Genomic DNA, 72,089 nt, shown 5'->3' with positions numbered 1-72,089 from the left:
ATGAAGAGGAATCAAATCATTCCATACTAAATCACTATCCAAAATTCCATAATTTAAAAGTATAATTTATTTTAAAAAGTGTGACCAATTCTGTCTTAAACAAAAGAAATTTATAAATAGCTAAGTATTTATAAAGTTACATAGACATCTGTTCATTTGAATACTTAAAATTCATTTATAATTATAAAAGTAAAATGTGCGAATGAAGGTGATAGATATGATTCTGAATCTTAAATCTGCCCTATCTATCATCTTACTAAAATCAGGCAGAATACCCAAAATCTCCAGAGCTTTAGTTCCTATTTCTATAAAATGGGCAAAATGATATTTAATAAAAAACATTAGAGTTTATGTAAAAAACCTATCAATTTAAAGCACCTGGTAAAGAGCTTTACACACATTAAATGTGAAATACATACAGATTTCATTCTACCTTAGGTCAATCAGACTTCAGGTCCACTAGGGAATTAAGAATACATTCCTATTCCATACATGCTAAATTAAATATAAGAAGAAATATTTTAAAGTAGCCATGTTAAGCCAAGGCCAACAAACATTTTGGGACTCTCCTATAATTTGAGTCCTGAGATTGAATCTTCCAATATTAAACCTTTCCACATTAGGACAATGAGAAGGCAAATACTGTAGTCATGCAATTAATAACCATGTAAAGAAATTCAGATCTTCTTTTAAACATTGCCATTATAAGCTATAAATCCAAAATCTATGAAATTAAAATAAAAGAATTTTAGGACTTTCCTTCTTTGGATATCTATTTTTGATAAGTAGCATTTGAAATTATTTTCATCATTTTCTATGTAATGCTTTCATAGGGAAACCAAAGCATTTACATATTAATTTTTTTCATCCTTTGGTGCAAGTGAAGCAGAAACTAACATGACTATATTTGTCTTATAACAACTTCTTCAACATTACTCTATCGTATTGTGCCAAGCCTCTTTCTTTTAATGGAGGCTGAGGCAGAATTGTGAGATCAAAACTAGCCTCAGCAACGTAGTGAGGCCCTAAGCAACTTAGCAAGACCCTGCATCAAAAACCAAAACCAAAAAGGGCTGGGTGGTCTTGGATGCTTAATAAAGAAATCAAGTGTCTCCCAGTCACAAAAAGGAGGAGGAGGAAGAGGAGGAGAGGGAAAAGAAGAAGAGAAAGAAGGAGAAGAACAAAGAAAAAGAAGAATCCAAAATCAGAACCAAAGAGGGAAAAAGAAAACTAAACAAGAGTCAGAGCCAACGTCCACTTCAAACCAGCTGCAAAAGCCACTGTGTCTGCCACCCAGAGAGGTGGGTCTTTGGCCCTTGGCAGAGGAGTTACATTGGGCATCATCAGGGGGACAGAGTAAAAGTGACATCCTAGGAGGCTCCAGTTGGGTGGGGGAGCTGTTCCACCAAGGCTTCTCTCCTTACATTTTTTTTCCTTCACCCTCTACTGCACTCCTAACTTTTCTCCCAGTCTGTTTCTTGCCTCTGGAGCAAAGTTGGATTGAGGATTTGGGGTGCAGAGTAGGGAGATGCCTGCTCCACCCTGCATTCCACTGCTTGCTCAGTGCCTGTGGCTTCTGGCCTCCAGGGACAGAGTCCAGTGGGCCTTGGGGTGCTGAAGTGTGAGGCATGCCCAAACCTGGGCAGCAGGCTGTCTGTGGGGCAGGCCACTGGAGTTCAGCTTGACAACCAAGGTGGATAAAGCATCTCAGGAAATAGATGAAGTATTGTTTCTAAAAGGATCCCCTTCTGGAAATCTAATAAACCTCTCCCTTATTTTAATAAAAACCATAGAAATTAACGCCTTTCAGTATTTTCTTCCCTTAGACAGAGTTGCAAACTTTGTGAGTTGATTAGTGGGATGGAAACTATTACCAGTCAGACCTCCTTCCATCTTCGGAGGGAAATGACTCTGGATTCATGGGAGAGGCCCCAGAAACCTCAACCAACTGGGAGAGGAGGGGACTGGCAGCTCGGGTACAGTTGACCTTTAATTCACTGGTGGGGCAGGATTCAAGAGAAGAGGAATCCAGGAAGTATCCCTACCCTGATGCTCTCGCTTTGTCTAAACCTCCTTTAGAGAGACAAATTCATAGTTTGAACATTTAAATGTCTCATGCTTATCCAAACAGTATTATTTTAAGATAAATTGAGGGGAAAATAAAAACACACTCACACAGACATAATAAAGCACCCACAACACAAACTATTTTGGCTGTACTTGTCATTTAAGGGGGAACCCTGGAAAAGGAAGGACAGGTACCTAGAAGGCTCTTCACAGTGCAGTGTTTTGGATTGAGATCAACTGTTTAAGTGGCCTTTTGCCCCTGCCTTCCTGACTGCCTTCTCCCACCCCTCACCTTACCCTTTAGACCCAGATTGAATGGGACATCTCAAAAGCCCATCTGCTTTAGGCATTTATTGATCTCATTTTTAATCTGCCATATCAGTACATAATACATTAGCCCTCCCAGCAGATCGCAAGTGACAGGGAGTTCTTGTGGACACTAGGTAAGGGAGAGGGCTCTGGGAAACTTCTGGATAGTGCAGTCTCTGAGGCTGGAGGGTTAGATATTGGATGCTCTTTTTCAGGAGGGTAGAAGAGACTTCAGAGATACCTACTATTCTTTTCCTGCCATTTTATGTTTCTATTTCTCTTCTGGTAACCTCATTTCTTATTGCTACACCTGGGGAAGCTTCACACAGAGATCTCCTTTGCATCTTCAGGATATCTGAAGCATCTCGACCTGTGTTGCACTCTCCACCAAAAGTCTTAGGTTCTTGTTTCATGCCTGCTGACTTCCCATTCACTGGAGGCCATCTCTACAGCTTGCTAATACCTGGATTGGTTTAACTCTCCTCCCAGAAGTTTGGGAATTGTGCTCTCAAGTTAGCAGGTTTTAAAGAGAACAGACATTACTTAAGGCCAAGGAAATGATGAACTTCTGCTCATCCCTGCAGTTTAGATTAGGAAAAGGAGCCAAGAACAAAAGTGAGGCCCTGTTCCTGTTTGTGCTGACTCTGCAATTAGCTGAACATGTCAACGTCCAGAGTCGAGTTTCCTGTCCATCACACTGTTTGTGCTCCTTTTTCTGTAGCAAGGCCGTAGTTTGGGAAAACTCAGGGACTAATGAAAAGACAAGGCCTTCATTACACAAGTCCCCTTTTGCCTAACAAATTTTAGATGAAGACGAGGCATGCACACAGTATCATTTTTGTTCGATGCCAAGTCAATTGCAAATACATTACATTAACACAGAATCTTGCAAGGGGATTCCCTGAAGCAGCATTTTTTCATTGCATATTTAATTACCATCAAATTGAAAAACTTTCAGGAAAAAAATCACAGCAGTACTAAAAGAAAATTGGCACACAAATAATTTTATTGCATTGCAAGTTGAGAACACTGTTTTTTAATATTTTTCACTTCTTCCAGATTTTTTTTTATTTTCTAATGTTATAAATGCAGAATGTCTTTGACAGCAGAGAAAGCACAAGTTCTACCTTCATGGATTCTGCTCACCCTAGAAGAGGGTTTTATAACCACTTTTCAGTAATTTTTTAAAAAATGTTTAAGTTTCACAAGTTCCATTTAAAGTGGGGGATTCTCATGTTCCATTGGGTGAGCTCTGGCAAGCAGCTCTTCATTATGAAGGGGCTCATCATTCCATCCACTTAAAAAAAATCACCTCCCCAAGAGAGCTGGCTTGATTACCTGGATATTCTATGAATAAAAACACCACATATTCACAGACTCCTATCTCATGACACTTTTTATTAGATTTATAATTTCTTATTTTTTTCCTACTCACTTGTTTTAGAACCTTTGTTTTCAGGAGAAATAATAGATATGTCGTTCAAATGGCTTTTAAGGCACACCAGGTTTTTAAGAAATGGTAATAAAAATCAGATATTTCAGAGCCCACTGTCCTTGCTGGACTCTGTCTGCAAACTACTTGGAAGGCACATCTGTGGATCCTGTCCCCTTTAATGACTATTTAGGGAGTGAGAGTCAGGAGCCGGTGCCTGTGTTCACTGGTTCATTTTTGTTCTAGAAATGATCTTGAGGACATCCAACTCAGGTCTATTCTGGGAACATTTTGTATTCACACAAGCATGCAGAAAACAATGCAAAATCCAAGTGGGAACTGCTGATATGTTTCCAAAGCAAACTCCATAAATGAGATGATGAAATAATTTGAAGCTATTTGAAAGTCATTAAAATGGCCACCTGGAATCTCCAATTGCTGCCTCTCTCAATCTTTTGCATTATCTTTATAAAAAAAAAGATGTCCCCTAGGTATCCTCAAATATTCTCAGACACCAAAGTAATGCCTAAAAATATTTGAAATTTTAGAAAGTAAAATAAACAACAGGCACAGCTGGATAATCCTACTAATAATACATCAATAATATTTTGAATGCCTAACAACAGGAAAACATATAATGCAAAAGTTTTAGAGCTAAGAGCTTAGAGAAATTACACAAGAAAAAAAATACGTGGATCACTTCTAAAAGCATTTGTCTTGGATTTTTCTCACCTAAATAAGAATACCCTTGCCATCTGTTTATTTTATAAATAATAATAATTAAATGCCCTGTATCTTCTCCCTCAGCCTGAAATTGAATCTAATAAGCTCTTTCTGGATCCACAAAGATTATAATGTATAACCTTTAAATTTAATTTTAGATAATGAAAGTGGGCATATGAACCCAAAAGAAACCATCCAGAAGCTGCAGGAGCTATCTTAGGGTCCAAAATCAAAAACATTATATCAGCAGCATAAGGAGAAAATAACATTGCATTTTAACAACACATTTCCTCTTGGCAAATAATAAGCACAGAAGCAGAAAAGATTTTTAAGGAGTTTTTAGGTCTTCTGCATCTCTTTTCAAAGACTATGCTAATTGAAAAGGTATATAATGTCCATTTATGCTAAAGGAAAGGTCTCATGTTTACGCAAAGCTACAAGACACTAAAGTGGGTTAAAAAGAGGGAGGAGAGGGACAGCATTCTGCAGCTTCTGTTACCAAAAAACTCAGATCACTGAGCTGAATTAGTTGTGCTTTCAGAACTGAATGAATTCACTGAACTCATACCTGAACTTTCTTCTTAAAGCCCATCTAAGGCATTTCTATGGAAATAATATAATTTAGATATTAAGATGGCAGAACACAGTTATTGTTTATAATGAAAATAGTTACAAAGGGAAACAAGAGATAAAAATAGAGTTGGCAGCAGCCATTCTGCCTGTAATGAGTTTGCAAGGAACTTTCATATTCCTTGACTGGATCATGAAAAATCCGTGATATGGGACACACAAAAATGAGACAAGGGTCAAGGTTATCTATAGGGTAAAAAACATTGTGTAAACAAGAACAGCAGCATATAAATGATTCTATATAAAGTAAGCATGGGGCTTACTTTAAATCACTTCCATTGATCAGATCTTTGGAATTTTCTGTGTATTTAGGGGGCTTTCTCTTACACCCCCGGGAGATATGAATGTAGCTTCTGGGCTAGATGATGCTGTAGAGCTAAATCTGGTCCATGCATTTGTTCCCATTTGGTATAGAAGAAATGTCCAAATGAAAAGCACAAAGTGGGCTTTATATCAAAATTGCCCTCAGGTATTTTCCTTTATTGGAAAGTTGGGTACACTGCTTTGCGTGTCTTCCTGTTTTCTCCTTGGGATTAACTTTTAGATTGTGGTTGGAGCAGTTGAATAAGAGGAAGTGACTGAGTTCTCGTTGCAACTTTGCATCATGCTGGAAGGTAGCCCCAAGCAAGCTCTGAAGATGAGCCTCACAGGAGAGCCATGAGGAACACAAGTCAGGCTGGTCCAAGTCAGATCTCTAGGTTCTGTCTCCTCATTGGCTGGGTCAGCTCAGTCAGCCAACTCAAATCTCTACCTCTACCTTTTAATCTATAAAACTGGGCCAGTGGTAGTTTTTTTATGTCCCAGGTTTGTTGAAAGGGTTGTATGAGACTGGGTCTGAGAAAGTACTCAGAACCCAGTTGATCCCATGTGGATAGGAGGGAAAGTGCATTTTTACTCTAAATAGCCAGACCTTGGAAATTTCATACCAGATGGGAAATGAGCTACACAGCAATTATCATAGACCAAGGAGTCTAGGGAACTGAAGGAAATCAGGCATGGGTGCACTGGGGGTTTTAAAATTAGCAATACAATGGCTGAGAGATTTGGGAGCCTCTGGACTGGGACAGGCTTATGCTGGGCTGTCTGGAGCCCTGCAGCAGCTCAGGAAAACTTTCTTCAGGAACAGGAATTATAGTGCTCCCAACAGTCTAAAAAATAGAAATAATGACACCTGCTGAGACAACAGTTCTCGTGATATACCAGCACTGTCCCAACTGCTTTAACATTGACTTTACTCATTTAAATAGCTATTACTTCTTGAGTTCCTACTCTGTGCCAGGTCCTATTCTAATAGCTGGGGCCTGGGAGTGGACAGTATGGCTCTGATCCTGGCAGACTTGCCTTTCCGTTGAGGAGGCAGGAGAATATCCATGTAATGGTATAAAGAAAAAGGTAATTTTCATATAGAAAAATACATCATGATAACAGTCATTTCATATAAACAAAATTATGAGAGCAGAAATTGGGACAACATAAGTGTGGGCAGTCAGGGGGGACCTCTCATTGGTGGGGAGACCTCACTGGGTCTTGGTCCTTATACCTTCCTATGCACACATGCAGATATGATCCCTGTTTTGCTGACAGGGGTGTGGATAACATGAGAGACAACTCATTTTAATCAAGCTGAGTTTGAAACTCAGCACTCCCTCTTTCCAAGGCCCAAGTTGCTCATCTGTTCTGATTCTTTATCTAGACTGGCCATGGCAATTTACCAGGAAGGACCCTTTTTTGCATCCATTGTGATGTCTACACCTGTGCAGGGGGTGAGGGATATGGACCTTTCAGACCAACTACTGTCATGAATGCACAAAGTTTATTTCTTTAATGTTTTTTCATGTATGTAAACATGTATTCATGCATTCATTCCTTCATCCAGCAAACAGTGATGGTGCACCTACTAGGAACCAGGCATCATTCTCAATGCTAAGGATATAGCATTGGGGAGGGGAGAAGAAACAATATCCCTTCCCTGGCACAGCTAATATTCTTGCGAGTCTAAAAAAATCTAATGCACAAAAAAGTTCAACAATGACTAAATATATTTATTGAAAAGTGCTAATTGCATTTCACAAAAGTAAACCAGAATTATTGGGTTTTAGAGAGAGAGAGCTGGGAAGATTTTCTTTTAAATAGAGTAGTCAAGAGTGGAATTTCTCCAGTGGTGATTGTCAGGACTGAAAAAGTGAGAGTCTAGCAATCCACCGAGCTGGTAGAAGCATCTAGGGCAGAGAGAGCAGTAGATACCAAGGACCTGAGTCCAGAATGGACTCGCTTGTCTGAGACTACTGGAACTGAATGGGTGAAGATGGGAGAGAGTGTTAAGGATGAGACAGGGGCAGAGCAAGGACAGCCTTCTAGATTCCATTCTAAGTGTGGTGGGATTCCACAGAGTGGTTCCAGCAGAAGAGCAATGCAGTCTGGTGGGGATATTACTGGAATATTTGCCTGCATTCCTAAGGTGCAATGAACCTGGGTATGTGTAGGAGCTGTTGTAGGACCAGCCTCCCAGGGAAGGTGAATGGACGAATGGATATATGGCAGGATGTGTAGGTGGATGGATGGATGGAAGGATACATGGCAGCATGGAGGGCAGGATGGAAGGATGGGTGGGTGGGTGGGTGGTGGATGGATGACTATGTGGCAGGCTGGCTGGATGAAAGGATGGGTAGATGGCAGGCTGGATGATGCCTGGCTAAAATGAAGGGTGAAAGAATCAATGGGTGAGTGAAGATGATCCACGGCTGTCCAGGAACTGGGGCTCATTGTGTATGTTTGTTTCCTGATCTAAGTGTTGATTTCCTGTGTCAACAATGGTGAGCAGTAATGTGCTGTGAAGCTCTATTCATTTTCAGTTGGCCTTTTTTACTCCTCACTGAGGGTACTAATGGGGCCTCTGTGTTTCTGTGCCTTCCTTCCCTCTCCTTCCCTCTCAGAAACTGTCCTCATGAGACGTGCTGACATTTCCAGAAAACCCACTCTGTGCCAGGCATTGTCCCAAATGCCTTGGTGCACCTGACCTCCTTTGGTCTTCCTCTCAATAGGGAGTGGAAACACAATGATCTGATATTCCAGATAAGAAAGAAACAAGGCTAAGGTCTCCTAAGTAATGTGCTAATACAGTAAACAGGGATGAGGTGCACATTGGAGGCCAAGTGTGTTTGACTCCAAAGCCACACTTAGTACACAACCCCAGCACCTTTAGAAGCCTGGGTGAGCCCTGTGGTAGCACCCCATACACCATGCATCTTCTGGTGACTCAGTGCAGCCCTGGCTCAGCAGCTGGGAAGAGAGCCGTGGTATGGGCTGGCACCAGGGCTCTCTCCTTGACTCTTTCCTTCAGAATCTCTGCACATGCTGGTTGCAATGTCAACCTAGCAGCATTGTCCGTGTGGCTTAGTGGCCTTCTTCCATGAACCTGGCACATGATATGGAGGTTCCATGAACCCACATGTTTCTGCACAACCCCCATAATTAGTGACTGGCCTCTGAGCCACCAACCTCTGCCAAGAATATGTCCAGGACCTCAGGAGGCAGCCGTGTTGACGGCCAAAGCAAAATCAAGCTGGCATTTGCAGCACAAGGGGATGGATACTGGGCTTTGTACTGCCTGCTCTGTAGGGTTAGCATCCAGGCCTTGAAGTCAGTCAGACTGGTGTTCAAAATCACATTGTTATTTCCTTTTTGTCTCCCTTTAGAAAAGCTGTTTAAACTTCTCAGCACTAGTGTCTTAACTCAAATATCCCCCCCACTCTGTTATGAGATCACCATGTGTTTTATACAGGTTATATCTAGGGCATGCTGTATGTGTACCCGGTGCATAATAAGTGCTCAATAAATGCTAATGGGGTGTTTATGATGGTGAGGGTCAAAACCAGCCTAAGGACTCCTAGAACAACAGTGTGTGATGTCTTGAGAAGGAGATGCATTCTTTTGAGATCTTTGGTATATTTTTGTGCATAAGATTAATAAAGAAGCTTATGGGGAGTGGAAAATATAATTCCCTAAATAAGTCAACAGGATCGAAAGAACCACATTCCAAGTCCAGCTTACCATCTTTTTTTCCCCCCTTAGGGCCAAAAGTTCTTTACAACTTTCATTTCCTTTCAGGTTTTGATACATTTATTTATTAGGCAAAATGGGAAATGAAAACCCTAAAATGATAAAGATGCTCAGGATTTGAAAAAAAAATTTCAAGTGTCAGGAGTGAAGGATGCAGGAGAGAAATGAGGGTGTCAGAGTCCGCTGGGTGGGGGGAAGCTGGTGAGAAGGTTGGGGGTCGCCTGCTTGCTCTCGGTGGACCTGGGATTGTTCACAGACTAACCGGTCAGACGCAGTTTGCTCTTTTGGACCGACACGCTCAGCGGCACACCTGTGCTCTTGAGGCATGAGAAGCCAGTTTTCTGGCAGTTTGTTCTGGATGGTGGTTTTCCCAGGCTCCTCATGCCCATGAGGAAGTGATGTGCTCACTTGGAGTGACGCTCCCTGCAACATGCATGTGCTCGTGGCTGAACTCCGTGTGTCTCGGAAGCCCTGTGCCCTGGCTGCTGCTGCCTTGGGCTGAAGCATGTGCAATGCCCTGTCCAAACTGCTCCTGGTGAGCAGCTGCTCACTCACTGTGCTGCACAAGCTGCCAGGAAAGGTGCTCATGCTGAACAGGAGCCACCTTGGATTTAAAGTTATGGAAGTGCTTATTTAAATGGAGTAGTGAGCAGGGGGTTCAACCTGTGCTTGGGGACACTCAACAAGAGCCTCTGGGACTGCTCACAGGGCAGTGTTCTGTGGGCCCATCTTTTTCTCCCAGGTGGTCTTAGAAGGCCTTGTGTACCTGGCAGGCGTGCCGTGGAGGCTGTGTGTCAGCAGCTCTCTTTCTCACCTGTCCTCCTAAATGTCACCAGAGAACATATCAAATCCACTTTCATCACCCTGACCCCTGGACCTGCATTCCTCTGTGCCCGCCCACTGTCTTTTCCCAGTCACCTTCCGGATATCTCAACCCCACCATGACCAGCCTCCCTGGGGGGACTGCAGTGCTGAGATTTCTGACCTGGGTCTCAGCTTAGACATCAACAGCCAAGGTCAACCAGTTCCTTAATCCTCTAAGGACTGACTCTGAGATGCATTAGTGTTTGTAAGATTTCATTTCAATCTCATGTGTGGTTATCTTTGCTTTCCAAAGATTACCTGAACCTGTGTGTGTGTGTGTGTGTGTGTGTGTGTGTGTGTGTGTGTGTGTGTTTTATTTTTAGCAAGCCTAGGATTTTTTTAAAAAAGAAGCAAGTGTGGGTGCACAGGGCTGTCTCTCCACTGCCTTCCAGAATTTCTAAGTTGCAACCCGCAGGCAACGGAGTTCCCACTGGGAAAAGGCACTGTTCAAGGCAGTGTCAACTATGATTGGGGCTGAGTTGAATGTTGGCAAAAAATCAACAGCAGCAACCAGGAAGGAGCAAGGATGTCAACTCTTTCTCTCTCTCTCTTCCCCCCTGTCCCCCCCCAGTCTTTCCTTCCTTCCTTCATATGTGTCTGTGTGTGCGTGTGTGTGCATGAGAGAGAGAGAGAGAGAGAGAGAGAGAGAGAGAGAGAGAGAGAGAGAGAGAGAGAGAGAGATTTCCCAAGAATTCACAAGTTCCAGGCAGAGGATTTTTGCTTCATGATAATGGTAAGACAGGTTCATAACATCCAGAGGGGTCTTCGGAAAATCCCTTTTGTCTCTTAGTACAAAGACAAAGACATGGCCTAAAAACCTTCCTCCCCCAAACTCAGTTCATGGACCAGCAGACTTGCACCTGGGAACTTATTAGAAATGCAAATTCTAAGGCCCACCCAGACCTGGAACCAGAATCTGCATTTTAGCAAGATGTCCAAGGGACCTGTGACACACAAAAATTGGAGAAGGACCAGACTCAGCCCCTGACTGCTTGGCTCTGCCACCTTCTGAGGTGAAATCTCCAAGTTTCCGAGCTGGCCTTGGCCTTCGTCCTGTTCTCATTCCATGTCCAGCTCCAGCCTCCTTCTCTTCTAATGAATGCCTTCACATGGTCCAAATCTGGTCTCCAGTGGCACTTGCTCAGGGAACCATCCTCTGACTCCTTAGATTGCACGTCAAGTTCACCTCTGACTCCGACACAGACCTGAAGGCCACATAGACCTCACTGCCTTCATGTGTTCAGGGCTGTGCTGTAGGATTCTTGGCTCTGGTGATTCTCATCTGTCACCAGTTCCACACAGAATGTAAGTTTCATGAGGGCAAAAGCTGAGTCTGGCTTATTACCCCAAGTCCCAAGACCCTAGCACAGTGTCCAGTATGTGGCAGAAGCTCAATAAATATATTTCAGAAAGCAGATGCAAGTTGTCAGACCTTGTCATTAGGATGTCACAGGCACACTGCTGGCTACTCAGTTTCTCTTTGGACATGTTCAGAGAACTTCTACAACTGCGGTCTGTTTATAAAATTCCAGGTAATAAGAGAAACCAACACATAGACCTACTACCTTGGGAGCTTCTGCTGCACATTGGACTTCATCCTGTTTAATCCTTACAGTGTTTTCTAAGTTTTATAAATGAATGAACCGAGGCTGAAATCCATGGTTTCAGACCAAATATCTGGGAGGAAAACCAGGCTGCATTCTTGATTGCTGCTTCCAAGACAGAGGAGGCTGGGACTCAAGCCCTGCCCTGGGTGGGCTGGCAAGTTGGCCCCCACAGCTAGATTGCTCCCTACTTCCGGCCCCTGTTAGCACAGGTCTTGGCTGAGCACACTGCCTGGCTGCCCTGCACTGTTCCAGGCCTTGGGAATACCAGTGGGCCAGCTGCTACCAGGCTCTGGCTCTCATGGGGAAACTAGAACACATTTTAGATACCAGGTGGTGAACAGGGCTGAGGAAAACTAAGGGGTGGTAAAGGGAGGGAGGTAAGGAAGGGAGGCTGTAGTGTTGGGGGACCTCTGCCTCCTCATGCATTGCTAGCACTTAGTGTGCCATTTAATAGCTCCTCAATGAACACTGGTTGACAACTGGCTGACACATGGAATCCAAGACTCACAAAGAGGGCAAGACCCACCTGTGACCATAAATCAGGGCATGAAAACATCCAATCTGGGGTTGGGAGTTGATTCTGTAATTATGAGATTATGCTCTCTCTGAGCCACAGGTTTTTGGTTGGAATCATCAGATTTTCCTCAAGAACTTTAAAAAAAATAACTAATGCTCAGCTTATTCCTTGGACAACTTTTGGAATCAGAGTTTCCAGAGAATGAAAACTCAGCCTGTTAAAGAGTGATCCTACAGTGGTATCCAAGTGCTTGGAAGGCTGGCATGTCCTCCTTTGAGCACGTGAGGAAAAAACACTGTCTCCCATTTTTTTCAAGCCTACTGTGTGTCAGGCAGAGTGCTCAGGACTGCCAGAGCCTGGAAAGAAAAGGTGGTAAGGACGCTGGTGATGGATCCAGTGAACGCCGACTGGGGCCAGGTGGGGTGCGGGCCACCAAACAACTCTCCTCTCCTCCTAGCCCTCCTGTGAGTGGTCTTATCATGTTCACTGGCTGTTTTAAGAAATTTCAGAGAAGGCTCAAAAACACATTGGTTTGGTGATTTAAATCAGAGACTACGGCCCCTGAGCCCTATTTAACCTACCAGCTGTTTTTTATAAGACCTGTGACCCTGGCTATTTTATTGTAAAGGGATTAGGAGAAAATGTTGAAATGTGTTTTCACTCATGGCATATAAATACCCACACAATATCCTTGATTTATACTTTTTGGTCTACAAAGCCTAAGATATTGACTATTTGATACTTTACAGAAAAAGGTTTACTAGTCCTTACTCTATCATTTCCAAAATTTTGCAGTCTTAAGAGTCATATTAAAGGTAACTTTAAGTGGTATAAGCATGAATAGGTTAATAGTATTTTAATTTACTGTGTGTTAGAAGGGGAAAGTTTAACACAATAAATTTATGATTTCATGTTATTGCTAAATACAATGTAAAGAAAAATTAAATATATATTAAATATAAATATATATTATATAACATTGGAATTTGATAAACTAAAATCAGAAATGTTCCAAAATCAAAACAATGGATCCCCATTGTTATGATACAAGTAGAAAATTCCACACACAACCTCAGGGAATGGTTCACAGTCAAAACACAGGTGCACAAAATATATTGCATGACATGACCTTCAGATTATGTGTAAAATTGCATCAGCAGCACACAGGCATGTCCTTTTTAGACTTGGGTTTCATCTGCAAGACAAGTTATGCAATTGAAAATATTCCAAAATTGGAGAAATGTGAACAATTTCTCCAAAATATTTCAGCATAGACTAACTCAAACTATCTATCTCTCAATGAGTGTGTGAGCCATTGTGTGTGTGTGTGTGTGTGTGTGTGTGTGTGTGTGTCCTTGTATTTTTCTGTGTCATGGCATTTGATAATTCATTTCTTCCATTGAGAAGTTGACTCAGATAATGCCATCTGCCATATTCCTAAAAACAAAATTTCTTTGTGATTGAATGAAACATTCCTCCCTGTTGCTTTGGATGTGTCCTTTAAGAATCACTGCTATAATTAATATACTCAAATCATCAAAGTATCAGACAAGAAAATATATATATATATATTTTAAAAAGTACTTGGTTTAAACAACAAACACATGATATAGTAATGAATGTGTTTACTAAAAGGAATAAATAAAAAATATCTAATGTCAAACTACAGATTAGAACTTCAAAATTTTGAAGCAAATATTAATAAATGTAAAAGATGCTTCAGCGCTGCCCAGCCACACAGCGCCTGGGCAGTGTTCTTAGAAGGATCCTGTGGAGAGCTTGAGCCTCCTATGCTCACAAAGGGGAGGTTTGGGCTGGATATACTTATCCTTCTCATTTGGGGTGGTCCTCTTCCTCAGTACAAAGCTGTATTGAATGTGGGGGTTCATTACATAGAAAACATTGGCAAGGTGAGGAATCTCTAGCTCTGGGAAGAGAGGGGTATATGAAAAGAAGGTGGCACTCAAGAGGTGTCTCATAGGACACCACAACATCTGAGAGCCTCAGCCTGGAAAGGCCAGAGCCACACACCTGAAAGCTCTCCAATTCAGCACCAATACCAAAAAGACAGCCTCCACAGTCCTCCCTGAGGAAGAACTAGGCAGAGCACTTCCACAGACCTAATGTCCGTTCCTACCAAAGGCTTTGGACTCCAGAACATCCCAGGTCCTCTTGCATCTGCCAAAGCACACCACTGGATTTACATCTGAAATCTCCCACAAAAGGCTCCTGTGCCGAAGATTCAGTCCCCACATGAGCCATCTTCATAGGTGGGTTTGGAGGGAAGCATTGGATGGTGAGTGCTCTGATGTCAACATGAAATTCTCATTCAAGATGAATACACTACTGGGAGGTGGTAGGATCTGGAAGAAAGGCTGGGCATGGTTGGAGGAAGACCTGAACAGGGTGGTGTCCTAGGCAACAGTACCTTGTCCCTGTTGGCTCCACTGAATCCTCATTCTCCAAGTAGAATTTCTCCTCCTCCTATCTCTCTCTCTCTCCCTCACCCCAAGGCTCATCCTCTGTCTCCCATTCTATGCCCGTTTGGCAAGAGCTGAGGAGAGCCCCACTGCCACACACTAAGACTTTATGGACAGCCTCAGAGCAGAACCAAATGGAAAGCTATGAAACCTGAAGGAAAAACATAGGATTCCACTCTAATTCATTTTCCTCAAATATGTCCACAGTGAGGACAGGCTGACCAGTTATAGATGCCACATTGGAGCCACGCTTCTGCCATTGTCGGTGCCCACTTCCACGTGGACCAGGCTTCCTAGAATGGAGGCCACATCTCAAATGCTGTTCTACTGAGGAACATTGCTCCAAAGACCAGCAGAGGGACTGCTTCCCTCCAACACGGTGCTTTGGCCCAGGGATACCATGACCCCCGTGGGGTTCAGACAGCCAGCTACACCTACCTATGAACACCTGTTTCCTGAAGCCCTCTTCTAGCCTAGAGCCTGTTCTCCATCCCTTCTGGGTAGATGTGTCTCTGCTATGAGTTTCTTAGCCTATGAAGGCCGCAGAATTTCTCTTCCATAAGACACTACTAACTGAACAGACTTAGTAGGTTAAGGTATGAGATAATTTAATCTAGAATGTGTAGGGATGGTGGTTTTCAGTGTGGACAGATTGCTGTGGGATCACAGCTGCTGTGGGTATTTGGCTCACAAAAATAGAAAATAAAAAAACACTAGCATTATGAACAGATCAGCTTTGTGGCAGATGTGCTGAGAAAGCCCTCATCTGACTTTAGTTAGGAATAATAACCTGGTTATTGTGATCACTTCTGGTAAACTCAGGTAGAGACAACCAGAGAATCCAAAGTCAGACTATTCAGGCTGTCTCCCAGCCTGTAATTTCCTTCCAATTTAGTCCCATTTCTGCTTGCTAGAATCCTGGCCATGCTCTGCCCAGGCAGTGGTTTCCTGGTCCTACATAAGGCTTTCAATAGCCCTGCTTCAGTCCACAAAACTGTAAGTTCCATCCTTAGCCCATGCATCCCCATCTTCCTATCAGAGAGACCTGGGCCACAGTGGCCCTGGAAGGAAGCCTTCCTCTTTGCTCCTCACTGATGTCAGCACTGGAGGCCTGCTCAGGACCAGGAGAGGATACCTGGTGTGGCGTCACACTAGAGTCACACCTGGAAACATCACACCAGCATTAACGTAGTTTTCTTTATGCATGAGCCCTAACACAGCCTGTTTGAATGTTCTTCTGGGTCAAGGAGCACTCTTTGGTGCTATGAGTTGACTGAGTCCACTTCCTAACCTTGCTCCCCACCATATGAATCCCCCACTTACTCCGACAGTTGGAGATGATCTGGCCATGCTCAGTCTTCCGGCTTCTCTTCATTTAGGAAGTGTAGCTTGAAGGCCCTGTGGATGATGATGAGCCCTGTATTGACAGGTCACCTGGAGCAGCATGGGAGACAGGTCTTCAGGAAATGGGCCTTGAAGTGGCTATTCAAGGACTTTGGACAGGTACACTCAAGAGGACAGGTACACTCAGTTCTAAATATCAGGGCACCATCTTAAGACACTACTACCCAAGGAAGACCTCCTGGTAGTCCTGTGGGCTCTTCCTATGGACCACTAGCCCAATCCCTGTACAGTGATCTGCCTGGACCTACCATTACCCTTTGTGGAGCCATATTCCACTCATGGTAAAAGGAGCACACAACCTATATACAAACACAATCTCATCCCATCAAGATGGGAGGAATGGGACAGTGCCCCCCAAGATCCCACGTCTGCTTGAGGAAGCAGGCTGCATCTGGTATGGCCCAGACACAAAACCTAGAGGCTTGGTCCTGATTGCCAGGGCCAAAAACAGACTCAGGAAGAAGACCACACACAGGAGTGCTGAAAGACAGCCACGAGAGCTCCTGGCCCCAGAGGCTCAGAGCTGCTGGGGTGTAGTAGGGCACCTCATCCGGCAAGGGTGGTCATTGGAAAGGGTTCCTGTCCTGCAGTTACCTGGACATTTGGTGTGCTTGCTCCACATCCATATCGATTCTGCAGAGACATCCTCTCAGCTCCTTGTTCAAGGAACATGAAAAATCTCCTGTTGCTGTCCTCCCCCATGTGTAACAATATCCTCGATCCCATAGAGTGGAAACTGCAACCTAGATCCTGTCCTATTCTCATCTCCCAAAATACCTGTCCCTGCACTTTTGGCCTGCACAATGCCACCTGACACAGACCCCCTCAGACATGGCAGCAGACATGCTGTTGCTCTCCTCATCTCAGATCAACCCCTTAACATTGACCACTTTCTTCTTTATTCCCATCTATCCTTCCTGAACACCCAAAAGCTCCAATTCAAGAGGGCATGAGTAGTCCATTGTATTGGAATAGTGTCTGTTCCCCACCTAGGTGTAAGCACCAGGGGACAATCAGCAGAAATTCAGTTTGAATAAAGTAGGTGTTTTCCTCCTTCCCCTTGAACCGGGCTGTCTTCATGGTGGGGCGTTTTCTCAGGATAAAATGATACTTCATTCCCGGATTCATGGACAGATACATGACTGCGTGGTCAGGGACCTTGACTTCTGCAGAGAGAGGTGGAGATGATTGGTAGGTGACACTCAAGAATTATTCCACAAGACACCCCCAACCCCTGAGAGTCTTTGCCAGGGCAGGCCTGCGCCACAGACTTGAGAGCCCTCCAATCCAGCTACAGTGCCACCAAAGACTCCCTCAGTGATTCTTCCCTGGAGGAAGATGATGCACAGTATCTAAACCAAAAGAGCACCTGGCAATGGAAACAGCACCTTGGGCCCCAGAACTTCTCAGTGCAGGTTGGATCTGCCAAAGAGACACTTCTAGGCTTTGCATCAGGATTGGTCCCCGCAAAGGCTCCTGTGCTTAGGCCTTTCTGCCCAGGGCAGCCATGCTCACACATGGGCATTCAGGGAAGCGTTGGATGGTGGGTGGCTGCACATCACCAATGGATTAATCCAGCCATAGGTGAATACACTAATGGGAGGTGGTGTAAAATTAGAGGTACACTGAGCAAAAAGATAAGATGGCCTCAGCAAGACTATGCCCTGAATAATGATATTGTTTTCTAGATGAGCTCTCCTTTCTCGTTTCTCATTATGATCTCTCTGTTTTAGATTTTTATTCTGGTTCTTGTTCTACTTCTGGTTCTTTTTGTCCTGCACATTCTTGTCCTATTTCTGGGTCCTTTTCTTGTTCCTATATTAATATTTCAAAATTTCTTTCTTGCCCATTCACCACTTCTCATCTTCATGCTCCTCCTCCTCCTTCTCCTCCTCTTCCACATCCTCCTTCTACTTTTCCTTCCTTTTCTTCCTCCTCTTTATGTCTTTATCCTCTTCCCCCCCCCAGTTTGTCCTCTGTCTCCTCCTCCACCTTCTCCTTATTTCTCTCAAATCTATCACACTATCTGCCCAGATGCAGCCTCTGTTCAGGACCCCAAGATGAAATCAATTCTCAATGAATGGCAAGTAGAGAAACCAAGACAAAAGAGAACTTACTCCCCTTTCTTTGTAACTGTCACAGTCATGAAAGACTGCCTAACAGACACATACCATTTTGGTCATGCTTCTGCCTGTGCTAGTCAACACCTTATCTGGACTAGGCATTCAAAAATAGATGCCACATCTGATAATGAAAACAAAGTTTTCAAAATCTAGGAGACGACCAGCATCACTGACATCCTCCTGCCATAATGCAAACATGCTGTCACACCTAGGGGTTCCAGGCACCCAGCTAGTTCTTCTTTTTGACTTTTGTTATACACAAACCTCCACTGGTCTGGAGCCCGCTCTCAATTGATGCTTGGGTTGAAACTGGCTGCTTCTGAAATCACCTTCATAGACTCTCAGTTTTATAATTCCTTATTGAATGACTTATTTTTGTACCACGGATTAAAACCAGAGGCACTTAAGCACTGAGACACATTCCCAGGCCTTTTTACTTGGGTACAGGGTCTCCATAAGTTTCTGAGGCTCTTTGAACTTCTAACCCTCCTGCACAGCCTCCAAAGCCACTGAGATTCACAGCCACTTCTACATTGCCCATTTCCTTGATCTATCTTGAGCTCAGCCTTCCTTCTATGTGAGACACAGTCAACCCAAACAACTTGGTGTATGAAAATGTGAGAACTGATCATACATGCCCTAACGTTGGTGAGTTCCATTGTGGACAGGCTGACATCGTGGAGGCTAGGAGTGGCTGGCTCACAGGAAAGGAAAGAGCACTGGCACTGTTGACAGATCAGCATTGTGGCTTCTCTGCTTCTGATGCCCCTCTTTGATGCTGGAAGGAATAAGAACTTGGCTATTCTGATATTTTTATGAGATGGGCACCCAGAAACAGAGGACTTGAAATTATTTCAAAAAACTACCCAACCACGCTGTCCCCTGGCCTTGACTTATTCTTCACTGAGTCCTGTTCCCAGTTGCTGCAATCCTGACATTCTTCCTTTCTGACATCCTGGCCATGGTGCTGCATCAGTCTACGTCAGTGCTGATCCCACTTGGGCCTTGCTTTTTCCTTATGCTCATTAGAAGGCATCCTTATGAGTGAGTCATAAACCAAACTGCCAATTCAACCAGCCTCTCTTCTTTGACCCTCATGGATATTAGCTTTGCCACATCTGACCAGGCCCAGGAAGAACACATTTAGGAAGATCCAGCAGCCTCTGGGGCCTCACTGAGAACCTGCAGATATGACTCACCCATCACTGCAGTTTCTGTTGTGCACAAGTCCCAATTTCTGGCTGTTTTCTGGGCCAAGGCCCACTTTTTTGGACTGTGGGTTACCCTGAGCCCCTGTGGATCATTCCTCCCCACTGAATGTCCCATGTACTCTCATGCTCAGAAACCACATTGAGCAGCCCAAGTCTTCTGGATTCTTGTCGTTGAGAAAATGGTGGTCAAGGCCCTGTGGATGATGCTCGTACCCACCCCCTGGCAGGTCATCTGGATCAGAGGAGGAGAAATGTCATCAGAGAATGAGTTTTAGAACAGCTAACCAGAAGAAGGTGCTCAAGGACATTCAGGGGACACCTTAGCTATGTATACAAGGGCACCATCTGGTTATCTTCCTACCTGAGCATGTCCTCTTTATAATTCCCTGGGTTCTTGCATGGTGCTGCCAGACCAATCCTGGTATAAATAAATGTCTGCCTGTATCTGCCATCTCCCAAACCACCCGACCCCCATGGAGCCACAATCCAGTCAGGGTCAAAGGACCCAACTGTCTGTGCATAGACACACTCTCGTCTCACTGAGATGGGAGCAATGGGCCAGTGGCCTGTATGCCAGGTTTGTTCTGGGATGCAGCCTGCTTTTGTGGGTGGACTAGGCAGATACATTGGAAAATTTGGGACTGACTGCCACTACACAAAACAGACTCAGTTATAAGAGCACACACAAAAGGAGAAAATCTTCCAGGACAAAACTTAGGACAAGAGGTGCCAGGAAGCCTCACTGGGGGGAGACTTGAAAAAAGGCAAGTGTACTAGTAGAATAGTGTCCTCCAAAAATTCTTGTCCACACAAAACTAGGTGAGACCTTGTGTGAAAGAGTCTTTGCACAGTGATGAAGCTATAAAGAGCTCACATGATGGAACACAGCATCAACTGGGCCCAAATCCGATATGTGATATTCTTGTAGAAAGAGGGGTGCTTGGACCCAGAGACCAGGGAGACTGGGGGAAACAGACTGTGTCAGGTTTGAGGCAGAGACTGGATGCCCCACAGAGGAACCACAGATTGTGGGCAGCAGTAGGAGAGTGATCAAGGGCTGGGAGAGTTGGCGGGGGGGGGGGGGGAACTTCCCTTGAAACCTGTGAGGGAGTGTGGCGTTAGGATAGCACAACACCTGTTGTGTTGCGCCTCTGAAGCCAGAGAAAAGCCCCTTCCTCCGCTGTAGGCCACCCAGATGGCAGGATTTGGTTGCAGCAGCCCAGGACCCGCCTGAAAGTCTGAGCTTGTTGGCCATGCAGGTCAGATCTGGGACACAGACACACTCTGATGACTACATGGTCTCACCCCTGAGGCAAGACAGGCGCCAAGCCAGGCCAGGTGGGGAAAGGGCTAGGAACACACTGTGGGGGCTGGTGCCTGTGTTACTGGATCACTTCTGACCTGTTTCCCTGATCTGCTGCCAACACAGACTACAGAGGAGGGTACAGGGACACAGAGCACGGATCTGCCCCACTCAGGATGCGCAGACAAACACCATGGCCAGGAGCCTTGTGTCATCTTCTCACCCTGAGAGCTCTTCCCTCCCTCACCTACCACTACCTCCCCATTGCCTCTGGCAATATCTACTCAGTGCGATCGATGGCAACATGCCTGGGTGCTGCTCTCTATTGAATGCACGGGGAGCCTGTGAGCCCAGGAAAGTGTGTTTCAAACACCCAGATCAAACGGGCCACCTGGAGGCAGGAAACAGAGGTGGCTGAGGCAGAATGCCAGGTGTGGACTTCTGGCACTTCATTATTTATATTAAAAGACAAACAAATAAACAAACAAACAGGTTTTGGTGTTCGATAATATTTGATGTGCAAATCCTCATCCCCCACCCCCAATATTTTAATTTTTTATTCAACATATGAGATTTTACCAGTATGAACTTAATTTTGTATTATAGAAAATTCATTGAAATCACATTGTTATAAATAACAAATCACCAAACCTTCAATGTTTGTTCTCCTTTCCTTTTAGAAACCACTTTTCTACAAGAGAACAGAGGACAGACTCATGGAAATGCTTGAAATGACAAGAAGCTCCCACTCAAGCTCAGCATTCAGTCCTGGACAGGGTACGACCAGGCCACTTTGACATCTACTCCAACGAGTCTACCAGACACATTCTTCTGACATCACTGACTGAGCCAAACGAACTGACTAGAAAAACCTTCATATCCTGAATACATTCATCACTTCAGGACACTTGAGAATGAATCAAATCCATTTCTCATTACCTTGCTCCACAGCCAACAATTCTTCAACAAATTCAAAGGAGTGACTCATATAAGCACATCCAGAGTAAGGTTAATTTTAAACATCTATGTGTAAAAAATACAGCTGGTATTTCTTCTTTATGCTAGGTATAAATGAAATCTCCCCCACATTACTTCCACAAACCAAATAAAAATATTTGTGAAATTCCCATGTAGAAGACAAGATACACTTGCCAAGGAGGCAGTGCCAAGAATTTTGACACTCCAAATGTAGAGTGTGTGTTTAGGAGGCAGTCACAGTTTCCATGAGAGAGTCCCATGAAATCAATTAGGAAGATCCATGCTCTAGCCCTACCATACAAGTGATGTGACTTTGAAAGAGTCACTTAGTCTTAGCAACCATCACCACTAACCATAAGTCAATGAATAAAGGTCCTCAGGTGTCAAGCTACAAAATGTGGGATGAGCATGGATGAGGATGAGTGGGAGAAGTCTCCCCCTCTAACACAATTAGGGAAGGCTGTGCCTGCCCTCAAGAGGCTGGGGGGCCTGGGATCCTGCCACAGAGGGGGATTCCAAATCTCACAACCTCTGAACACAAGCAAGAAGACCAGATAGAGTCCAAGGACCCTGGGGTGGCCCAATGGCAATAAAAGTCAAAAGGAACTAGGGATCTGCCTGGACCCTCAATCCTCTACTCTGAGCAGGGCTGCATGATGAGGCCAGAGGCCATCCACAGCAATCTGCCTTTACAGGAAAACAGGGACTGCAGGCTGCCTCTGGCTCACTGAATCAGGGTGGTGTTTTCATAAAGCAAGACTACTTCCTCACTTTTTCTTTTAAGAGAGAGAGAGAGAGGAGAGATAATTTTTTAATATTTATTTTTCAGTTTTCGGTGGACACAACATCTTTATTTTATTTTATGTGGTGCTGAGGATCAAACACAGCACATGCCAGGCGAGCACATTACCGCTTGAGCCACATCCCCAGCCGAATACTTCCTCACATTCACCTGCAGCTGCCTCTAGCATCGAAAATGCTGCAGAGACACTTGGCTACACCACAAACAAGCTCTGCCATTGACTTCAGATCTTTCCCTGCTAGGAAAGGAGGCCAAATGCTGTCCAGATGCAGCTAATAGAATTTTCTCTGTTCTCTGGCTTTGATTCTTCAGAATCAAACACACACACACACACACACACACATACACAAATGCACACACTATCACTCTCTCTCAATGAAATAAAATTTGGACCACAGCACACATATCAATATGGTAAATACTAATTATTTACAGAAGAAGGTTCTAGACCATGTGTTTGCTTGATGTTATTGTTTTTATTATTTTCTCAAGAGGCTAGGAGCAAAGAGGATCCTGTGGCCGTCCTCCTTAAAGTCTTCCATGGCTCTTCCTTTCTGGCAAGTCTCATGGGTTGTACAGCCAGGAAGGGGAATAAATTTGGAGGCCAGAGCTAAGGACAGCCCAGCCTATTAAATCAGATTTGGTGTTTTCTGGCACAGTTTGGAACACTGACACCTGAGCCCAAAGATCTGTCCAGAGAGTCAATTTTGAAAACACTTGTCTTTACACATGAAAGGCACATTTTCAGGGAAAGATTAAAGGAAGGAAATGTGACTTATAATTACTGCTAAGCATGTGTTAGCAGTTGTGTATACTAACATGGCCCATGAAGAATGCCAAATTTATGTCAAGTTTCCAAACCACATACACACACACACACACACACACACACACACACACACACACACAAATTCTAACAATTAAAACATCCATGACACCTATCAAATAATTGTGAAAAATGGGTAAAATTATATGTATACAAAGGAATTTCAGAATACGCTGCTGAATTTGTAAAATGAATCAATATTTTTTCTCTTTAATTTTTATTGTTGGTTGTTCAAAACATGACATAGTTCTTGACATATCATATTTCACACTTTGATTCAAGTGGGTTATGAACTCCCATTTTTACCCCGTATACAGATTGCAGCATCTCATTGGTTACACATCCACTGTTTTACAAATTGCTATACTAGTGACTGTTGTATTCTGCTGCCTTTCCTATCCTCTACTATCCCCCATCCCCTCCCCTCCCATCTTCTCTCTCTACCCCATCTACTATCATTCATTCCTCCCTCTTGTTTTTTTCCCCCTTCCCTCTCACTTCCTCTTGTATGTAATTTTGTATAACCATGAGGGTCTCCTTCCATTTCCATGAAATTTCCCTTCTCTTTCCTTTTCCCTCCCACCTCTCACCCCTGTTTAATGTTAATCTTCCTCTCATGCTCTTCCTCCCAACTCTGTTCTTAGTTACTTTCAAAGAAAACATTTGGCATTTGTTTTTTAGGGATTGGCTAGCTTCACTTAGCATAATCTGTTCTAATGCCATCCATTTCCCTGCAAATTCTGATTTTGTCATTTTTTAATGCAGAGTAATACTCCATTGGGTATAAATGCCACATTTTTTTTTATCCATTCGTCTATTGAAGGGCATCTAGGTTGGTTCCACAGTCTTGCTATTGTGAATTGTGCTGCTATAAACATTGATGTAGCAGTGTCCCTGTAGTATGCTCTTTTTAGGTCTTTAGGGAATATACCGAGAAGGGGAATAGCTGAGTCAAATGGTGGTTCCATTCCCAGCTTTCCAAGATATCTCCATACTGCTTTCCAAATTGGCTGCACCAATTTGCAGTCCCACCATCAATATGATGTCTCTGGGTGAGGTATATCAAATATATGTTTATTCAGTGCAAAGTGTTTGTTTCCTTCAAAAAAATGTTTCATGATACATATAGGCCAGGAGCCAAAACCTGGAGACTTTCTCAGTTGAGAGAAGCCGGGAACTTTGTGTTTCATTGGAGAATTTCTGCCTAAATCTCAAAAGCAGGACCTCAATGACATGACCAGATAGTGGGTTTATTGGAGAATGTCCCCCATTCCTAAAATGATAGTATGGACTATATGCCGCTAGGCCAAGGGTAGTTTGGGCTTCTGCCTTCTATTTGATGCCATTTTTTCCCCCTCTGCTCCCCCGCACCCCAGCTCACTCTTGAAAGGCCTTCTGTTCTGCCAGCCATAGTGACATCTGCTGGCGGACATGGGAAGTCACAAATCTGGGGGACCCTCTCAACCAAACCTTGTTAATGCTGCCATTTATCACAGGGGCAGGGGTGCGGGCTCTGGAGGGCTGGGGTTCCTGTCATTTCTCCCACACCCTCTCCCAAGAGAGCAACCGTGTCTCAAGCAGCCAGTTCCCACCTTCCATTCGCAGAACTGAAAGTCAGGCAGATGCAAACCCCAATGCTAGCGTGGGCCCTAGAGAAGAAGACACCACTTCAGGTGACAATAGTCTTGACTGGATGCTTAGGGACTGAAGCAAGGCAGTTCTCACCCACCTCTGCTCCTTCCTCATTTTCAGCAGGCCTCTGCCTGTGGCTAGGAGAGGAGTGGAGCTCTGTCCCCCACCTGGCCCCGCTGTCTCAGCGCTGCTTTAGGGGCAAACTTGCAACTAGGTGAGTCGAAAGGGGATTATTCCAACTCAGAGTTTCTTTTCTTCTGATCTAACATAGGAGATGTCCACTTTGTGTTTCTGAGAACTTCATGGTGTCCTAAGAACTCCACTTCACTTTGGCTACTCAAAGTGGAGTTGCTTGGTCAGCAGCACCAGCATCCCTGCTCAGAGCCTGTGAGAAACACTGCCACTCAGAGGTGCTGGAGTTTTGCACTGACAGAAGACACTTTGAAAGAAGCCCCGAGGCTATATCTGCACACACCCAAGTTCATGTGCTTGTACTCCACACTGGGTTCCTCACCTTGGCGTCCTTGGCCCATCAGGCCAGATCCTTCTTAGTCTGTAGAGGTCTTCCCCGTGCAGTGTAGACATTCAGCAGCACCCATGGCCTCTACCTGAGTTGTGCACCAGCACCCCTGACTTGTGATAACACAATAGGTCTCCAGGCATTGTCAAATGACCCGAGGGGAGGGGGGAAAGTCACCTCTGTTGAGACCCATCAGCCTCAGGGTCACCTGAGACCTTGTTACAAACACACATTCTCAGACCCCACCCCAGACTGGCAAAACCAGGAACTCCAGTGGGGCCCAGGAAACTGGTTAACTCTCTGTGAGTCACAGGCACTCTGAGGTGGAAGAGGACTCAGGAAAGGCCGTGCAGTGAATCACTATTTGGTGACAGAGAAGTCACAGCGGCCACAGCATGACCAAGAGATTACAGGCTGTGGGTGATAAAGAGCCCAAAGCTGGAGCCACCTGGGAGGGTTTGCAGCCAACACTTCCCCCTGTGCTGTCTCCATGACCTTGGCTAAGTGACCTGATCTTTCAGTGCCTCAGTTGTCACCTATGGAAAATGGGGATGACAGGAGAATTTGAAATAAACAAATGACAGGAGAGTTTGAAGTAAACATGTTTGGATGAAGAAAGGTGCCTAAGCTAGAAAAGTGTGTGAAATAGATAAGGATATAAGGTAAACATATTTTGATGTATTTTAGTACAAACAAAGGTGAGAATTTAGATAAGCAAGATGTAAGCAAGATGTGATGCAATATAGACACAATCTGTTAAGATAGGATAAGAAATAGAAGTTATGAAATAAACATGTTTTTGGTTTGAAGTGTTGTAAACAACTATAGTATTTAAAGGCCAGGAAGGCTGAGCTCTTTGGCCAGTTCAGACCCACTATGTCGGTGGGTCAACATCGAGCGAACTGAGTCCCACCAGCCTCTGTTCTTGTGCCTCCTGTGATGTGATGAACCTGGCGTGAATAAACCGAGCATTCGAAAAGGCATCTTTTCGAATGGTGTGTAGCGGCTTTTTCTTCAGGACACAGATCTTCGGCCGGGAGCGGCTACCTGGGGAAGGGCCGATCTTGACTCCAGGACCACCCGGGAGTGATCGAGGGACCTCGCCGCAGTCTCCTACTCGTGTCAGCGGACAACCAAAGCACTGTTCCTCCTGCAACTATTGAGGGATGAGGAAGCTTTTATGATAAGGTGCTTAGAAGAGTGCTTGGCTCCAAGACCTTCAGACAAGTCAACTAACTGGTCTTGTCTTCACCATCACTGGCCTGTCTTCCCCCCGATTGTTGAGTCCCCTATAAGCCAGCCAGGCTCTCAATGAACATCGGTGGAGAAAGGCATTGCAGTGCCCACGAGGACATGAGGACAACAGCAGAAGCCCTCTGTCTCAGGGCTTGAACTTTGCTGTGGATCCTGTATGTTCTGCAAAGGGACCCCAGCTTCCTAGATCCAATTCTATTAGAAGGTGTCCTTGCAAATGTGGCAACTGGGCAAAAGTGAGCTTCTCCATCCATGTGGATTAGACGGGACCTCAGGTAGATCTACAGGCATGCTGTAACCAACAGTCAATCAACACATGCTTAGAAAATCATGGAAAGACTAAAGATGGGGACGGGGTGCTTCACAGATGCTGTGGGTTTTCTTCTTCTACTTCTAGGATTCTCTCTACCCACCTCCTAAAGTCAGTCATACAACTATCCCCATTTCAGATATGGAAACACTGAGGCCCCAAGAGGTTACAGAACATCCCCAAAATCATTGTCCAGTAAGCAGTGAAAGTGTTCTTCTCATGCTGGTCTTTGATTCCAAACCCATACCTGCCTTTCTTCCCAGGGCACTTCCTGGTCTGCACACAGGGATTACATGCCTTAAGATTGAGAGGACAATCCTAATTTCAAACCTTCTACCTCACGTTATGCTGAAGACCATCCTTAGTAGCAGAGCATGTGTCTTATTTGGTTTAAAAACTCCATCTCTGGTAGTAATGAGATCTCTCTGCCACAGCCCCACCAGACAGCCATTTGGGACCACAGGAGTGTGAAGAAAGAGTGACAACAGGAGTGTGGAGAAAGAGTGACCACAGGAGTGTGGAGAAAGAGAACACAATTCAGGAAAGCGAAAGACGAAGAAGCAAGAGCTGAATACACTAGAACAGACAGGACCAGCAGAGAGCCCAGCTGAGAGAGGCCTGGAGCAGGGCTGGGGTGAGCCAGCGCATTCCACGGGTATTGATGAAGGTCTGCTGTGTGCCTGGCACTATGCTGAGAAGTAGACGCTGCATTGAGTACAGTCTCTGTCCTTGCCCTGCTAAAGATCCCAGTCTGGGGATTCAAAGCTGGATGACATTGTCCAGCACTATGCCATTTCTTCACACCCCAGCTGACCTCCAGCCCCCAGCACCATAGCCCATTTGCCTACAGTGAAGGCCAGCAGCAGCTTCCCACCATGGCTGGCAGGAGTGGGTGGAGAACTCCCAGCTCTCTCACCCTGTAAGAGGGCTTCTATTAGCAGCATGATCTACATGGACACCCAGCACTCCTTAGCAGGACTGTGCTTAGTCACTTAGTGACAACAACTGGCAGTTCCTAATCACTTCCTGTTCCCACCTGGAGTTTTCTAGCATAACCTCCCAAGAAAACTACTTGCTAACAAATCTGGATCACAGAGTCTCCACACTTTACCTCAGGGAATCCAGAGCATGAAAGAAGGTTCTAGAAAGATGTACAGTGATCCCAGTCTATCTGGCCACTTTATGCCTGAATTTATAGTACTCCTTGGCTGCTCTGACTGCCCTGATAGGTTTAGGAGAAAAGACAAGCCATATTTTGGCACGTAAAATGCATTCAGGCCGAGTCACTTTCACAGAACCTACCAAGTAAGGTAGAATCTCATGAAATTTTAAGTATAACAGAATGTCAAATGACTGCTCATTCCAGTGAAGACATGCTGCAAATAAGACTTAGAAGATGTGCTGCAAACAAGACTTAGAAAAGTGTCCTCAGAGAAGATTCTATCATTCTGCATTTGCTTCTGAAAGTTGAAGCACACAGTTCTAATGAGCCCAGGAAGACAAGGTTGATACCCAGTTGAGTTGGCATATGATGTACCAGAGCTCAGGACTTCAGGGATGCTGTCAGGTGGTTCCTGGGCTCTTCTGGTCCTCACCTACACTCAGTGTCTTTTTGTTGGTGATGTAATTCAGCAATAAATTACTGGCCCAGAGACTTGTTCAGTATTGCTCAGCAGAAGCAAAACACTGTCACCAGTTGTAGGTAGCCAACTCCAGGTGAGAAACTTGATAGATGTTAATGCTCACAGCTTCACACCAGCAACCTGCCCCTCAGTGATCATGCTCTCTAAAATATACACCATGCTAAATTGTGTGGAAGCATTCTACGTCTAGCCAAACCACACGAGCTTTCAAAAGCAGCCCAATAACATCTAGAGGATTCACTCTCCATAGCAAGCTTGCCAATGCCTGAGTGCCCACACACTCTATTGGCGCCAACTTCACCTCCTTTTAGAATGCACACATCCACCAAGATATCACTGCCTGTGGTGGTTGAGCGGCCTTTCCAAAGGACGAGGTGGATGTGAATGTAACACGTGAATGAATTAGCATTTACCAACAACTGGAAGAAACAAATTCACACTCTATGATATGATGATGGAGCTCCTCTGTAATCTAGACCCTCCACCTCTCCTGCATCCTCTCTCTTTTCCTCTGCCTGGATGGACCTCCAACTCAGCCCAGAAGGATGTGTCCTTTCTAGTCAGAAGCCCTGTCATGGCTTCCAATTCCAGGCCCTGATTCTGGTTAATGCAGCCAGAGCTCGCTTTCAAGGTAGTCTCTTCAGATCCCTTCCCTACCCTAACCACAGTGTGGGCTCTGGCCCCACCCTTGCTCTCTACACCACCATTCCACATTATGGTCTTCCTGTCCCTCTCTGTGACCCAGGACTTCCCATGACCGACCCCACCCAACAACAAGCTGTTGAACCAGGTGCCATCAGAGGGAAGAAATGACCAGAGATGGCTAACTTGAAGATTTTACAGAATAGTTCATGAGACGAGGAATATCCTGAACCAGTGAAATGACATAAGAGGAAGTCAATGAATTCTAACCTCAAGGGAAAATCCTACGGTACATTGGCTCTCAAATTCAGCTGCACACTAGAGCCACCTGGGAGCTGTACATAGTACTGACCACTGGACCACCCACTGGCCCTGGGCTGATGGAATGGCTCTGGGCTAAGATGGGACACTGGGGTTTGTAAATTACCAGTTGAGTATAATATAAAGCAAACTTTGGAGACATTGCTTTTTCTCCCACATGAAGAACTGTGTGCATACACATGCAGAAGTACACAAACCTGCAGCATAAGTCTCCTTGAGGCCCATAGATTAAAAGCACTGCAGTCACCAGCACCCTGGCTAGGCACACCACCAGCGCCCTGGAAGCCTCCTATTTCCACCTTCCAGGTGATCACAGCCCTGCCATCCAAGCATGGAGGAGTCCTCCCTGCTGTGAAATTTCAGTGTGCAGAATGGAGAGCCCTCTGTCCTTGGAGTCCCTGCTTTGAAAACAAGTGCACTGGAGAAGTTTAATTCCAGTGGGAGGCACATGGGCAGGCTTCCTGGATGAAGCCCTATTGAAAGGAGGATGGGATCTGAGGAGTGGACCAGAGAGAGGAAAGATGGGAAGTACAGCAAGTACATTCAGAGCTGAGGTCAGGCCCAAAATACAATGTGGGCTGACAAGAGAGTCCTTGCACCAGGGTCACCAATTTTGAGAAGGCAATGAGGACTGCTGAAAAGAACAATTTCACAAAATTCCATGGAAACTCACTCATCAGACTTTTCTGAAAACACTGGAAATGCAGGTTTCATGCAAGGAACTCTGGGTGACAGATGGCAAAGTTTGCCAAATGCAAATATGCCTACCAGCTCTGAGAAGCCGTTCTCATTCACACTGCTTCAACAAGGGAAAATCCCCATGTGCTCACTGAGAACAAGTTAGCTTGTGCCACTTGAAGCTGCTTCCACAAACAGTTTCACTTCTGCACTTCTAAGCTGTTCTCCTCAAGAACTTTCAGAGCACAGTTCAGGCATGAAACACAAAGGGTGCCAGAAAGAGTTCTCTTGAATCTAGCATCATCAACTTGCAGGGAAAAAGAGGACCAGCTGAGAAGATCAGTTCTCCAAAGTCTCACTGACATCTATTTGTCACACTTGTTTACAACATTCACTTGAAGTGCAGGTACCCACATGAGTGAACTGTTTTTGATCAATGGCACAGAGGCTTCAATGTGAAAGCATGCCTGTCACCTGTAAGAAGCACTTTTGGTATCTTCTAGGTCACACAGAAACAAATAGCATGTGCTCACTTACAACAAAGTTAATCAACAAAGCAAATTGAAACTTCTTGCAGCAAACAGCTTTCTTTCTCCCATTCCCCAGCTATTTTCAGCAATCACATCCAGAGTCCAATTCCAGCCCAATATAAAATGTGCGCTCCCAAGGAAGTCTGTATAATTGACATCACCCAACTTGGGGAGGCAAGGGGAATGCTGAGAAGATCAGTTCTTCAAAACTCCTACTTTTTCAGAAAACTCATTGAAAGGCAGGGACCCACTTGCAGCCATCAGTAGTTGACAGATGGCACAGAGGCTTCAATGTGAAACCATGAATGTCAATCATTACAAGTGCTTCTGACACTCTAGTTCAACCAGGGACAGCCCAAAGTGCTCAACAAGAACACACTTTGTTCCTGCAAGTGGAAGCAGCTTGCATGAACTGCTTCAGTCAGGAAATTCCAAGCTCTTCTCAGCAAGCACATCCAGAGCACAGTTCTGGCCCAATAGAAAAAGGGTCCTAGCAAGAGGGTCCAACACCTACGATCACCTTCATAAGGTAGCTTCCCATCTTCTGTGTAGAAGTGGGTTTCTCCTTAGCATTTATGCTGTGGAGGAGACCACTAGGAGCTAAACTTCATGAAGGACCATCTGACCTGGAGTTTTTGCAAACCCTATGAAGCCCTCACACAAGATCAAATGCTACAGGATTTTACAGAATAGTCCAGGCAACAGTAGACATTCATTCATTGTCTAGAGTCTACAGATTCCTAGATGCATGGCATTCATTATCATCAAATGCACAATTTTGATCAAAAATCATATATATCTTTCCAATCTGAATTAAAAAAAATCAGAAATATCCCCAAATCCAAAGAGTGGATCCCCATTGTGATGCTACCAGTGGAAAATTCCACAGCTGACCTCAAGGGATGGTTCACAGTCAAAACACAACTCCATGAAAAATATTACATGACATGACCTTCTGGTTATGTGGAAAGTGGCATGGGAAGTACACATGCATGTCTTCTTCAGACATGGGATTCATTTGCAGGACACCTTATGCAATTGAAAATACTCCAAAATGGGAGAAATCAGAACCATGTCTCCAAAGTATTTCAGAAGAGACCAACTCCAACTGTTTATCTATCTCTCATTGTGTGTGTGTGCTCTAGTGTGTGTGTGTGTGTGTGTGTGTGCTCTAGTGTGTGTGTGTGTGTGTGCTCTAGTGTGTGTTTGTGTGTCTTTGTTTCTGTTTGTACCATGATAGCTGATACTTCTTTGCCCCCATTGGAAAACTGACTCAGATAATGCCATCTGCCAAACTCCTAAAAACCAAACTTCTTGCTGATACAAGGAAACATTCCTTCTTGTTGGTTTGGATGTGTCCTTTAGGAATCACTGCTACATTTAGTATACTCAAATCATCACCGTAGACAGGTAACAAAAACATATATATTTTAAAATAATAATATATTAATGGAAACAACAAATACAGGATAGAGTAACAACTGTGTTACTAAACAAGGTCAAGGACAATGGCAAACTATAGATTTAAACTTTGAAGCAAATAGTAATCAATGTAAATATTCCTGGGCTGCCTCAGCCCCGCCCAGGAATACAGCAGCAGAATGGTTTTGCAAGCATTCTCAGGAGGGCTGCAGCCTTCTTTGTAGGATGAGAGGGAGGTTGAGGCTGGATCCACTCATCATTCTTTTGGGAGAGGCTCCTTTTCCTCAGCACGAAGTTGGATTCTGTGTGAGGGTTCTTTGCATAAAATACGTTGGCCTGCGCTGGAATCCTCAGCTCTGGGGAAAGAGGGGTGTACAAAATAAGGTGGCTCAGGAGGTGCTCCCTAGGACACCCCAACATCTGAGAGCCTGTGCCAGAAAAGGCCAGAGCCACACACCTGGAAGCTCTCCAATTCAGCACCAATTCCAACAAAGACCACCTCCACAGTCCTCCCTGAGGAAGAACTAGGCAGAGCACTTCAACAGACCTAATGTCTGTTCCTACCAAAGGCTTTGGACTCCAGAACATCCCAGGTCCTCTTGCATCTGCCAAAGCACACCACTAGATTTACATCTGAAATCTCCCACAAAAGGCTCCTGTGCCGAAGATTCAGACCCCACATGAGCCATCTTCACAGGTGGGTTTGGAGGGAAGCATTGGATGGTGAGTGCTCTGATGTCAAAATGAAATTCTTATTCAAGATGAATACTCTACTGGAAGGTGGGAGGGACTGGAAAAAAGGTTGAGCATGGTTGGAGGAAGACTTAAACAGGGTTGCACCCTGGGAAAAAATACCTTGTTCCTATTGGCTCCACTGAATCCTCATTCTCCATGTAGAGGTCCTCCTTCTCCTCTCCATCTTTCTCTCTCTCCCTCTCTGCCAGCCTCGTTCCCTCTCTCCCACTCTATGCCTTTGTGGCAAGGGCTGAGGAGCTCTCCACTGCCACACACTAGAGCTTTATGGACAGCCTCAGTGCACAACCAAAGAGAAAGCTATGAAACCCGGAGAAAAAGGCCTAGGATTCCTCTTCTGAGTTATTTTCCTCAAGTATGGCCACAGTGAGGACAGGCTACCCAGCACGGATACCACATTAGAGCCATGCTTCTGTGTTGGTGGAGCCCACCTCCATGTGGACCAGCCTCAGAGAATGGAGGCCACATTCCAAATGCTGCCCTATTGAGAACAAAGGTTCCAAAGACCAGCAAAGGGAATGCTTCCCTCCAACATGGTGTATGGCCCAGTGGTGCCATGACCCTGAGTGGGGGAATAAAACAGCCAGCTTCTCCTTCCTCTGAACACCTGTTTTCTGTCGCCCTCCTCTAACCTAGAGCTTGTTCTCCATCCCTTCTGGGTTGGATGTGGGGATCTCTGCTATGAATTTCTAAGATTACCAAGGCCCCAGACAGACTTCCTCTTCCATAGATTCTACTAACCTAACAGTAGGTTGATATAGGAGAAAATTGATCCTAGAACTCATAGGGATGGTGGTCTTTAGCATACATAGGCTGGGATAATGGCTGCTGTGGTGTTTAGCTCACAAAAACCAACCAATCAACCAACGAAAAAGCACTGGCATTATTATCAGATTATCTCTGTGGCTACGTGCTCAGGAAGCCCTTATCTGACTTTAATTAGGGATCATAACCTGGCTATTGTGATCACTCCTTGGCAGGTGGACTCAGGTACAGACAACCAGGGAATTTACCCAAACACAGATGATTCAGGCTGTCCCCCAGGCTGTGTTTTCTTCCCAATTTCATCCTGTTACTGCTTGCTAGAATCCTGGCAATGCTCTGCCCAGGCAGTGGTTTTCTGATCATACAGAAGGCTTTCAATCCTACTGCTTCAATCCACAAAATGCCAGTTCCCTCTTTAGCCCATGCATTCCCATGTTCCTCTGAAACCACTCCTATCCCAGACCACAGAACCATACTGCTCCTGGAAAGAGGCTTTCCTCCTCACTCCTCACTGATGTCAGCTTTAGATGCCTGTTCATGTCCAGGGGAGGCACCTGGTGGGGAGCCACAATATCCACTGGGGTATACCATTGGACCTCGAGACCTTCCACCAGCAGAAGTGTAGTTGGCTTTGTGCACGAGCCCCAACACACCCTGTTGGAATGTTCTTGGGGTTTAGAGACTACTCTTTGGTGCTAAGAGTTAACTTGAGTCTACATCCTGACCCTTGCTCCCTGCCATCTGATTGTCCCACTTACTCTGACGGTGAGAGATGATTTGGCCCAGCTCATATTCCTCCGGCTTCTCCTGAGTAAGCAAGTGTAGCTCGAGGGCCCTGCGGATGACGACAGGAGCCCTATCGTGGCAGGTCACCTGGAGCAGCATGGGAGACAGGCCTTCAGGAAATGGGCCTTGAAGTGACTACTCAAGGACAGTGGGCAGGGGCATTCTGGAGGCACCTCCACTCTAAATACAAGGGCAACATCCATGACCCTACTACCTGAAGCTGGCCTCTTGCTCATCGGGCAGGCTCTTGCCATAGATTACTAGCCAAATCCTTGTACATAGGACTTCCTGGACCTGCCATTGCTCTTTGTGGAGCTGCACTCCTCTCAAAGTGAAAGGACCCCACTACCTGCATACAGATGCAATCTCATCCCAAAAGTTGGGAGGAATGGGACAATAGCCTCCAAGATCCCAGGTCTGCCCGAGGATGCAGGCGGCATTGGGAATGGCCTAGGCACAAAACCTAGAGGCTTTGGTCTGGATTCCAGGGACAAAAACAGACCCAGAAACATGACCACACACAGGAGTGATGAAAGACAGTCACGAGAGCTCCTAGCCTCCAGAGGCTCAGTGCTGGCTGGGGTGCAGGAGGGCACCTCATCCGGCAAGGGTGGTCATTGGGTTACCTGGACATTTAGTGTGCTTGCTCCACATCCATATCGACTCTGCAGAGAGACCCTCGCAGCTCCTTGTTCAAGGAACATGCAGAACCTCACACTGCTGTCCTCCTCCATAGAGACGTCAACATCCCATACAGGGGAACCTGCAACCTAGGTCCTGTCCTGTTCTCATCTGTCACCCACACCGGCCTCTGCCCTTCTGGACTGCATGCTGCCTTCCAACACACAGATTCTCTCAGACATGGCGGTGGACAAGCTGCTGCTCTCCCTCATCTCAGCTCCAGCCCTTCACACTGACCTCTTCCTTCTTGATTCCCATCTATCTTCCTGATCTTCCAGAAGCTCCAATGCAAGAGGGCATGAGTATTCCATGGTATTGGACCAGTGTCTGCTCCCCACCCAGGTGTAAGCACCAGGGGACACCCCTGCTCCCAGGCTTACCAGGACCTTCTTGGCCATCTTTGGACTTTGTGTTTCTAAGTGGACGTGAATTAAGCAGGTGTCTCCCACCTGCTTGTGGGAAAGCGGCCTGGAGGACTTGCAGGTTGATTCTGAGAACTGTGGGGGATGGAACATCAGCAAACCCAGAAACAGAAAGCCACCCAGCCTGTCGGTTGGCTCTATGGGCTCCTAGCACATATGTCCAGGTGATGAGGCTTCTTATTTCCCTAGGTGGGAGTGGAATGGCAGTACAAGTACAGCTTGAATAAGGTAGCTGTTTACCTCCTTTCCCTTGACCTCGGGGCGTTTCCTCACAATGAAATATTTTATTCCCGGATTCATGGACAGATACACGAGTGAGTGGTCAGGGACCTTGATTTCTGCAGAGCGAAGTGGACAGAATTGTTAGGTGGCATTCAAGGATTATACCACAAAACACCCACACCCCCTGAGAGTCTCCGCCAGGGCGAGCCTGCACCAGAATTGAGAGCCCTCCTATCCAGCTACAGTGCCACCAAAGACTCCCTCAGTGATTCTTCCCTGGAGAAGATGATGTACAGGATTCTAAACCAAAAGAGCACCTGGCAATGGAAACAGCACCTTGGGCCCCAGAACTTCTCAGTGCAGGTTGGATCTGCCAAAGGGACACTGCTAGGCTGTGCATCAGGATTGGCAAAGGCTCCTGTGCTTAGGCCTTTCTCCCCAGGGTAGCCATGCTCATACATGGGCATTCAGGGAAGTGTTGGATGGTGGGCGAATTCATCCCCTTGCCCTGGATGAATCCACTCATGGATGAATACGCGGAGGGGAGGTGGTATCCATCAGAGGTGTGTTGGGCATGGACATAGGAGGACTTCAGCAGGGTGGTGCCCTGGAGAACTCTATTGTTTTCTAGGTTCTCTCTCCTTCCCCTTGTTTCTCATCATGAGCTGTCTGCTTGGTACTTGTATTCTGGTTCTTGTTCTACTTCTGGCTCTTCTTTCTGTCCTGCATCTTCTTGTAGTTCTTTCTGGGTCTTTTTCTTGTTCTTACATGTTTCCTTCTTGTTCTTCTTCTTGTGTATCTCCCTCCACCCTTCCTTCTGTTTCACCTCCTGCTTTTTCTTCTTCTTCCTCCTGATCTTCATCGTGTGATCCTCTACCCACTCAGGAGTGTCTCTTTCTCCCCCTCCTCCTTCTCCTTCTTTCTCTGGCAATGGTGGGGCATCCTCTGAAGAGTTCAAATCTATCACACTCTTCTGCCCAGATGCAGCCTCTGTTCAGTAGTCCAAGATGAAATCAGTTCTCAATCAATGGCTGGGAGTGAAACCAAGACTAAAGACAAGTGACTTCCTTTCTTTGTCATTGTCACAGTCAGGAAAGACTGGATAACAGACACCACATTCTGGATAGGCTTCTACCTGTGGTAGTCAGCACCTCATCTGGACCAGGATTGCTAAAATAGATTCCACTTCCATAAAGCTTCCCCAATGAAAACAAGGTTTCCAAAATCTAGGAGAGGGCCAGCATCACTGCCACCCTCCTGCCATAGGCATAGATGCCATCACACCTAGTGGATTCCAGGCCCCCGGTAGTCCTCCCTTTTGATGTCTGTTACACACAAACCTCCCCTGGTCTGGAGCTTGCTCTCAACTGATGCTTGGGTTGAAAGTCTGTTTCTGAAATCACCTTTGTAGATTCTCAGTTTGGTAATTTCTTATTGATTGACTTATTTTTTTACCAGGGATAAAACCAGAGGCACCTAAGTACTGAGACCATTTCCAGGCCTTTTTACTTGGGTACAGGGTCTCCCTAAGTTTCTGAGGCTGTTTGGAAATCCCCATCCTCCTGCGCTGCCTCCCAAGTCCCTGAGATTCACAGACACTGCCCCTTGCCCAGCTCCTTGCACCTCAGTCTTCCTCATGTGTGAGACAGAGCCAACCCAAATGAGGTGGTGTGTGAAAATGGGAAAACTCACTTACGTGCCCGAGAGATGGTGGGTTCTATTGTGGACAGGCTGGGATGGTGGAGGCTAGGAGTGTCTGGCTCACAAGAAAGGAAAGAGCACTGGCATTGTGGACAGCTCAGCATTGTGGCCTACATTCTTCAGAGCCCTTCTTTGTTGCTGGAAGGAATAATAACCTGGCCATTCTGATATCTTCAGTAGATGGGCACCCAGGCACAGAGGACTTGGAATTGTTCCCAAAAGAACCCAAAAAGGCTGTCCCCTGGCCTTGACTTCCTCTACACTGAGTCCTGTTCCCAGTTGCTGCAATCCTGACATTCTTGAGTAGGCAGGACTTCTCATATCCTGGCCATGGATCAGAACCTGTGCTGCTTCCGTCCACAGCAATGCTGATCCAATCAGGACCCATGTTCTCCTCCTCTTCATTTGAAGGCATCCTTATCAGTGAGCCATAAACCAAACTGATGATGGATTGAGCCTCTCTCTACCTTGCCCTCATTGATATTAGCTTTGCATTGCCAGACCAGGTCCAGGGGAGAACACATTTAGGGAGGTCCAGCAGCCCCCTGGGGCCTCATTGAGCACCTCCACATTGGACACACCCATCACTGCACTTGGTTTCCTGCACCAGGCCCACCACACTTTGGTATTTTGGGGCCAAGGTCCACTTTCTCTTGGCTGTGAGTTATCCTGAGCCCACTGTGTATCATGTCTCCCCCCTGTCTGATTGTCCTACTTACTCTCATTCTCAGACATCATTCTCAGCAGCTCAAAGTTGTCCACATCCTCATGCTGCAACATATTTTGGTCCAAGGCCCTGTGGATGAGGCTTGTCACCGTCTCCTGACAGGTCACCTGGATCAGGGTGGGACAAATGTCATCAGAGAATGGCTTTTAGAGGAGCTACCCAGAAGACTGTGGTCAAACATTCAGGAGAAATCTCAGCTACATATACAAGGGCACAATCTTGTTATCCTGCTACCTGAGTGTGGCCTCCATATACCCCCTGGGTTCTTGCAATGTGCTACTAGAACAATCCTGGTACAAATATCTGCCTGTACCTGCCATCTCCCCTCCCCCTGGGGAGCCACATTCCACTCAGGTCAAAGGACCAAACTGCCTATGCACAGACACACTCTCATCTCACTGAGATGGCATCAATGGGCAAGGGATCTGCACACAAAGTGTGCTCTGGGATGCAGGCTGCCTTTGTGGGTGGAAGAGGCAAATGCACTGAAAATTTTGGTCCTTTATGCCACTACACAAAACAGACTCAGATACAAGAGTGTGCACTTGAATGCTTCATGATAGCTTTGAGAGGCCCTGGCCTCTGGAAGCTCGGTGCGAGTCTGGTTGTAATGATGTACTTGACTCAGCACTGGCAGTCACTGAACATGTCTCCTCTGCAGCTGGACACCTGTAGCATTAGTGTGTCTACTGCACATCCATAGAAATTCTGCCAAGAACCCCTTTAGCTCCCTATTCACATACATGCAAAGACTGACATTCCAAAGCTTTGGCATGACCCCCCAGGTGATCCCGACCCCAAATTCCTACACCTAGTCCTGCTAAGGAGGTTCTCTTCCCTGCCACCAGGAACACATCCCCTCCTACACATGTGACAAGTCACTGCCACCTCCTCTGCTCCAACCTCACTCATTGAGAATACCAAGTTGTAGGCACTGCAGCCTGCACCCTGGACATATCTCTGCCTTCATCTCTCCATAGCACTTCCTTCTGCACTTCTGGCCTGCAAAACCCAAAGTACACAGGCCCACTCACCGCTGGAGGTGGGCATGCTGATGCTCTTCCTCCTCAGGTCAAGCCCTTAAGATGGACCTCTCTCTATTTCCCACCACAGCCCCGGGGTTGGCTGTGTATCCTGCCTTCCACTGTGTGGACACCCAGGAGGCAGCCCTGCTGTCGGGCTTACCAAGATGCGCTTTGTCTCCCTCAGGCTCTGTCCCTCTAGGAGGACATGAACAAAGCGGCTGTCTTCCACCTGCTCGCTGGAGTGAAGCAGAGAGGAGCTGCTACTGGTGAATTTTCTCATGCACCACTCATTGCTTTGGGTGGCCTGGGGCAATGATCCTGCAGCCACTGTAGAGCTGCTGCTCACAGCTGCTGGGATCCTGGATGCCACTGCCACAGAAGGCTCCAAGAACTGTGGGGGATGACAACATCAGCAAAACCCAGCAACTGCACCCCACCCAGCCTGGCAGTTGGCTCTGTGGGCGTTCTACAACATCCATCCTGAACCTGAGGTTCTTGTCCCCTTGGAGGATGTGGAGTGGCACCAGGAGTAAAGACTGAAGAAGGTGGCTGTTTACCTCCTTTGGCTTGACCTTAAACGACTTGCTGGCATCTGTTTCCCGAAGAAGAAAGTTATAATCCACTCCTCCATCCAGGGCGTAATATACTTTCCCATCAGCAGGGATCCTCAGCTCTGGAGAGGCAGGGGCAGAGGCGTGGTAGGTGACACTCAAGGAATACACTACCCAACATCCCCCACAACTGAGAGCCTCTGCCAGCTCAGGTCTCACACACAGACCTGAAAGCCCCCAAATCCAGCTACTGTTCCACCAAAGACTCCCCACTGATTCCTCCCTAAGGACCCTCTATGCACAGGAGGTCCACTACAGGAACACCTTTCAAGGAAATAGCCCCTCGCACCCCAGAACCTCTTAGTTCACGTTGGACCCACCAATGAGAAACAGCTAGACTTTGTATCTGGATTGGTCCCCAAAGACTCATGTGTTGAAGGTTTTCTCCCCACTGCAGCAATGATCACATGGGTTTGGGGGAATCACTTGATGGTGGGTGCCTCCACCTTGCCAGTGGATTCATCCACTCATACAGGGCCACACTAATTTGAGGGGTATGGTTTGGAGGTGTGTTGAGCGTGGGTGGAGGATGTCCACAGCAGGGCTGTGCCATCCAGAGCAATATATTTCTCTTGAGTTCCCCACTTCTGCATTTCCTCCTCATGAGTATAATTCTCATTCACATTTTTAATCAATTTATTGTTATCCTTCTTGTTCGGCTTGTGTTTCTCCTTCTTGTTCTTGTTCTTCTTCATCTTCTTCTCATGCTTCTTCTTATAGTCATCTTGACCTTCTTATTGTCTCCTCTTCAACTTATTTTCATTTTTCTTCTCCTCCTCCTCCTCCTCGTCCTCCTCCTCCTCCTCCTCCTCCTCCTTCTTCTTCTTCTTCTTCTTCTTCTTCTTCCTCTCTCTCTCTCTCTCTCTCTCTCTCTCTCTCTCTCTCTCTCTCTCTCTCTCTCTCTCTCTCTCTCTCTCTCTCTAAGAAGAGTTTACAAGCTGTGAAGGGTTCTATTCTACCACACTCTTCTCTCTAGAAATGGCCTCTGGTCCTAAGTGGACTCAGTTTGCAGTGAATAGAAAGATTGAAAGCCAGAAATGATTCTTCATTGAACTGCTTTTCTCATGTACTCATCTAGGTCAGGAAAGGCTGCCAAAGTAGGCACCCTGTGGTTGTCTGTCTTCTTTGACACAAGACAAAGAAGCCTCTCTTCTTGGCCCCTCGTGGATAATAGCTTTGCAATGCCTCCTCAGCCCAAGGAAAGAAAACATGATAAGCATGTCCACAGCCCCTGGGGAACATGAAGAACCTGCAGATTTATGCCCCATCATTATACTTTGTTTTGTGCACAAGTCCCACCATACTCTTCCTGGGCATTGGGCCAACGCACACTGTGTTTTGGCTCCCAGTTATCGTGAGCCCACTGTGACTCACTGCTCCCTACCCTCTGATGGTTCCACTTACTCTGATGGTTCGAGACAATTTGCAGAAGCTCGTAGTTTTCTGGATCCTCCTGCTGGAGCAAGTGTGCATCTAAGGCCCTGCGGATGATGACTGGAGTCGTGTCCTGGCAGGTCACCTGAGCAGGGTTGGAGAAAGCTCATCAGAGAGGGAATTTGGGAGTAGCTACCCAGAGGACAGTGCTCAAGGACAATCAGAGACAAGTGAGCTCTCAACACAAGGGCACCATCTTGTTACCCTGCTACCTGAGGCCTTCATGTGATCATGTGGGGTCTTCCTATGAGCCTCTAGTCCAATCTTGGTACAAGAGTTTGCTTCAACCTGCTATGCCCTACAGGGACAAGGGAATAAGGACAAAAAGGCTTTGTACAGACACACTCTAGTCCCATCAAGATGGGAGGAATGGTCCAGTGGACTTCCATATCCCTGCTCTGGTCTGGGATGCAGCTGCATTTTTGTGTGGACCAGGCACAAACCCTAGGTGCTTTGGTCCTGACAGCCAGGGCACAACACACACTAGGACTCTTTAATGATAGGCATGGAAGTTGCTGGGCTCAAGAGTGTCAGTGCTTTCTGGGGTATCAGGAGGTTCGGACCCAGCAGGTGCAGTGGTTCAACATGGCTCCCCTGGAGGTGGACACCAGAGTCTCATGATGGATACTCCACACCCAGGAAAATTCTGCAGAGAGAGCCGCTGAATCTCTATTCATATACACGCAAACTAGGACACTAATGGGCCCCTCCAAGGCCCCCAGTTGTCTGTGACCCACACCTACCCACCCTAATCATTCTACAATGGCTCCCTTCCCTTCAACCAGCAACATATCCCCTCTCACACACAAGAAAATGACTGCCAACTCCTCTGCTTCAACCTCCATGGTTCAATATACTCCTCCTCAATACCAAGGTCAGTAGAGGACGGCCTGTACCCTGGATATTTCTCTGACCTCCTCTGAACCCAGCACTCACTCCTGCACTTCTGACCTGCACACCCCAAAACATGCAGGCCCACTCGCACCCAGACCTGGCATGCTGCTGCTCTCCCGCCTCTCTCGTCCTCACTTTTTGCTCTCCTTCCTGACCTTCCAGAAGCTCCAGTTCAAGAAGACAGGCCTAGTCCAAGGTGTTTGCTGTGGACTCGGTCTTCCCCAGTGTGAGCTCCCAGGAGACTCCCCTGCTCGAAGACTCACCAGGATGCTCTGATACTGTGTTGTCCTTTCATTTTCCAGGAAGACGTGAATGAGGCACCTGCCTCTCACCCGCCTGTTGTACTGGGGCCGTGGGGAGTACCGAGTGGAGACCCCTGATGTCCTGGACTCCAGCTCTGCCCCTTTCCAGGGAGAAGGCTCTGGCTCTGGGGTTGGCTTAGGAGCCATGACAGAAACTGAGCTTGTAGCTAGAGGAGAAAAGATGCCAACATGACTGCCTTGCCCTGACCTTCGCACAGACAGACAATACCCCTGCTCCCAGGAAGAACTCAGGCCTTTAGCCCACACAGGACCTCTTTGCAGACTGGGGTAACTTCCTGAGTGGACAAAGGCTTATCCTAATTTCCAGCCCAACACCAGGCATACAGACTCCCTGCAGTGGGACAGCAGTCGGAACTTTCCTCATATATTCTTAGGTACTCACCACACTCCGCCTGGCTCTCAGGCTCTGCCTGGCTTGATATGTCATCTTCAGTTGGGGCCAGGAGGTGGTGTGCTTGGTGCTCCAGGAAGAGATACATATACGGCAGCAGCAGCTGCAGACTCAGAGAGCCTGGAGGCTGATGGGAAGCCTCGATGAAGAAGTTCACCCAGGTCCCCAGGAAGGAAGGTGAGGCACTGTGGGGAGGCAGGTGTGGAGTCAGCAAAACCCTGGCCTTGCCTTCGCCACGGCCTCCAGAGCAAACCTCTGACCCTACACTCCTGAACCGTCCCTGGCTCTGAACACACCAGTCCACCCCAGACAAGTCACAGTGGCTGTACAGTCAGGGACAGGACAGGTCGCCACAGGCAAAGAACCTTCAACGAAGGAGCGCTAGATCCATGGTTTGACCAGCTCCCCCCTCCTCTGGGCAGGCCTGACACTCTTCTTCCTCTTGGCTACCTGCTCTCCAACCTGGAATGCACCTTTCAGGAGTGTCTGTCCTCCTGCCCACTCTTCTCAGGGCTCAAGAGACAACTCCTCCCCTGGCGTGGGCTGCAATGCTACCTCATTCTCTGTGAGCTCTCACTGAGTCCCCCTGAGTAGCAGTGGACCTCTCTTTTCCCATGAGTGCAGACCACATCTCTGTGGCCCTGGGGGAGGACAGGGAGGTGTGGTGTGGGGGGATCCATTGTCCCAGGGGCTCTCCCAGAGGACCATGACTACCTACAACTCCCCACCTTACCCCTCCTACTGTTGAAGCCCCACACCTTACACTGCAGGCAGAAAACAGAATTGGGGAGAGCAGTCTTTCCTCAGCCTTCCCAAGTCAAATCACCTTGCAGGTCCCTATTGTGGAAACAGGAGCCCACCCTCTTGACCTCAAGCCCATTCCATGTTGAAGTTGGTCCAGGGGTCCACCACAGTCACTGAAGAGGACAACGTGCAGTTATGCCTCATGGAGTCAGGAATGCATTCACATGTAGGATATGTACTCATGGCACCTGCGGTTTTAGCCTGACCCCCATGAAAAGGGACACAATGGCAGTCATTTGCACCCGATTTTTCACTGAATTATGAAACATGACTGGAAATGTGTCTTCACACAGTGGGTGCTTTCTCTGTGTTCATCAGTGAATGAGCCCAAACTGCTGATTCCCACATATCTCTGGGTGTGGGAGCTGCCATGTCCAAAGCCCCTTTCCAGCTATGTCCCAGCTAGGATGCTCTGTCCCACTATGGAAACTAACATGTCTTTATTAATCCAAAAGTGCTTTTCCCAAGGCCCGAGTTTTGAGATGCCTCTGGCACAGATCTACGTTCTTCACGAAGCCAACATCACACCAGAAAGACCACCTGGCCTTGCTGAGTCCACCTGGGAATGAGTTCAGCGCACACTATTGAGCTGTGGTGCCTAGTGTGTGGGGACTGCTCCACGGACCTCTATGGATCAGCTGGAGTCAGGATGGTTTCTCTCCCTGAGAGGGGAGTTCACTGCCCTTGCAAGACTGTGGCAGGCACCTCCAGGACTCGTCCCATTCGGGGCTGACTTTCCACTATGAATGTGGTCCTCTATCTCAATAGGTACCACAAACCTTTGGGTCCCTGAGAGGTACATGGCAGCCCCAAGACCCAAGCATGAGGGGGCTACACACTTGGGCTTGGTGGTCTGGTGCTTACCTTGGGAACAAGAGATCCAGCACGTGCTGGGTGGGGATGAAATCCCAGGAGATTAACCCCATGTTGCTGCTGAAATGTAGGTTCCTCCCACCAATGTCAGGCAGGAGCTCATTCCTAAGCTGGTCCTGCCTGTAAGGTTCAAGGCTTTGTATGCTGAAGGGCTCCTCCGTGTTCTGATCATTTTCACCCTGGGTTGGGACCAAGAATGGTGGGTTCAAAATGGAAATGGTGACAAACAGAAACATGACTTGTGCCAATACACTAGAGTCAAAGCACAATGGGACAGTTCCCATCAGTACACACACACACACACACACACACACACACACACACACACACAGTCAGAATAGGAGTCCTGGGCCATTCATCAGGGATCAGACTAGAGGGCCTGCTGGGCTCACCTGCCCTGTCCTACTCACTGTTACTCTTGAGCTCCTCTGCGACAATCGCCAGAGGATCTGGCGTCTAAGATGAAGCCTCACCCAGTGTATCCACAAAAGGGCTAGTTGGCCCCCCTGAGATTCCTGGGAGCCTGAGGCTCGGCATTGTTTGCAAGGACAGGGGAACATCCTTCTCACTCCAGTTTCTCCAACCAAATGAGCTCGGATGGCTTGGATAGTGAAGTGGGTGCCTGGATACCAGGGTTCCATGTTCTGTTTGATCCATTGTCAAGGCAATGATGTCATTTCCTGTGCCCATACCTGAGCCTCTTTTCACATAAGACCACTTTCAAAAGCCCTATGGGCTGCTGATTTCTCCTCCATGCCTACCCATCTCAGGTGCGCATGTGTTCACCAACAACTACCCAAACATCCCCACCAGCATCTGCCCTGCTTGGTGCCACTAGAGTTCCAGCTTGGAGCCTTCAAAAATGCATTCACAACCAGTACTTCCCTCTCAGCAGCTTTTGGACTCTGGTCCCATCATTGTGCAACTCATGGTGTGCCCAATCTTTTCTGGAAAGTAAGGTAGCATCTAATCTCTAGGGTTTATTGTGTCTATTGGCCCATAACACCCTCTATTCTCTCTGAAACCAGAGATGGGACTCACAGGTGGCTAAAGCACAAATGTAGAGATGGGACAATCACAAGAAGGAGAGAGAAAAAGAATGCACCATAACTCAATCACGCCTGTGTCCCACACAGGGACGTGGCCATTGTCCGTCCTATCCTGGCTGCAGTTCCCTCTCTACACCATGGCAAGTTGGAGGGCACTGAGATGCAGAGGCTGCTCCCCTCTGCCATACAACTTCCCAAAGCTTCTCCTAAGATTTCAAAAGGGCCAAGTGTGTCTAGTGTTGGGGTCTCACAGAGACTCTGAGGTACCACAGCATCCTGCTGCCCAGAACCGGTTCACCCCTCACCTCAAGGGGGCTCAGCCTCCTGATTCATGGGAATTGAAGTGGGTACAGGTGATGGGATATCATTTCCAAGACCGAGTTATGCCAAGTCCATGACCCCTGTCTGCATCCCTGTCTCCAGCACCACTCCCCCCCTCTCTTTCCTCCTCAGAGCAAACAAATTCATTTAGCAAGTGTGTCCTGTGATAAAGACATGACAGTCACCCATCCTCTCATTACAAAGACACTGAGGCTCAGCCAACATGGATCCTACTAGGAACACAGGCATAAACTCAGATTCTGATCCTCCCAGCTGAGACTCAGTGGAGCCGGGACTCCCAGCCTCCTGAGTCAAGGAAACAGAGGTACCTAGCCGAGCCACCTTGGATTCAGCTGCACACAAACTGAACTGATCAATGCCTCTTGCTCTCAGTTGTGAGTAAGAGGGGAGGCAGTGTTTCACAATCCTGGACATCAAGTGCAGTCTCCAGGCTTTGGGGTGTGCCCTGGCCTCTCTCTATCTGCCCAGGCCCTCCAACCTACACTGGCCTTTTACCCAACCTCCTCCTAGGTCCAAACTCAATCCTGCCTCTCAATTTCTGCTGCCTTCCCCAACACACTGCTCCCCAAATTGAGCAGGGCTGGCTCTCTGTTATCATGCTGGTGCCAGCAGCAATGCCACCCCACTGACATAATTCTGAGTCCCAACCTAGGCACTCCAGCTGTCTTTGCCACACCTGGCCTGTTTGAGCTCTGGCTCTTGCTGTTTTGTTTCATGTGCATGTGTTTTGAGGTTTTGAGTTTCTCCCACTGCAGAACTGCAGCTGTAGCAGGGTAGAGCTCATGAGGGTGACATTCTGAGCCACGTCCAATCCCATCAGGACTGTTAACTGGGGTGATGCCGGAACACAGTGCTGAGTGAACACATGGGAGGTAGTTGGACCCACCTTGCCTCTGAGTGGCTTCCTTTCAGGACAGGAATGTAGGGATGGGAGCCCCTGGCGTGGGATGCTTTGCACAAGGCATGACCATGGGCTCCCTTTCCTGGCAAAAATGGCTCCAATTAGCATGGAGAGCACTGTCTTTCCTGGTGGCTAACAACAGCCCTGAACCCCAGAAAGGAACCCACACTCAAGATTTACGTCTGAGTGTGCATGTCCTCGAGAAAATGAGGTCTCCTGATCCCAGGTGCAAAGGGGTAAGTCCTCTAACTCCAGGGGCCATGAAGGGACATTTGAGTTTCCCTTGTCCTTCTTTCCCTCTTCTGAACCCATGGTGTCCTCACACTAATCACAGTTAGGACCCTGGCCTCATTCCCCAATGAGGATCATTAGGCTCCATAAAGAACAGTCTCTAAGATGCTCAGTGGACCAACAACCTCTGCACAATGTATAACCCTATTCATCCAAGATGCAAGAGGATTTCTATTCAGGAAAACCAGGAAAGGGAGAGCCTTTGTCAAGGACACAAGGACATTAGTGAGTGAGTAGTGATTAATGGATGGAGAACTATTTCCACCACCAACTTCCAGGAGCATATATGGCCCTTTGGAGAATTCTGCAGTGTGTTGGTGATTAAGGAGAACATGTGAATCCAGGGGTCACTAGGTCCTCTCAGCCATAAGGAGGGAAACTGCCATAAAATAACTAGGACAAGGGTGCAAGGAATGCTCACTGGGGGGAGATCGGAAGAAAGGAAAATGTACTCATTACAAAAGTGTCGCCTGAAAATTCTTAGCCAGCCAAAAGTCATGCGAACTTGTGTGGAAAAAGAGTCTTTGCACAGTGATGAAGCTAAGAGCTCACATGATGGAACACAGCCTCAACTGGGACCAAATCCAATATCTGATATTCTTGTAGGAAGACGAGAGTCTGGACCCAGATACCAGGGAGACTGGAGAATACCAGCTATGTGAGGTTGGAGCCAGGATGGGATGCCCATATGGGAACCACAGATCGTGGGCAGCAATAGGAGAGTGGGCAAGCGCTGGGAGAGTTGGGGAGACAGTCCCCTAGGAACCTGTGAGGTGTTTTGGCAGTGGGACCGCCCAACACCTAGTGTGTTGAGCCCCTGGAGCTTGAGGGAAGGCCCTTCCTCTGTGGCTGGCCACCCAGTTGACAGAGTTTGGTTGTAGCAGGCCTAGGACCCAGCTGAAGGTCTGAGCATGTTGGCCATGCAGGATGGATCTGGACCACAGACACACTCTGATGACTGTAGGGTCTCAGCCCTGCATCAACACAAGCACCAAGTCAGGCCAGGTGGGGAAAGGGCTAGGAATACACTCTGGGGGCTGGTGCCTATATTACTGGGAGCACTTCTGACCCCAATTCCCTGATCTGCTGCCAACACAGGCTACAGAGGAGGGTAGAGGGACACAGAGCATGGATCTGCCCCACTCAGTGGGCCCAGGCATGTATCATGGCCAGCAGCCTCGTGCCATGCCCGGTGAGTCCTGAAGCAGCCCCCTCTTCCCATCCTGAGAGCTCTTCCCTTCCTCATGTGCCACTACCTTCCCACTGTCTCTGGAAATATCTACTTGGTGTGGTCCTCTGGCAGTTTATGATTTAAGTTAAAAAAAAAACAGGTCTTGGTGCTCAAAAATATTTGATTTGCCCATCCTCATCCCCCAACCCCAATATTTTCATTATTTCCTCAACATATGAAATTTTACTAGCAAAAAGTTAATTTTGAATTATACAAAGTTGATTCAAATAACATTGGTATAAATAATCAATCACCGTACTTTCAATGTTTGTTCTCCTTTCCTGTTAGAAACTGCTGGGAAAAAAGAGAACAGAGGGGGATGGGGATGTGGCTCAAGTGGTAACATGTTCGACTGGCATGTGCGAGTCAGTGGTTTCGATCCTCAGCACCACATAAAATAAAATAAAGATGTGTCCACTGAAAACTGAAAAAGTAAAACAAACAAACAAAGAGAACAGAGGACAGACTCATGGAAATGCTTGAACTGACAAGAAGCTCCCACTCAAGCTCAGCATTCAGTCCTGGACAGGGTACGACCAGGCCACTTTGACATCTACTCCAAAGAGTCTACCAGACAGAATCCTCTGACTGATCCCTGAGTGAGCCATAGGAACTGGCTAGAAAAGCCTTCACATCCTCAATACATTCTTCACTTCAGAATACTGGACAAGCATTGATATCCATCTCTCATTACCTTGCTCCCCCGCCAACCATTCTTCAACAAATTCAAAGGAGCAGCTCATGCAAGCACACAGAAAGGGGTGTTTACTACACACATCCATGTGCGAAAAAGACAACTGGTATTTCTTGTTTGGGCTATTTCAAATAAAATCACTTCTGCATGACCTCCACAAACCAAAGGAAAATATTTGTGAAATTCCCATGTAGAAGACAAGATACACTTGCCAAGGAGGCAGTGCCAAGAATTTTGACACTCCAAATGTAGAGTGTGTGTTTAGGAGGCAGTCACAGTTTCCATGAGAGAGTCCCATGAAATCAATTAGGAAGATCCATGCTCTAGCCCTACCATACAAGTGATGTGACCTTGAAAGAGTCATTTAGACTTAGCAACCATCACCACTAACCACTAAGTCAATGAATAAAGGTCCTCAGGTGTCAAGCTACAAAATGTGTGATGAGCATGGATGAGGATGGGTGGGAGAAGTCTCCCCCTCTAACACAATTAGGGAAGGCTGTGCCTGCCCTCAAGTGGCTGGCGGGCCTGGGATCCTGCCACAGAGGGGGATTCCAAACCTCACATCCCCTGACCCAGGCCAGAAGACCAGGTACAGTCCAAGGACCCTGGGGTGGCCCAATTGCAATAAAGGTTAAAAGGAACTAGGGATCTGCCTGGATCCTCAATCCCCTACTCTGAGCAGGGCTGCATGATGAGGCCAGAGGCCATCCACAGCAATCTGCCTTTACAGGAAAACATGTACTGCAGGTTGCCTCTGGCTCACTGAATCAGGGTGGTCTTTTCATAAAGCAAGACCACTTCCTCACATTTGACCAGCAGCTCATGTGCTGACAGCACAAAGGCTAGCTTGACTCAGGCCCTGAGAAACAAAATAGAAAATTCATAGCAAATCCATCTTTAGCTCATCCACATCATCAGGGGCTCTGATTCATTTCCATCAACAAAGGGGTCTGAAATGGTGTCTAAACACTCTGGGGACTCACCTCTGTGTGGAACTCTTCAGGAAAAAAGGGGATCAAATCTCATGAAGCAACTCTTCTCTCCTCTAGCCCATGGGCAATGCAAGGAACCTGCATGATACCAGAGGCTCACTCTCTCTTCTCATGTCTTCTGGAAAGGAATCATTAATGCTTACTTCAAGGTGAAGCAGAAGCCTGAATTCCCAGCTGCACAGAAGTGTTTGAGTGCAGTGTCTCCCTTAAAACCCAAAAATAAAAAAAAACAGGTCATTAAACAGGCACATGGATTAGAGTACATGATCAATGATCCCTCCTCCCTGGAGCCTTCCACATGCCCATCTTCCACATTCACAGTGCAATGCTTGGCCATTCTCAAGACCAGGAGACCATGATGCTCACCAGGAAGTCAATAAGTAACATGAACAAAGCAGCATGGATTGCAGAAGGTGGCACACCAAGGATCTTCAGCTCTGCTGCTAGAACACAAGAACTTAACTTCAGTATTGACTTTCTGCCAACTACCAAGTACGATAGCAGTGTCAAGCCCAACATGCAGATATGCAAGTAGTAGGTGACACCCCGAATCCATCCACAGAAGTGGGCAACATCTGCAAGGGAACAAGAAAGTATCATATCCTTTCTCATAAAAATCATCAGAAACAAAATTAAATGGATGCAAGACTTCTCATTTCACTATTACGTAGCTGTTGGAATTCCCTATTAAATAATACCTCCTCCAAAATAAAAAGTATCTCAGACATGTGTCAACTATTCAATGGATGACATTTTAAAAACTATGGCCTTTACTTAATATTTATGTATGCTATATCCCTGCCTAAGGCTCTTTGGGAAAGGAGCACATAGAATTGGATCTTTGAAAATCTCACATTTGCTGATAAATATTTCTGCTGATCTCAGGCATGGCAAAGTGAAAAGTGGGACTCTGGATATTCAAAGAACGCAATGTTGTGGGATTTGTGTCCCTGATCGATACATAGCAATGGTTTCTATGAAATCCAGTGAGGGAGCAGGAGTAACAAAGCTGATTGCACAGATGACCTCAGGGAATACTGACAGGTAGGCCAAATGAAAAATATGTTCCATCTGACCATTGGTATTTGGGCTTCTGATCCCAGTCCTGTTTTTAAAAAAGGTGCAGAAAGGCAGTGTTCATTAAAAAATGTCTACCATGTAAAAGTGGGTAATTTAAATGGCATCTAGTTACACATCTGATAGAATGGTCTGGCAACATATGAATTTCATTCTAACAACAACAACAACAAAACATAGAAAATGAGACATAAAGATAAAACCTTGTCTTCACCAGGATGCCTAAAAATAGGTTTTATTTGGCTCATGCAAATATCTTTCAATAGAATTTCTGATTTCTGAATGAACCCATTCAATTTTATACTGCACAGATCCCAAGGTTTCTTTACACAATATTCTCTTCTTTTTAAAGCCTCACATAGAAAATGTCTCACAGGACATAGGAGGGGAATGACCCAAAGGATGACAGAATGGCTGGAACCATTCTCAAATGTGCACATACAGCCAAAACTTTGAAGGCACCTAATTATACTCTAAAACAATTATGAACCTATTTGATCCATTAATTAATAAATATCACCACTTTACCACTTGAACCAAATCACAGAAAATTGGAAACAGATGATCATTGGCTTTGATACCTTTACTTCCATTTCATTACCCAGAGATGATCAGAATGCCTAAGATCCTGGGGATATATTTTAGCTCAGCCCATGGTATTGCTTCATTGTTTTATTATTTTGTAAATAATAAAATATAACTTCATGTTGGATGATATATTCAAGCCATGAATATATCATCCAACATTGTTCTTCCCAAAACATTAGCCCAATTTCTGTGCATGCTCACTTACTATTTAGGAATTTTACTAATTGTTTGAACGTTCTAGAGGACCTGTTAGACTCGTAATGGACAAATAATCCAACATACTCTTGAGAACGTATGAGTGCCATAAGAAGAAAATAAAGTCAGCCTACAGCAATGGGCAGCTGCCTGCCCTCGGCTGGGAGAAGCACTGGAGAGGGCACCAGGGCTGCTGGGCAGCAGAGGCCTCCACAGTCCTGCAGGGAGCCTGGAGCACAGCTCTGCAGAACCATGCTCAGCCCTGGACAGAGGCACATGAGTTCCCATCACAGGCTAGAGTGTGACAGTCCCAGGTGCACGCCTGTCATGCCAGCCACCAGGGAGGCAAGAGGAACGTTTGATGTCAGCCTTGGCAATTTAGACCCTGTGGCAAAGGGGAAAGACATTTACAGGGGTCTCTGAATGTGTAGCTCAGGTACATCACTTGTCTAACAGGCTTAGGGTCCTGGGTTCAATCCCCAGAACCACACATATACCAAAAAGTGAACTTGGAACATCATTTAAAATGATGGGTCAGGTACACAGAAGGATTTCAATATCACCTCTCAGAGGAGCTCAACTTGAGATTAGAAGGCAACAAATGACCACCCGGACCATTGACTCAGTGTCTGAAACCCTCTTTGAGCGTGGGAAGAACTGCTGGCAAGATACCAGAGGACCAGAGTACTGTGGCCCCTGTAGGGGTGTCTCTTGGCTACTGACAAAGATTGTTCCCATCCTGGGGCAGCTGAGAGCAAGCTGGGCCTTGATGCAAGGACTAGTGCTTTAGATATAGACTATGCAAGCAAGGGACAATGTCTTTAATAAAACTGGAATTAAGAAGTCACTTTGATAAAATTTTTAAAAAAAGAAGAAAATAAGGTCAAGTAGAGGAACGGGCAGAGGCATCCAGAGGAAGCCCATTTTCACAGGAGAAAATCCCCCAAAGAAAAGCATCAGAATAGATATCAAGAAAAATACTGGGCTGGGGATGTGGTTCAAGCTGTAGCATGCTCACCTGGCATGCATGCGGCCCGGGTTAGATCCTCAGCACCACATACAAAGAAAGATGTTGTGTCTGCCGAAAACTAAAATATAAACATTAAAATTTTCTCTCTCTCTCTCTCAAAAGAAAAAAAAAGAAAGAAAAGAAAAATACCAACAAAAACAGTGTCCTCTCACTTTGTATCTACTCACCATGCAAAAGTTAGAAAGTTAGATAATACAATCCTGGCCACATACAGAGCTATTCAGAAGAGCCACTTGGCAGTGCTAAATCAAAGAAGTAAACATACATACTTTGACCTAGAAATTCCACCTGTCTATAGATTACCCTCATAGTGCTTAAGCAGTTTCACAAGGGGACATGCACAGGAAAATTTATCCTCATGTTCCTTACAGAGTTGTCTGTGCTTACAGGGAGTTGAGGGCTGTCAGGGTGCCCATAGGTGGGAAAGTCAAAAGCTAAAAATGTAATGGATGCCAACCTGGATATATTAATAGAAATCAATGAAAAACAATAGATTGATACATGACAATAAAATCCCTGAGTTCAAGTTCTTGCTATCCTACCTACCAACAATCATGCTTGGTCAAGATACTGACGTACTTCAAGGCAAAAAAGAAAGAAAGTATTATGCCATCATTAGTTTTCTTAAATGCAAAAAAGGAAATGGTAATATTTACTGAGCCATGACCTGTCATACATAATATGTGAGATTATTGTGGATATGTTGGTAAATGATTATCTACTCAGATATGTTCCGTGACTCACCAAATGCAAAGGCCCATGAAGAATTAGTCTCCACACATGAATTCTTCCTCAAAAGCCTTGAGTCAACAGGGGCTTCGCAAAATGGCTTCTTGGCCAACTTGATGACCTCCTCCTCAGGCAATGCTTCCACCTGAAAGATGTCTCCAACTTGTTCTCGCTCACATTTCCACAGTGCTGTCAAAAGAAACAACATCCGATACTCTATTGAATAAATCCTGAAACGGACCGAACACCGTACTTCCTTAAATATTTTAAAATTATCAAATGCAACTTCAACTCAATAACTTGTATTAGGCAAAATGCAACCTTAACCTCTTACACTGTGCTCTTTTACAGACTCACGTGTCCTAGGTTCTGACTTAACTGGACACTGAGCAGTCAGAACACGTGCTACTTCACATTCCTTACAGGTGTTCAATTCATCTCTGCCAAGCTGAATACAAATCCCTGGTCACTTGAGAATGGAAGCATATCTCCCACAACAGCATGCATCAGGAAACACTGAGGTTTTCATTAAAATACCCTTTTGAAAATCACCTAAACCCTGCCAGCTCACTTTTCTCATCTCTAAAACGAAAGGTCCAACAGGACTGTCCACCTCGTGATTTCCCTGGAGTTTCCTAGAGGAATCAGGCTTAGGCTGGTGTCTGAAGCCAAGCATGCAAACAACCCATTTTAGCAATCAACCGCCGTCACTGGGAATCATCCCAGGGCACATTCTGCAAAAGCTGTCCCCAGGCGACTCTCTCACACACAGTGGAGAACCTGGGGCCCCAGGACTCCCTCCCCTGATGCCCACCCTATCGCTGCTCTCTCCATGGCACTTCCAGGAACTGCACTGCTTTGCTGAATCCTTAAAACCCGCAGGGTCTCTTCCCATGTCCACCAGGAGCAGGAAGGAAACAGGACTTAAACCCCAGAATCCACAGGTGCCACAGGAAAACAAAAGGACACAGAGTCAGTGACACCTGACACGTGGGCGGGTCTCCCTTCTACACGCCTGCTGCCCCCAGGTCACCAGGGCTCCCCTCCCCTCTCCAGGGGCCTGCGGGTCAGGCCCCCTCTTCTCCTCTGAGGTCCGCGGCCACACGGCTGAGGCCACCGCGTCCTGAACAGGACCCTGCAGGTCAAACTCCACCCGCTGTGACCAGCAGCTCCGCCGAGGAGGGCCCTCAGGTGAGAACCAGGACCGCGGGGTCCGTGGTGGGCGCTGAGGGGACCGCCCCGGCGGCTCCAGGGGACAGGCAGCCGGGACCGAGGCTCCAGGGCGGCGGTAGAGTCCTCCGGGTCCCCCCTCATGTGGGCACCTAGACCGGGGCCGCTCCTGGCCGCTCACCTTCTCCTGTCACGGACCCCGGGAGCTGCACCCTCCATCCGGGACCCGCGGCCCCGCCTCCAGGGCGCTACTTCCTGGCTCCTCCCCCTCGGAGCTCCCCGCGACAGCGGCTCAAAGTTCCCGCCCTGCACAGGCCCCGCCCCCGTCTCCCGGGGACGCCTCTGAGGCTCTTCCCCTTTGGTCTGCGTGCTGGGGGCGGGGCCCTGCGCCCTTGCCGCCTGCCCTGCTGTCACCCCAGCTGGGGACCTAGGGTGCCGCAGGGTCCTCACCTGGATACAGACCCCCTCGTGTGAGGCCTCCGGCTGCCCCTCGTGGCCGTGGGACCCTGTGGACTCTGCCCCGATGCTCGGGTTTCCTCAGCCAGGGGGAGGGGACTGCTGCCCAGGAGGACAGGGCCCTGGGGAGGCGCCCGCCACTCCCCTGGCTTTAGGGACCGCCTCCGAGGGCCTCCTGGACAGCCAGCTGCGGGCGAGGGCTTTCCTGGGCAATGTGGTGAGCTCACTCCCATCCTCAGGTCGGGAAGTGGGACCTTCCTTCAAGCAGGCACGACACTCAGGGTAGCACTGCCCTCTGGTGGCCCTGTGCAGTCAGCGATGTGGTAGACTCTCCCAGGGTACTGGGACTAAGCACCTAAGAAAAACTAAACCGAAAGAAAGCCCAGGACCCTGCTTCCCAGGCTCCCCATGAGATGGGCCTTGGAGTCCCCAGAGCTGCTTCTGTGCCCTGATGGGCCCTCCAGTTCCCCAAGCAGCCTTCCTGCTGAAGTCCCGAAGAGTTTGCTGTCACCCTGACCTTCCACCAGTGTTCCCCATACAATCCCATAACTAAGGTCACCTGGAAAGATGACTCAGTTCCCTGTATTTTCAAATGGCCAAAAGGATGCAAAGAGGCAGCACACAGTATGGATCAGATAGATGGTAGTTGATTGTATTAGGTAAAGGAAGTGTCAACTAAAAGAGAATGACTACTGGAGACATTAGGGTGCCCTCTCTATCCTCTACTCTTCCCCTTCTATAGTGTGTAGCATTCTGGTGCTTGGCTGTGGTTGGTCCAAGGATAACAGATGTGGTAAGATGTACAATCACTGAGGTTGGGCACTTCTGCTTAATATTTTGGTTTAATCGTAATTTTTTTTAAACCTTTGATTGCTGCCTTCAGAATTTGCCACTACAGAAGAAGGCAGCCTGAAGACAAAATTGCTAAGAGAAAAAAGGCAGGCCCAAGATAAACAGTGACACTATTATCTGTATTCTTTCCTCTTCAAAATGTTTTTTGGAAAATTATAGCATTGACTCTGATCATTTGAAGAAGATAGTTGTAAACTATTATCCTTATATGAATGGGGAATTATATCTTATAAATGACACTGCATTATACTATATGATTTTCAAAAGGACTTAAATATTAAGAAAATATATATTATAAAAGATTTGGCTTTTTCTCTTAGATTTCTGTGTGCTTATGATAATCTTGTGTAAATGTAATTTGGATAAAGAATGTAAATATGCTTGCAAATAATTTTCAAAATAATGCTGATCTAATAGAGTCGTGGAACATGTCTACCCATGGAATCAAGACATGGACATCTGGCCTTTGTTCTACAAAAGAATATAAATGTAATAATGTGTTTAATTTAAGCTTTACAGTGCTGGAGTAAACTCTGGGATCTTAAAATATTTTCTTGATGGTATATGCCAATCTGGAGTTCCAGGTACAAATTGTCTTTCCTGATCTATTTTGTTCCTCTACCCCTCTTTTTCTCTCAAACACACACACACACACACACACACACACACACACACACACACTTTCACACAATAGCTTTCTACATAAAATGTTTTCTGGAACATATGGGAGTTGGTGGAGGTGCAGAGGAAGATGAAAGGATTTGCCTAAGCTAACTTCAGACTTAAAGTTGGTAATTATACACACCATAAGGCAATTTCATTAACATATTAATTTCAGGAGGTAACATGTATCTAAGAGAAACACATTAGAAGTCACAAGACCCAGATTCTATTTCCAGCATTGCTATTGACCTTCTTGGTGACCTTGCATAAGTCACTCAACACTCAAGAGACATAATCTTCTTATTTAAAAAAAAGAAGAAAAAAAAAGCTAGAACCTACAGTCATCTCAGAAAAATGCTATGGAGTAAAAATTCATTCAGAGTGTTTTCTTCGGGGATATAATGAAACCTACTTCACTAAAACTCTGATTCACTAGAATCCAACAAATCAGATCCTAACAGAATTGGATGAAGTAAAAAATCATTCCCAATTTACTTAACAGAGTCTTCCAAAATACTATATTCCTTAAAGATCAAACTTGCTCTGCCACAAAGAAGAATCATACCATGTTAAGTACCATGTTTAAAATTCACCTTCCCCACTACTCCCAAGAGAATCTTATGGGCATTTTAATCAGACACAAGGGCTGATAAGAAAATTGCTTCCGACCACTTTTGAGCACTTTCAAAAATATTTTAGGCCTTTCAAATAATTAGGATTGTGATTGGCAAAATACCTTGCAAGAGCCATTCATTCAGGATGAGCGATCTTTTTGCCAAATCTGTGAGAAAAGCACAGAAGACAATACATAGCCACTCAAATACTCTGAGGAATGCTTGCATTTAATTGTGAGCTCATTTTAAATCATACATACAGAAAATGGCAAGTTAATTATAATTGTGAAATAATTTCCTATCATGAAAGAAACAATAATTGTAGTCATTCTGGACCAGCATTTTAGTCAGAAAAATATACAATTCCTAAAATAAAAGATATAAAGATATTCAGGGAAAAAAAAGAATAGTCAGATGGATCATTTGAGGGTTAAAATGACAAGAGAAAGAAGAAGCCTAAGCACTTTAAGCAAATAAAGATGCATTAAATTATATAAATATTTCATGGTATACTCACCAAAGAGAAACAAATTGGAGTTGGGCTTAGGGAATTTTGACTTATGTAATTATTCTAATGGAAACATGACAAGAAATTTATTATTAAGAAAACAAAGAGAAATCATAATGATGTGTCCATTGACAGCTCAGATCTAACATCAATGATAATCACAACTTTCCAAAGTAATCTCATTTTTCTCTTTACAAAAGACCAGAAGCTTTTTTTCAACCAATGTTTATTCATAACAATTTCTCCTAGACTAATTGTTAAAAGTCCCCCCAAATGATGGCATTTTAAAAAAACAAACCCACACAAGAAATTATTTAAATATTTACTATGACCACCATGAAAATACAAAATGTATTATTAGCCAATTCACAGAATTATAGACACAAATATCACTAAAAAAGGTCATTTACTAAAACTCCTCCTGATTTTCGCACAAGTAAGAATGTGAAGACTCCGAGAGTTTAAGTGATTTGCCCAAGGTCACACAGCTAGTAAATGGCGAGTTCACAGGGTATGCTTTCCCTCATAACAATATATCATCAAAAACAAGCCACATGATAGCACTTTCTTGTTCAATCTAAGTTTCAAAACTAGCTGGATAAAAAATCTCAAACATAAAAACACACATCTGATATATGCTAACATAACTTTTTACATTCCTATACAGATATTCAATGCCATCTTTGTTGTATAGGCAGTTATGTTTTCACTAAGCATTTCAACATATGGCAGATAAGAAATTGTTTACATTTGTCTCTTGCGAGTGTATAAATATGTAAATGAGATAAATTTAGTTATGCTATTCACAAAATTAATGAATGGATCAACTGGAACATATTACATGAGGCACAATAAATAATCCTGAAGTTAGAACTGGTACAAAGTTTTAATTTAGATTTTATAATAGAAAAATTGTAATATATATTGATATATGTTGTTAGAGTCTGTAAACAAGTCTGGATGGCGCCTGGCATTTTGCCAGAGAGAGTGGTTTGTGAGGTAACGCCAGCAACCCTGAGTGTGGAGATTCCTTATTGGTTGACTGCTGTATCTAGTTTATGTTAATTAAGATGAGCTGTGTGGAATGTATAAATACTTCTTCTGTCCTACAATAAAGGGCTCTCACTCCTGCTGTATCAATGTACACAAGTTGTTCATCACCCCCCGGGATTATTTTGCTGCAGCTGGACTGCGGCAATATGTCATGTCTTAGGTAGCTAAAACTTTTATATTATGGACATTTCAGCATCCCAGAGGTCACACCTATTAAATATTACCTATTCAATATTATCTTAACAAACTAAATAATAAAGTTATTAATTTGATAATTTTATTTAAATTTACCATTAAAGTACAATAAATCTTTAGCATATATTTTTAAAAAGCACAGATCTGTGTAATTTAACATGTTTCATTCAATTAAAAGCACTTAAAAATAGCCAGTGTTCAAAAAAATTAAAAAGCCACTGTTCAATGGTATCTTAAACCTTTAGTAACCATTTTTTCCTTACACTAAAATTTTTATTCTAGTATGGGGGTTAAAGGAATTTTACAATTAAAATATTGACCAATACAAGAAAATTTTCAGTAAAGTCTAAATAAAACATTGACATGTTAAAATTAAGCTGTGCTTTTACTATTGTAACATCCCTTCTGCACAGACACCTTGACAAGCTTTACTGAACCTACTCAGTGTTTCACAAGCCTGACCCCATGAAGGGCCCCAGGCATTCTCTGCAAGTTCTAGAGAATAGCATGATTGTTGTAGTAACAAGGGAAAAAGGAAGATTCTGGGCAACTGAGACACAAACTTTCCATTTCATTATCCAGACTGCACTAGGCAGGGTTCACTTTACTGCTTTATGCTTCAGTGTGTTTTATATGCATAGTGAGCTCACATTTTGTAGAGGAAAGAGACAGGACAATTCCTGGTACCCTACTTAGCATTTAAGTTTATTCCTCAGCATGATGGTTCTGTGGGGTACAGTTAATATGCATAGTCATATAAAGTCTCTTTGGGGGATATTAATATAATCCTTATTACATTAGAGTTATGGCCTTTTAAGAAAAATTACCCCCAAAATAAATAAATAAATAAAAGTCTACTCATACAAGGATGAAGATCACTACTTGGGAAGTAAAAGATTGGTCTGTCAGCCAATAATAATGAAGCCCACAGTAACTATATAATTATCAGAATATTTATTATAATGTTTGATTTTTTTCCTCTTTTATTTCTTATTTTAGGACTGAATATTACAAAAAGTTTCTCTGGTCTCAAACATCTTATTTGGGTTCCACATAATCAAAGTCATTTATTTCACTAAATCATCAAGCAATGAACCCATTCCATGCCACACTATGTTAGATAGTAAGAACATACCGTTGAGTGAGATATGGCTGGTTTTTTTATGGTGAAATATTACTTTTAAATTAAAAATTCACACTCTTGCAGTTTGAGATTGATAGTTGTTGAGAGCCACAGCCGAAGGGGCCCCAGAAAACTTCCTCTGAGGAGCCAATCAGCTAGATGTTGCTGGGGCCACTGTGAGCCAATCATCAGCTGGAAGCTGGAAGCTTGCTGGCAGCTGAAAGTTTGCTGGGGCCCCTTCGGCTGTGGCTCTCAACAGATAGTAATCAAATGCCAACCACCAGAGGTGCAAAAGGAAGACACAACTACACATTAGAGTAGATCCAGGCAGCCTTCAAGACAGAAATTACATTTTTTTTTTTTGAAAAATAGGTTAGGGAGAAAGAATGTGCAGAACTTGACGTGCATACAGAGGGAAGGTCTTGAAGCTTACTCCAAGGTTTTAAGTCTGGATGATTGAGAAGTTAGAAATGCTGTTTCTTTTCTCTTTTTTTAAGAGAGAGAGAGAGAGAGAATTTTAATATTTATTTATTTGTTTGTTTGTTTGTTTATTTATTTATTTATTTTAGTTTTTGGTGGACAAAACATCTTTGTTTGTATGTGGTGCTGAGGATTGAACCCGGCTGCACGCACACCAGGCGAGGGCTGCACGCATGCCAGGTGATCGCGCTACTGGTTGAGCCACATCCCCATCCCATGAAATGCTGTTTTATGCCATACTTTAGGACCTGCTAAATGCTAAAATGAATTCTTCATGTCAAAACAGCACACAGGTCCCATATTCATTACAGTGCAATATACTTGCTCTCTAAAGGCTTTAAAAACATCTGACAGACAACTAAATTCTGAAGAGTGAGAGGTCCTCTCTTTGCAGCAACTGAAAACTGCTGTTTCTAAATTTTCAGAAAGAAACCCTGAAGAACAACATTTGGTATTTTATAATACTATGTTACCAAAAAGGCAACTCTTTGAAAGATGAAACTGACACATACATTTGTGCTTGTGCACACTGCAAGACTAAGGGGATGGCAGCAGGGTTAAAACGGGTGCAGTCTCATTTTTCAGTAATCCTTTTCAAGTGTTCATACTGACAGATTGTTCTTTATCTTGCTTCCAAGTTATTTTTGACACTAAATCAAAACTAAATCTCAACCTCTCCTTTTTAGCATTATTAATTATAAATAACTTTGTCACAAACTAGCCTTGTCACCTGAGCCTTAATTTCTTCAGCTCCAAAATTAGGATAAAAAACTATGGTCAACACTTTCAGAATTCCTATGAAGATCAAGGAAATCAAGTTAGTATAATAGACTAAGCAGGTGCTGAAAAAATGCTCAAACTCTTAGTAGAGAGTTAAAGAGTCTTTTAGATAGATCTTTTGTCTCCAAAAATGAAATTTTGACATAATAAGAGGTTTCTTTTCCTACAACTGAGTCAACTACAAAGTATTGTATACTAGCAATATACATTATTTTGAGTTTTGCTCAATATTTGGGTAGATTGAGAATACATTTTGTCACTCAAATGGATATCAATATGTTAAACAATAAAAACAAAATAGCCATTATTGTGATTATTACTAACATGTATGTGAATACCTAGGATGTGCCAGGTGCTGAGCTGTTTTTCATTTTACCCTCACAGCTATGAGGAAGACATTGGTGATTTATTTAATAAATAATGAAACTAAGACCAAAAGAACAGACTGATAAGAAATGGTGTCAGAGTTCAGCATGTACAGCAAAAAAAGTTGCCTACATCTATGAAGTCCATAAGCCAATAAGCCAGGGTCACAGTCCTATCTCTCCAAGACACTCCAATCTACCCCTCCACAATATTCAGTCTCATATTGTCCATATACTTAGAAACAACTCTGGCATGAAAAGCCATATTCATTCAGCCCTATGCATTTGTTCCATTAATGTGCTAAACAAATATATATTGAGGACTTTATTTTCTACTAAGCACTCTGATATTTGCTATGAGAAATTCAAAGTTACTCAACTTTTAACTCCTATTTACCACAGGATCTGATACACAGTGATAGGTAAACAATTAGCCAAAATAGGGTTCCAAGAGGGATCTCAGCAGAAAAGGAACATTCCACCAGACAATCTCTGGTTCCAAGCCCATATTTCAAGTCTCTTCATCCACTTGAGTTCAACAAAAGCTTCTTAAAGTTCCTCCAAACACACCTATAACCCCATCTGTTTGGAATTATGTCCATTACTTCACTAACCCCCACAAATCTTTTATGGCTCAAGTCACACCTCTTTTGAAAGTTTCATTTTTTCATGCATCATTCAAGAGTCTCTCCATTCCATTGCAATCTGAGAACTAAAAGGTATATAGAGGGAGGGAAAGACAACAAACGCAGGTCCATGAAGAGCTAGGTGCTACATATATGCTATTTTATAGTATTTTAATAAGCCTGCAGGATAGGTATCCTGTAACAGATTCCATCTATCTCTGATTTTTTTCTGTTATTTTTTTACTCCTTATCACACATCATATTTGAACTTTTGAATGTAGTATGTCTAACTTTTTTACCCATTTAACTGTTTATTTAGTAGCTTTATATTAAAAAAATTATAAGGCAAATGAATGCTTTTTTGATTACCAAGTCCTACAGATACTTTTTTAGCCGACCAATCTTCTGCTTTATACAAATCACAACTTTCTCTGTCTTTTCTTCTATTCTTGTGCAGTGTATTATTATATTACCCATTTGAGGCAGCTACCAGATTCATCCTCTCCTTCCAATAACCAGATCAAAATTCACACCATCAAGAGTCAGTCTTCCATCTAAATTATATCATTCCTTGTTTTGTACTTTTTTTACTGTTTTGCAGACTTAAACTTTTCTGTTTTTCATGTTTTGACTTGTACTTACTCATTCATTGTGCTTTGATAACTTATAAATCTTTTCTTAGTCCCTTGTTTTTTTTTTTCCCTAGAAGAACATAATTCTTTATAGTGGAACCCAGGCTCTTGTTTCCTTTGCTTCTCCAAGAACACCTAGCAGAGGGCCCTCTGTACACAGTAGGTATTATATTCATGTACAATCAATGTGGAGAGAAACTATCACTCCAGTTACACATTGGAAAAGCTTCCTTTCTTATCTTAACAATTGTTAGCTTTATGATTTATTCTTAACAAAAGCATATGGTCTTCTTTCCAGGAACAATGAATATTCTTTTGCTACCTGACTTAGTACATTGAGTGGTCACTAGAATGAACACTAAATCAAGTACTATCCTAAGAACACCAATTTCTGAGAAAGCCTTAAAATAGATTGTTGTGGCAATTAACATATAGCCTAAATAATTAGACATAAACTTAGAATCCCTAGTTCTCTCAGCTCCTATCACTCTACTAAGACACTTTATTTCCCTAAAGATGAGGCATGTACTTGACAAGCTTTATCTCATCCATTACTAGTCCATTCTCCCCTTCACCTCTAATGGTATCTCTTTGATCAGGAATGTCTAGAATGTCTCAACAATTTAAACAATTTACAGTGAAAATTTTCTTCTTTCAGAGAAAGTACTGAATAATATTTAAGTCACAGGAATGATACATATCACCAACCTGCAGTTCATTCAAGTGTTTTAAATTGTGCCTACCAGATCTATACTGGAAGTTGTTCCCCTGCTTTTCAAGGAACTACTAGGCAGGATAGATACTGCCTAGAAGAGGCCAGGTGGATACTCAAAAAATACTTATAACAATGTGTTAAGTTCTATAACTGACCATAAATAAAGTTCTAGAACCCTAAAAAGTAAAGAACTTCACTTTATCATGAGATACCAGACAAGTGTCCCAAATGGACAAAGGATTCAGTACTGAAACTGATTCCAGGTTAGAAATAAAGAAAACAATAAAGTTAACCTGGCAAAACATGGAGGAAGGGGTAGGCTCACTCTCTCTCATGCTGAAGATTTTGACCTCGCCCTGGAGGGCAGAGATACTTGATTAGGGATGAATTTTATTTCAGTGAAGAAGATATTCATGATTTTTCTAGGAATGCTGAATAGAAACAAGAATGGTCAGCAACACATAGAAAGGCCTGAGAAACAGAAATTACCAGATCAGGAAGGAAAACTTTCAGAAATGTTAGGCAGGGGAAAACAGCAGCATCAACTGGCCAAATGTATGCAAAAGTCATTAGCTTGTTTTCTGAATAGTATGAGCTTCCAAAAAATACAAATAATAAACAGAGAAGACAGAAAAATATAAACATTTTGCCTACTAAGTCTTCAAAATTTCTTTACAGCTATTATTTAGAAAAGTTATCAGAAATTTCAGAGAGATTAGATCAAAGAACAAGCAAAGCAAGTGCCTCATGTTTCCCTCCAAACTTAAATTACCATAAAGAAAAAAGGAAGGAAGAGGAGGAGGACAAGAAATAATTTTGTTGTTAAAAGAGAAGATATTTTACTTGGGGGCTGGGATAAAAAAGATAATCTGAGTAGACCATAAATTAAAAGAACTTTTAGAAACTAAAAAGTTATTGAAATTAGATTGCTTAAAATATATGTGAGTAGCAGCCAGAACCTGTACATGTGAGAAATGATGGCAAGGACAGGTCCAGAGAACCTGTATGAGAGGCAAGATGTGAGAGAGACCTGCAGGAGGAGAAGGCGGGCAGAGAGGTCAAGACAGGAAGACCCCAGCCCTCTCCTGTCCCCTTAAATCTCACTCTAAAAATCATAGGGTGCCTTATAGGAAGACAATAATATAAATCTAGAGGCCAAGGAAACCTGGGACATCCTAAAAAGATACTGTAAAAGGCTCAAATAGGAGTTCCACATGGCTAAAATAGAAGACAAAAGACAAAATGAAACATCAGCAAGCAGAGTGTAAAAGATTATTCACTATACACCGGATTCTACAGAGAAATCCCAACTGAGGTGCATAGATATAAGACATAAGACAGAAACTGAATCAAAAAGAAAAACTATTTCAAATTTAAGAACCTCTAGACATAAACTGAGAAATCTAAAACCAAGTAAAGAGGATCTAAGTGCACATCTCTAGAATTACAAAAGAAAAACAAAACATTGGAAGAAAAAAATATATATAGGATAAAACAAAAGAAAAATTTTTTAATAAACGACCAACTGAAAGGTCACACAGTTCCCCATATAAACTGTCAAGAGTAGGACCTGTCCTATTAAAGTTACTAAAACTCTTTGAACCGCAAGGCAAAAGATTCTAGTAACTTATAGGGCAGAACAGAGATCAGTCTCTTTTGCATTTGTCTAAAGCAACATTCAAAAACAGAATTCAGTGGACACCACTGCCTTCCAGTTATTCTTCTGGATGGAGAAATGTTCATGAAATTGTGGAAGAAGAAAATATAGATGAGATTTTTAAACCCAACCAAACTCACTAATTGTAAAGGCAACAAACAATGTTCAAAAATATATGAACAATTAAAATCTTGTTCTCATGGTGTCTTCTTGAGAAATTTACTAAAAGATAAACTACAGTCATCCAAGAGATAACTGGAATAAATAATAAAATAATAAAATAAAAGAGTGGCATAAATACTGAAACTAATTATGGCACTAAATTCCAATCAAGTGTGTAATTATACTGCTCTTAAAAAATGTAGGTAATTTAAGCCATAACAATATGGAAATGATAAAATTTATTAAAAAATGGGAAAGCTGAAGAAGCAAGAACATGGTCTGTAGTTTATATAGCATTAAGATGACTCTCTTAGTAACTAAGACCAAAGATATTTAAATCTGATAAATCACAAAAGAATTTTAAATTATTTTTCTTATAATGCTAAAGTCGCCTGAAAGAAAAGGATAAGTGAAGAGAAAAATATTAGTTTTATTATGGATCATCAGTGAGGAAACTGCATGATCTTTAAAGCAACAAGGAGCTAAAGGTTTTTCTACAGTTACAAAATTACTATGTTTAAAATGGAAATAGAGACTATTCTAATAAAAAGAAAGCAAACACAGAACTAAGAAAGCAGAATACCTTATGAAATGTTGTTAAAAAACATCTATAAATTGGAGAATGTGATATAAAATAAATTACTAACACCAAATTTATGTTGTTCAGACTGTTAGAATCAAACTCACCCACTGAAAGGAAACATGCTTTCAGTTGCATCACAGGCAGATTCCACTATATTCTACAATCACCTGACTGTTGAAGCTTGAAAACATAAGGATAGACAAAGAAAGACATGGGATAAAGAAGAGAAGAAGAAAGAAGGAAAAAAAAAAGAAAAGAGGAAGGGAGGAAATGAGGGAGGCTGGCAGATTGTACATCAGGCAATATTGAACTTAGGATAAAAAGAACCAAACAAGCAAAGAAGAAAACACTACAATGCTAAGTGTGATTCACTTATATTCATATCATATCAGATATTCATATCAAATAATGATATTAATATCTAGGTATTATATGATACATATTTGTAACACAAACTCTATAGCAGGTATAAAGAGTTTTGAATGGTAATACATTATTCATAGATTATTATCCAACCCTCTCAAAGCATGAATCACAAAGGGATTAAACAAGTAGATAAAAATACTAAAAACATACATAGGTTGACATAATAAAGTAGATTTAATTTATATATATTTAACTGTAAGGTAAAATCATAAAATAAACCTTCTCTTTAAGAAATCGGCCTTAAGGAAGAAAAAAAAATGTGGTCTCATTTGAAGTGAAAGATAAAATCCCAGTAAATTCTAGGATTATAGGCTACTACAGTTTCTAAACACAATGCAATTAAAGAAAAGTCACTAAGAAAATCTGTAGTTAAGAAGCTCCTAGCTTCTGATAATTTTAAGACCCAAATAACTGTCAGAAAAACAGAAATTCTAAAATATCTATGCAATAATAAGTATAATGCAAACACTATGTATTATATTTTATATGGCTAAAAAGGTTCTAAGACTACAATTCACAACCTTAAACACATACCTATTAAACAACAAGGAAAATAAATCCATTAACATCCAAAATTAAGAGAATTTCACTAAATTAAACTTGAAGAAAACAAAAAATATGTATGTGGGTAGAAACAGAAAATAAGACATAGGGGGAAAAAGCAAAATAATAAAACTAATAAGTAAGTCTCAGATTTCTTCTCTGGGTAAAAGAATAAAACAGGAAAATACTGCAACAAATCTGAGGCCTAAAAAGGGAGAAAATGCCAATATGCAAAACAAGAAATAACCAGAGAAAAGAAGCTAAAATAATCATAAGAAACTACTACCCCCAACTTGATGCAAATAAAATGTGATGAAATGGATATCTCCATGACAATATAATTTATACACATCAACCCCAGAAAGCAGAAATTTCAAAGACACCAATTACCATAGGAGAAATACAGAGAAAATTGTCAAAGAGATACTTCCCCCCAAAATGACACAGTCCAAACAGTTTAATTTACAAAGAAATTTCACATAGCCTTAAGAAATGGTTAATTTCAATACCAAAGTGTTTCAAAGCAAAGAAATGTCAAATTACCACCAAGAAAGTTAGATTAGCAACATCAATAAGAAAAGCATTTCCTTACCAGATGTGCTTAGTATACAAAGAGAATGTAGTCATCCAACTAATTGCTTTAAGTGGGGGAGGGGAGGAACAGGAAAAAGAAGGAACTGCAGAATGAAACTGACCAAATCATGTCATGTACATACATGAATATACCACAGTGAATTTCACCTTTATTAAGTCGAATATCTATAAAGTACCTATTTAAAAAATCAATAAATATTCTCATAGAGTAGAGAAGAAAGAACAGGGGGAGTAGGAAGGAAAGAGAAGTACTAGGGACTTTAAATGGAGCAAATAATACATACATGTGTACAGTATGTCAAAATGAACCCCAATATCATGTATAACTACAATGCACTAATAAAACCATTTTTAAAAAATAAAAAAGTAAAAATATCCATCAATTACAATAAAGTATTCATAATCTTTAATCATTAGGAAAATGCAAAACAAAACTACATTGAATTTCCATTTCACCCCTGTCAGAATGCCAATCATCAAGAAAACAAATAATTACTGCTGGAGAGGATGCAGGGTAAAGGAACTCTTACACACTTCTGCTGGGAATACATATTAGTACAGTCACTATGGAAATGAGTACAGAGGTTCCTCAAAAAACTAAAAATTAAACTACAATGTGATCCTGCTAAATCACTTGTCAGTATTTTAGCGGCAAGAATTAAAGTTAGCGTACTATAAATATACTAGTATATTCATGTACAACATGGCACAATTCACAATATCCAAGTTATGTAATCATTCTAGTTGTCACAGATGAATAAAGAAAATGTACTATATTTGCACAAGGAGCAATATTCAGTCAAGAAGAAAAACAAAATTATGTAATTTGCAGGAAAATGGATGGAACTATAGATTATCACATTAAGTTAAATAAGCCAGACTCAGAAAGACAAGTATCCTGTTTATATGTGGAAGCTGTGGGGATTGTGGTAAGGACAGAATGAATGTAGAAGCGAGATCACCAGTGAAGAGGAAGAGGACAAAGGTAGGGAAAGGAAAGAGTGTTAATGGGGAGTGAAACTGATCAAATTATGATGTATTCAAGTATAATATATCTGAGTGAAATCTACTGTTGTGTACAATCAATATGCACCCAAAAAAGCAATCAGCAATTAGTATATTAAGATCCAGGGGCTGGGGTTGTGGCTCAGTGGTAGAGCACTCACCTAGTATGTGTGAGGCACTGGGTTTAATCTTCAGCATTATGCAGATAAATAAATACATGAACGGAATGAAGATATTGTGTTAATCTATATCTTAAAAAATTTTTTTTCAAAAATCCAACTTTAGAAACTGAAGAATGTGACCCAGAAAAGCTTGCTTTTGCATATGCCTTTTCTCTGTGTTTAATGAAAATGTATCCATTTAAGTAATCATGAAATGAATACACACTCTTCTGTTTCACCACATCCTCTCCAAATGAATTCTTGTTGACTTAAAGAAAATAGAAAAGCCTGGATGAACATGCAGGAGTTTACATTAAGTGCTGTAAGGCAGACACAATGAATCATTGACTGCTACATCTTACTCACATGAAGAATCTGAAAAAGGTGAACTTCGAGATGAACAGAGTAAAATGATGGTTACTACGGCTGTGCTGTTTGGAGTGCAGATGTAATGTTGGTCCAAAAAAATGTAATTTCATAGGTATAAGAAGGTCAGAGTTCTACTCACAACATGGTGTGAGTAATTAGTATATTGTATTCTTGACAAATGCTAATAGAATGAATTTAAAGTGTTCTAACATACTCTAAGTACAAAATGATAGTTACATGAAAGAATACATGTGTAAATTAGCTATATTTGGTCATTACATCTTGTATATATACTTTAAAACATCATCCTACACATGGTAAATATAACTTAATTTGTCAGTAAAAATCAATCAATAAAAATATTTTTAAATTTTTTTAAATAAAGTTTCTGACAGACTTGTGTATGTGATGGTTGTAAAGGGAAGTATGTGTGTGTGTCTGTGTGTGTGTGTGTGTGTGTGTGTATACAAAGATCAACAGTTGGTACTGAAAATTAATAGAAAAAGAATAAAGCATTCCAAAAAAAGGCTTACTGTAGCCATTTAAGAAAGCTAAAACTGCAGACTTTTCACTTATCACTATACACTAAAAATAGCCTCCAATATTTGAAAATTATAATGAAATTTCTAAAAATTAACTAATTTATAAACATGTAAGAAGATATAATTCAAGATTCTTTGATAATTTTGTAGTGGAAAAATTCTTAAACACTTTACCTAAGATCTAAAATACATTTAAAAATAAAAAAACTTAACTTATAAATGTATACAGCATTAAAAACCCAAACATAAAATTCAAATACAAAGCAGATTGAGAAAAAAAAGAACTAATTGTCAGAAAATCCAAGCATTCTTAAAAATATGCAGAAAATAATTAACCCAAAAGGAAAATGAGTGGATAATAAACAAATTTCTCTCTCTCTCTCTCTCTCTCTCTCTCTCTCTCTCTCTCTCTCTCTCTCTCTCTCTCTCTCACACACACACACACACACACACACACACACACACAGACACACACAATATAGCACTGAACACATTCTCTTGAAAAGATAACCTCACTAGTAACAAGAGAAAAGCATGTTAATTATTGGGCATCTTTACTAGTTGGGACAAAAGTTTAATGATGATAATGTTAAATGCTGGTCCAAGTGCCAAGTGACAGTGGTATTCTTCAAAAGTTATAAAAAGGATATTACAGAAATTATGGAAGGAAATTTAGCAGCAACAATGTGTATTTTAGAAGCCCTGCTCTTTCATATTATCACTTCTTTTCTGATTTTCTTCTCGACCTATTAACGATCATATTTAGAAAGGTATCTGGAATAAATAATGTTCACCATATCATTGCTTACAAGAGAAAAAAATTTAACAACAATTAATATATTAGGCACATTAATTAATGGGCACATGTCAATAAAATGTAGAGCATTTCAACTATGAGATATTTTGTGACAATTGAAAGAACTAAGGATAAACTAACAGAAGAGTGTCAAATGCATAAATTTTTTTGAATACTTATTAAGTATTCAAACAATTTACATCATTTTTGTATTTTGAATACTTATTAAGTATTCAAAAAATTTACATCATTTGTGTATTTTGAATACTTATTAAGTATTCAAAAAATTTACATCATTTGTGTAAAATCAAACAAAACACTGTATGTTTTTACATATACACAAAAGTGTATATAAGCCCATAGAAAAAGAGCTAGTAGAATGCATACCAAATTTTTAACAATCTTGATACCTAGGGGAAAAATGAGATTGAGAAAAGATATGATTAAGATGTGGCTAATTTTATTGTATCTATTTTCATTTTATGTCATTTATTATTCATGGTAAATTCATGGTAAAACTAAACTTTAAAAAAGTCTTAAGATCACTCAAGTTAAATGGTGAATACTTTAAAAAAAGCAGAGTTCCATGATCTCAGACTGCTAACTGATCCACAATGACCTCTTAGGAATTCTCACTGTATTCTTTGCTCCTGAACAATTACCTATGGTATTGGCATTTAATGTTCTATAGTATTCATTTTTAAAAAATATTTTTTTATGTAGGAAAGCAGCACTTATGTAATCAATAAATATGAAAATTGTTTATAAGGTCCTCTCATGTAACTGTGTACCTAGTTACTTTCTAAACTGTGTACTTTGTAAACTATGTCAAATGGTCATTTGACATGCCTTGAAAACTTCCAGTAACAGAAAGGTTAAGTATGGCCTTGTGTTGAATATCTCTGTACCCTGTAACCCCTGGATTCTTGTCCCATGGCAGCTCTTCCATTGGCTAGATGAAGGTGTGCTCTTTCTCCTGTGAATCCCCTAGCTGTGCTTAATTCTTCAAGAAACTGAAGCAAACTCTATTTTATAAAGAGGAAATAAGAAAAACATTTTGTTTGCACTACCAGACATACTGCCATCCTATTTTGTGTGTCTTTAAACTTCTTTCTTATCAGTTAAATTAGAAAGATTTTCCTTCTTCCCTCTAGGACTAGTAGGATTTAGATAAGTAGTATCCTCCAACTGCTCAAGT

At 43.7% G+C, this 72,089-nt stretch overlaps 1 protein-coding gene across 2 annotated transcripts; it reads right to left on the bottom strand.

Moving 5' to 3' along the window:
* Positions 1-32,270: 32,270 nt before the first annotated feature.
* Positions 32,271-50,541, bottom strand: LOC144374151 (uncharacterized). Of its 2 annotated transcripts, XM_078037070.1 has the most exons (11): positions 50,194-50,540; positions 44,691-44,878; positions 43,014-43,207; positions 42,572-42,777; positions 41,385-41,499; positions 39,927-40,042; positions 38,337-38,451; positions 35,935-36,032; positions 35,653-35,769; positions 34,564-34,678; positions 32,271-32,643 (listed from the first exon to the last, which is right to left on the bottom strand). In XM_078037070.1, exons 2-11 carry the CDS (start codon positions 44,750-44,752, stop codon positions 32,438-32,440), a joined length of 1,344 nt encoding a protein of 447 aa, XP_077893196.1. In that variant the 5' UTR covers positions 44,753-44,878; positions 50,194-50,540; the 3' UTR covers positions 32,271-32,437. The 2 variants fall into 2 exon arrangements, with proteins under 2 accessions (XP_077893196.1, XP_077893197.1); XM_078037071.1 differs by lacking the exons at positions 38,337-38,451; positions 39,927-40,042 and having other exon boundaries at positions 50,194-50,541.
* Positions 50,542-72,089: the final 21,548 nt, after the last annotated feature.

The sequence above is a fragment of the Ictidomys tridecemlineatus genome, unplaced genomic scaffold, assembly GCF_052094955.1.
Source record: "Ictidomys tridecemlineatus isolate mIctTri1 unplaced genomic scaffold, mIctTri1.hap1 Scaffold_596, whole genome shotgun sequence".
NCBI lineage: Eukaryota > Metazoa > Chordata > Mammalia > Rodentia > Sciuridae > Ictidomys > Ictidomys tridecemlineatus.
This window is presented reverse-complemented; position numbering and strand designations above follow the sequence as displayed.

Bases quoted from the DNA above. Each gene is read 5' to 3' on its own strand.
- LOC144374151 (XM_078037070.1), bottom strand. From the start codon at position 44,752: ATGGGGTTAATCTCCTGGGATTTCATCCCCACCCAGCACGTGCTGGAT. The intron at 36,033-38,336 runs GTAAGTAGGACA...TTCGCTCTGCAG, and splicing joins AATGATGTCTGAGAATGAGA to AAATCAAGGTCCCTGACCAC. The intron at 35,770-35,934 runs GTAAACAGCTAC...CATCCCCCACAG, and splicing joins CCGAGGTCAAGGGAAAGGAG to TTCTCAGAATCAACCTGCAA.